The sequence below is a fragment of the Amblyomma americanum genome, chromosome 1, assembly GCF_052857255.1.
Source record: "Amblyomma americanum isolate KBUSLIRL-KWMA chromosome 1, ASM5285725v1, whole genome shotgun sequence".
Lineage (NCBI taxonomy): Eukaryota > Metazoa > Arthropoda > Arachnida > Ixodida > Ixodidae > Amblyomma > Amblyomma americanum.
The window spans coordinates 486145034-486217122 of record NC_135497.1 but is presented as its reverse complement, the minus strand read 5'-3'; the positions used below and the strand labels follow the sequence as shown (position 1 = coordinate 486217122).

At 46.1% G+C, this 72089-nt stretch overlaps 1 protein-coding gene across 1 annotated transcript; it reads right to left on the bottom strand.

Moving 5' to 3' along the window:
- Positions 1–30636: 30636 nt before the first annotated feature.
- LOC144105115 (uncharacterized) lies at positions 30637–41947 on the bottom strand. Its single transcript, XM_077638297.1, has 3 exons — positions 41838–41947; positions 35026–35254; positions 30637–33277 (listed from the first exon to the last, which is right to left on the bottom strand). The coding sequence occupies exons 2-3, from the start codon at positions 35247–35249 to the stop codon at positions 33013–33015; spliced, it is 489 nt and encodes a 162-aa protein (XP_077494423.1). The 5' UTR covers positions 35250–35254; positions 41838–41947; the 3' UTR covers positions 30637–33012.
- Positions 41948–72089: the final 30142 nt, after the last annotated feature.

The window sequence follows — 72089 nt, the reverse complement described above, 5'->3', positions numbered from 1 at the left end:
GAATCCAACTTGAGCCGATTCAATCCAGTCCGATCTTGGTGCTTTGTTATGGTAGTTGACGGCATTGGATTGTGCTGTCACTCCTGCGCCCGACTTTTTGCGATTGATGCATCTGTCTACAACGCAAATGCCTGGGAAAAGCAAATTTCAAGGAGCGTTGTTTCACAACGACGCTTACAAAGACTGCATTGCTCCAGATACGATGAGTGAGCGCTGCGCAAGATGCAGGCCTTGCAGCAAGACCTTCGATATTGCCACCATGGGCGAGTCAGCGTTAAAGAGCCATATGAAGAGTGCTAACCATGCTGGCGTTAAGAAGATTGCAACCAACAGCTCGGTGGGAAGGTATTTAGTTCCAAGTACTGGGCAACAGTCAGCCATCCCGCCTCTTTCGCAATCAAGAAAGCTAGACGATGCTTGCAAGGCACACGAGCTGGTGACGAACGCTGAGATTCTGTGGACTTTGAAGGTTGTTGCATTGCATTTCTCCTGTCGGTCATCATCGGAAGCAGGCCAGCTATTCCAGCGTATGTTCCTGGACAGTGACATGAAAGCATTTTCTCGTGGAGAGAAAAAATTTGCCTATGGGACATGCCAAGATCTGAGGCCTTTCTTTTTATCTGCTCTGAAGCAGAAGATAAAAGAATGTTATTACTATGTGATACTCTTCGACGAGTCCACGAAAAACTATTTCCAGCGGAAACAATTGGATGTTCACATCCGGTTTTGGAATTCGTCTCACAAGGTGGCAACGAGGTATTATATCTCGGTGTTTATGGGGCACTCGACATCCGAGGACATCCAAGGAAAGCTGCTGAGTGCGCTCGAGCCTTTCCCTCTTGAGAAATTTCTTCAGATTTCAATGGATGGTCGCAATGTTAACCTGAAGTTACTGAAGAATTTGCAAGAGCACCTGCATCAAGCATACCAAATTCAGTGTCTTGACATTGGGACTTGAGGCCTCCACACCATGCACAACGCCTACAGGGTAGGTGTTTCAGCAAGTAGGGACTTGAATGTCTGCTCTTCATTCTGAGCGCGTTTTTCAATGGTTCTCCTGCAAGCAGGGAGGACTTCTCAGCAGTTACTGGTCAGGAGACTTTTCCCCTGAACTTTGTTGTCCACTGGTGGTTGTAGAATGTCTCTGTAATAGAGAGAGCCTTGCTATTGTGGTGTGATATTAAGAAGTTCTTTGCATCTGCAAGGAAGAAAGAAGTAAACCCTCAAAATGTGGATCATTTCACAACTTGCGTGACTTTGCCAGTGATGTCTTATGGCTAGCAAAGCTTCAATTTGCACCGGGAGCGGCCATTACCCTCAAGCCATTCCTCACTGAGTACCAAGCGGATCAGCCCATGGATGGTGTTTTTTCTTGCAAGGGACTTGGAAACTGCGGTCAGGAAGCTACTGACGAAGTTCCTGAAGTGCGCGTTCTTGTCTTCAGCAAAAAGAGTCACTGGCCTGCTGATGGTGGACATTGAAAGCACCGAGAACTGCACTCCACTTGAAAAGGTGGATGCGGGCCATGCCGCTGAACAGACTGTCAGGAAAACTAGAGTAAGCCAGAAGAATGTGTTACAGTTCCGCATGGTATGCAAAACACTTCTTGATCAGTGTGACAAAGAAGGTGCTTGAGATAAGTCCACTGAGATATCCAATCGTTTAGAGTTTGTCCTCTCTGGACCCACGACAAATGTGTACTAAACCAGATGAGTGCCTGACCGGCTTCATAAGAGTGTTGGATGCCCTCATTACAGCGGGCAGAATGTCTGAGCACCAAAGAGACACTGTACTGGGGCAGTACACCGAGTTCCTGCAGGAAGAGACGCATAACCTGCGAATGTTTCAGAAGAACTTATGGTGAATTCCAAACGCAGGCCCGGAGCGGTCTGCACGCTCTGTGACAGAGCGCCTGAATCCGGCACAGAGCGCACGACCTGAAATTGCGATTGGAGTACACTTGCTCTGGCCAGAGCATGCAGGCCAGAGCATATAGGGCGCCGCTATCACCACTGAGTAAGAACGTCACGCAAACTTCCGGTCGCACCCGCCGATTTCGGCGGAGCAGTCCCGACAGATTCACGGAGCGATCTCGGCTCGGCAACCACTCCCTGTCTACGATTGGAATACTCGATCCGTGCCTCAGATCTGCGTTTGGAATACAGTTGCTCCGAAAAGAGCAGGAAACGTTGCTCCAGAAGTGCTCCAACTCTGCGATTGGAAGTCACCAATGAGCAGGTTAGACAAGTTCTTGTCATCATCATCATCATTTATTTACCCTTAAGGGCCCCAGGGGGCATTACATAAGGGGGGGGGGGGGGGGCGAACAGTAATCATGTCACAAAGAACAAAATTGGAACATAAATTTATCACATGTAGATACAACTGTGAACACTTCAAAAGAAAAAACAAGCAAGTAAGTGAGTAAACAAAAAAAAGAAAAAAGTGCCTTCAACAGGAATTAGTTGGGGAATAAATCAATTACCATCTGTTTAAATTTTAGGGAATTAACTTCATTCACAACACTGTCTGGAAGGACATTCCACTCGGCTATGGCAGCTGGCAAGAACGAGGAATTGAACGCATTGGTTGAACCATGAATGCGTTGAATACTACGGCAATTATACAAACGTCGCGATGATCTTAAAGGGGGCATAATTAGGCTCTCACGCAGTTGGGGAAAATTATAATAAAGTTTATAAAATAGACAGAGTCTTGCTATCTTACGACGGGATGCCAAGGAAGGTAAACCAACAGAAGATTTGATATTAGTAACACTCGACCGAGAATCATAATTTGATATTATAAACCGAGCGGCTCGATTTTGAATGGCCTCTAACATATGTGTTAAATACTTTTGATGAGGATTCCAAATGCTCGATGCATATTCAAGTTTAGTGCGGATGAAAGTTTCGTATGCGATTAGTCTAACCTTAGGGGGAGAAAATGTGAGCGATCGTCTGATGAATCCTAGTGATCTAGAAACGCTAGCAGCAAGGGACGTTATGTGCTTCGACCAGTTAAGATCACTTGTTATTTCTATGCCGAGGTATCTGTAGGATTCAACTTCAGATAGCGCGGTCCTGTTTAGCGTGTAAGAAAAGTGCAGGTTAGATCGTTTACGGGACACGTGCATAAACTTGCATTTAGTTGCGTTCAGTTTCATGAGCCAGGTCGAGCACCAACTTTGTATCAAGTTCAGGTCGTCCTGCAGCAATGACTGGTCGTTCGTAGTGCTAACACGGCGGTAAAGAACGCAATCATCTGCGAACAAACGGATGGATGATGAAATGCCGACAGGAAGGTCATAAAGTTTATTTCATCATATGGGGAACGGTGGAAGATTGTCAAGCTTTTGCTCGTGCTCAGCCACGGACAGGCCACTGTGAAGCGAGGGTTTAGCGTGAACCGCCAGGTTGCTGTAGAAAACCTGAAGGACCTGTGGTACATTACGCAACATATTGTATGCGACGCTGTGGGCAAGGCAGAGGGCGTTCTTAACGTCCCTATTACAAAAGAGCTGAGGACTGCTGTATCATTTGCCCGGCAGCAGTATGCTGCATATCTGGAAGCAGTAAAAAAGAAGCAATGTAATGATGTCAGGGAATCAAAGAGGCGCTGCATCGACGAAGAGATCGATGCATTAAAAAAAAAGATACTCGAGGCAACAATAGCTGACCTCCAGGCTTCAGTGGATACGTATGCTGAAAAGGCAGAAGCAGCTAATGATCTGAACTATGTGGTCAGATCAAATAGTCTGAGGAAGGGTACACGAAGCAAGACTGAGGAACTGTGTAGCATCAGCCAGAAGATTCAGGAAAAGCGGCAGGTGCTCCCCTGAAGTTGCTATTTGCAGTTTTGCAGAATGGATTGCTGTTCGACAATTGTGCAATGCACTGCAGGATGTTCTTCAAGGACAGAACATATATTATATAGGTTTAGTGCAATACAAGCTATTCCTTTAAATGTTTTTTTTCTCGACTTCGTTCAGTAAAATTGGTACCTGGTATTGCAAACTGCCGCATGCAGCAATGTGTTGAGTCCTTGAAAATACTCCAACTACGCCTTGAAATTCCTTCAATATCCTTGAATTTGTCCATTTTGAGTCTGTACGAACCCTGTGAACTGTTTTGCATTTTTCAAGAGCAGTTTACTGCATTGATATTGTGACCTGAATTTAACCTTTTCTTGGGTACGTGTTTTCAAGTGACATGCCAGTATTTGTTTCAATGGTCAGTACATTGCAACGTTCTAGTTTGGTGGTGACAGTGGGCGGTCAAAGAATAAAATTGTCTGTGAGCTAAGGGGCAAGCCTATACATACCCTTTGAAGACCTAAACTCATACCAGCAAGTGCGCTGTGCAGTCATTGATGACAAGAATTCCTTGAGCTCTCAGCTGTGCTAAATTTAGATGCAGCAACTTTCGAGACAACTAGTTTGTATCCTACTGCATCAAGAAAGCCTATTGGCAGTGGCAGAAATGTTGCTATAAGGCTTGCTGCTTAGAGAATGCCTCGCGAAATAGTGATCACTTCCAAGCCATTTCTATGAAAGGTTTTGCAGAAGAAGGTGTTGCACAATTTACCGAAGACTTGAAATGGCCTACATCTGTGCTGCAGTCCTGTATTGTAGTTCTGTTTTCATTTCGTGGTTACTTTTCATATCAGCTACATTGAATCAAATTTTCCTCACTTTTTGTGTTATCCAGTAAATAGTTTGTTGCACAAGTGAGTGTGATATGTATGTTTTTTAAAAATACATGTGGTTATCTTTTCTTCCCTTATTCTTATAATCAAGTATCCAAAATGTTACCTCAATTTAACTCAGTAACAAGAAATCAGCGATGAATGACTGTTTTGTAACTATATATATATATATATATATACATATATATATATATATATATATATATATATATATATATATATATATATATATATATATATATATATATATATATATATATATATATATATATATATATAGGTGTGTGTGTGTGCGCGTGCGCGTGTGCGTGCGTGCGCGCGCGCGCGCGCGCGCGTGTGTGTGTGTGTGTGTGTGTGTGTGTGTGTGTGTGTGTGTGTGTGTGTGTGTGCGTGTGTGCGTTCGTGCGTTCGTGCGTGCGTGCGCTATAACATATATATGATGATGATTAAGTGTATGTTTTGTAAATATATGTATTTAGTTTCTTTGGCACGCATTTCATGGAGCACTGCATGGTCGGCTCGGCTGCTTATGATTTGCAGCTCCTAAACCGCATTGTAACCATGAGAAATATTGGTTTTGAAGCGCATATATCAGTTGTATTCAATAAACCGATCATTATGTGTATGAGTGTACATTGCAAGTATATGCTTCATTTGTGTTACCTAAATTGATTATGGTTTATGGGCTGTTTAATGGGCCATATGAGGGATGCTATAGCTAAGGCCTCCGGAAATTTCGACCACCTTGCATTCTTTAATTAACATGCACTGACATATAGCACAGTGTACGAGCCTCTAGCATTTCGCTTCCATCGAAATGCGACCGCCGCAGCTCGGATCAAACCCGCGTCTTTCGGGTCAGCAGCCAAGCGCCTTAACCACTGCACCACCGCGGCGGCTATGAAATTAAATTGATTATATCTGGTACTAATATACTGCCATTGCCGGCTGTGGTCATTGTACATACCTGGTCGTATGCCTTTTTCAGGAATTGCAAGCTTCAATTGTATTCACAACCCACTTCCACACTGTCCTTGAGTTTCGATACATAATAGGCGAACTCCGCGTCGAGTAGATTTTATGGATTCCTATGGTCCGTAAAATCTCTCCATAACACCCATCCATAAAACTCCATTACCCGTAAAGTCCTTGTTCACGTGTGTCCGAAACCACCCCACGCACTCCGCAAAATCCATAACTTTCCACAAACAACTCGTGGAAAATATTTGGACTCCATAAGTCCATACAGCATCCGTACAAATTTTTGTGGAAAATATGTGGAATCCATAAGTTTTCCATAAGGCTTCTTATGGAAATTTTCGGCAGGGGTTACAACTTCGCCGACAAGCGAGGCCAGCACCAGCTTCAGGGAAGACAGCACTCAGCACTTCACCGAGCCACGTCACCAGTCGGCTGGACGTGGCACCCTTGCCACACGACGCAACACCCCGACCGGCAGGCATGACATGCCGGCTAGTGTCCTACAGAACGTGCGCATGAGCAGACTTTTAACCGAATCATAAAAAATGGACTCGAAACATTCACTCAGCCTCCTCGTGGGTTCACACGTGGGCGACGATACGATGGACTGCGACCGCACAACCCTGAAACGGGCCCACCCCGAGACGGCGGACAGCGATAGCTCGCCTACCTCCAGTAAGCCCCACAAGATCCCTAGTGCCCCGACGCACTCTGGGCCCAAATCCCCTTGGAATAATGGCTTTAGTTTTGTTATTCTTTTTTACTTGTTTCAAGATTACGCGCGTGTGCTATTTACAATGGAGGCTGTCCACTTTCTCTCTATAAACAGTCGGGGCTTTAGGAACCTAGATACGCAGAGGGAGATAAAGGGCTTTGCCAGAGCACGTGAAGGGGATATTCTTTTCCTAAAAGAATGCAACTTTAGTTTCCTGTATGATGTTCAGTCTTTTTGTTCGTGCTTTTCTGTTGATGTCTTTTTATTGCTCTTGTGGATTCTTTTATGTCTGGCGTTGGAATTGTATTTCTCAAGCCACATTTCCACCGTGGTGCCCACTGCACGTACGGCTTTCATGGTCGCACCTCAGCCGTGGATTTTAACCTTCATGGAAGGCGAATGAGAGCGCTTGTAGTGTACGCTGCAGCCCAACGTTCTTCTACATCTGAGTTCTTTTATTCTCTCGATTTTTAATGCTAGATAGTTATGCAACCTTTATATAGGGGATTTTAAATGCGCCGAGGATTCCTACAGGGATGTAAGCGGTTGCAGATAAGGCCGGCCGTATACTGGTGAGCGAGCTTTAAAACAGCTCATCCATAACTTCAACCTTATAGACCCATGGGTTGAACTACATGGTAACGAGTTTGCTGCCACATGGCAAAGGGGCTCGAACATGAGCAGGCTCGATCGTTTCTACTTTCTGCCAATTCTCGCTACTCATGTGACTAGTTGCGATGTCCTGGCTTTTCCGCCAGATGTTCCGCGCATAACCGATCATTTTCCAGTATCTGTGAGGCTGCACTTTTGTCAGCCCGCCCCATGCAGGAATGTTTGGAAAATGGATGTGACACCAGTGCATGACCCCGAAAGTGTGGCCACCCTACGCGAAGTTCTCGCAGAAACGTGCAGTCCTCCCGCACAACCACGCAGTTGGGACGCTTTAAAAGCTAGATGGCGTGACAAGCTAATGCTGGCAGAGATAGAAAGCTACGTTTAACTTCAGAAATTAACGACCCGCTTCGAAGGGCACGCATTGTGTAGCATAGTGAGCCCCTCACTTTTACAATGCAAGATTGCCTCAATCAGCTTCAAGCGCGTTGCGACCTCCTGCTCCGCCTCAGCTCCCGAACTGCAGCACAGACTTATATTAATGGTAGACCAGTCGGGGACCCCGCTCTACTTCGCAACGTTAGCTTCGGTTTCGTGAAGGGTCGTGCAACCATCCCGTTTGTCGAACTTCCTAGTGGAGAACAGTCAGATAGCGCGGAGAACATCAAGGCTGTCTTTAGCGAACATTTTACACGCCTCTTTACAACTGAGAGCACAGGCATAAGCGATCTAAAAAGCAACTGTTTGTTCATTTTTCTCACGCATAGCCTGCATACCTGAAGAGCGCCGCGATAGCTAATGTAATCCAGTCACGTTGAAAGAGCTTCGCCTGGTATTCAAGGGGATGAACGCCTCTGCTGCAGTCGGTCCAGACGGACTACCACTTGTTTTTTTTTTTCTAAACGTTTTTCGCGGAGATATATGTGCACCTTTTGTCAATGCTCCATGGCCTTCTTGTCTACGGTTTTCGGCCGGAATGTTCTAGTGAGAGTCGTATAGTGCTCCTTTTAAAGGCTGGTGGTGTGCCGTCCAATCTAAAAGCATGGAGGCCGTTCTCCCTCCTTAACTCCGGTTATGAAATACTATCTGCAATATTAGCACATCGCATAACGTCAGCTCTTTCTCACATAAAAAGCAATGCTCAGACATGTGTGTCCGGACGCACAATTTTTTCGTCACTAGCTTTAACGTGCGATTTGTTCACTTTTGCTACGCGCACGCAGGTTTCGAGAGCTTTTGTTTGCCTAGACCAATGAAAAGCCTTCGGACGCGTTGAGCGGGACGACCTTTTCACAATTCTATACTGCTTGGACCTCCCAAAGCGCCTGATAGACGTCATGAGATTGTTGTACACTGAGTTAGCAGCAAGCCTCGCAGTTAACGATCAGATAACTGACACCATTCCAGTGAACCGTGGAATACGCCAGGGCTGCCCAGTCTTCAATTCTCTTCGTCCTTTGCATAGAATCGCTGTTGCAACAAATTCAAAGTTCCAAGTCGTCGCTGTTGCAACAAATTCAAAGTTCCAAGTCGATACGGGACTTTCCTCTCCCTGGCTTGCGCGAGTTTAGAGTAGCAGCTTATGCTGATGACATTTCTCTGTTTATTAGAAACATTGACAGCTATATTGCATTTTTGAGGCTCTTTCACGCTTACAGTTGCCGGTCAGGGGCACGTCTCAGTCCAGCTAAAAGCCAAGCGTTACGCTTTCGATCTCTTAATGATCAATTTGCCGATGGTTTTCAATGGGTAGGAGGCGTAAAAGTCCTTGGTGTCACGCTCCTAGCCTCAGGTGAATTAGCCCGAGCCACCTGGAATGAAATAAAACGCAAGGCTGTTCAGCGTATTGAAGTCTCCAAATCCTTCTTCCTACCTTTCTCTGAATGAGCTTACCATATCAGAACAACCATAATAGCCTCCTTATTCTAAGTCGCTAAAATAGCACGCCCTCCTCGCCGCCTCATCCAGAGGCTAGCCACAGCGTGTGGATCTTTCTTCTGAGGCCGACACGCAGAGAGCGTTGCAAAGAGTTTTTTGTCCGCCTGCCCACCGATATGCGTGCCTTGAGAATGCCTGATCTGGAAGTTATCATAATAATAATATTCTTTATTTCCATCGCGATGATGGAGGAGGTTGTGGGTAAAAGCTGCTCGTAAACGGCAGCTTGACAAAGGCTCATAGCCTCCCTCTAGAGAGCAACAACAGCAAAGCAACGACACTCACAAATATACATATTGTTTCTTGGCTATTTCGCTATGTGTTGTGAATAGGCTTTAAGGGCCATGTGGAACCTTATCTCAGACACAGCGTACCGAGGAAGAGCACTCACCGCATATTTGATGGGAAGATCGCGTCGTTTATTTGAGTTATCAAATTGGAAGGGCCGTGCGGCTGAAAAGTCTCCAGCTTTATATACATATGTTGTAAGATCCTAACATTTTGTTGAAGGAACGCTTCGTGATTTTTATTTGAAAGCATTGCCCGCGGGTGAAACTTGCGAATTTGTTGCGTTTCGCACCCTGAATGTATACCAGCGCAGGAAAGTGCGCAAAAGGCGGAAACAAAGAATCCTTGCTCTCTCTCCCCGCAGATGTATCCAATTTTACTTGACTTCGTCAATGGAAAGCGTTACCCACCGCTGACCGCCTTGCGGCGTGGGGCGTGGCGCCCTCCGCCTAATGTCCGCAACGTGGTCGATCTGAAACTTTGAACCATGCCGTTTTTGAATGCCCAGTCGCGCGCATCTTCTGGCGCTTGGTAGCGCGCATGTTCCAGATGCGCATCCGGTGACAGAGTAACAGTCGCGATTTCATTGTTGAATTAATAATTTGTGTGGGTGCTTATGTACTCTGGGAAAGGAGGGGACTTGCTGTATTGTGGAGACGCCCGCAGAAAGCAATGTTCCCTTTACTGTACCGCCTTAGAACTTTGATGCTGAAACATTTGAATGAGGAACTCGTCGTGTTGGGCGAGGAGGCCTTCGTCCTCCGCTGTTTTCAACAGAATTGATTCTTGTTAGCGATAGCGAAGTGTCCGCACCCAGTTTTCCGCATTAGGAATTTTTGCGAGTCTTGTTCATTTTTTCCTTCCTTGTATTCCAGTTAAGCGCGTAATGAAGCTGCTTTAATCCAGCTCGTGCAAAAACCACGAATTGTCCACTGAGATGTCATTTTGTACATATATATTACGTGTACAATGATGGTTGATTGTGATGTCCTTGGAAACCAGACCACTTGTGTAAACGTGTCCTTAACACTGTAGATCTTTTCGGAAAAATATAATTCTCTTGAATGATGCCGAGTCCACGGGTGGAGGTAGGTGCATTGCACTACGGCCGGCTGAATCCCGCCTCTTCTCCTTGTTGAGGAAGCTGGGGCGCATAATTTTTGGTAGTGGGGTTTTGGCGTGCAAACCAACCCCTGCCGTAATAAAATCAAAAGAGAAATCACATGACACTTCCAGTTTTGCGCGGAAGGACTACACGTTGACGTCAATGATACGGCTACTTTAGTTAAAATTAAGGCGAGGAGTGCAAGCAGCGCACGTTGGAGGGCTTCGAGAGCACATTCCTACCCATGGCTAGGCTCCCTCTGAGTGCCAGTGCGTCTGTCGCTTGTAAGTCCCACCGCACCCGCGCCACTTTGCTTCGATTGGTAATAGTGTCGGATGCACTGGCACATATATTTCTTTTACGCTCAGTTAGCGCTGGAATTAAGATATTAGGGTGTGAAACTATGCTTTGTCATTATTAGGATGATTTGCGAATCTCCTTGCATTTCACATCTTACTGCTCTTCGTTCCGCGAATAATGGGGGTAATCAGGTTGGAACACCATCTAGTGAAAGTCAGGATGTGCTGTTGCACGTAAACGTAGCCAACAGAACTGCGAACTCTCGCTGAATTTCGGATCACATTGGTGGAATAGATGTGCCATTTTTATTTCTCTCCTGGATCTAAGAAAGGTTTTCTGGAGGGCTAGTTGGTTGTTCTCGTTCATGATTAAACTGCGCGGATACGAGATAAACTTAAGGGGTTTTCTCAATACATTACCCCTAGTCCGCGGTGAGATGGATGCCACAGGAGTTCCGTGACGGTCCGTTTTCTGTCATTTTCCTCTATTACGACGCAACGTTGACCAAATTAATTCTGACAAGTGAGGGGTGAGACGACGGCGTTGGCGAAGCTTCTCAAAGCAATTCCATCACCATGTTTTTAAGCCAAACAAGGTGATAAATAGCCAACCTGTCTGCATAGTTCCGCCTTGAGAATCTGGCCGACTCGTCTGCAGTGTACGTCAAACAATATGATCGCATCCTAAGGTGGCGGGTCCGCGGCCAACAACTATGCACCTGACCCACTATAAGCAGTGCCACAGAGCCCGTGGGAAGGCTCTCCGCCGAGAGTACGCCTCCGAGCTGGGCGCCGTATGGGTGGACACTGCCTGCACGCGTGATGAAGCGACCGCAGCCGTTGTCGAATCCTCTTCATCCGCCCTCCTCAAACTGCCTCACCCCACAGGCACCTCCCCAGAGGCTGCAGAGGAAGCCTCCATTGCAATTGCCATCACCCGCGAGGAAGCCCGGTACATTTTACTACAATTCTAAATTTTGCGCGATGCAGAGTCCGTGTTTCTTCTTTCGGCATACTAGGCTCGCCCGATGCACCCCCACCCCAGCAAGTGGAGCTGCACGGAGGGGACTACCGTTTCTTGCAGCGCGTGCCTGCCTTGGGCAGGCAAGCGTCGCCTGCCTGCGGCCGGCAGCTGACGGCCCCCCTGCGAGAAACGCATGCTCCAAGAGAGATGCGGGGTTAGCCGCTTCCTTCTACTGTTCGAACGAAACTGTTATTTGATCTCTCAAAACGAAGAGTGCAAGAGCAAAACCTTCACTCCTCGCAGCTTGTGGAGCGAGGGAGAGGCAAAAGAGAGCGAGCAGTCAATTTTTATTCCTTGTTGTAAATTATTGGCCCCGAAAAGATAGTCATAGATAACGAGCGCAAGAAAAAGACGAAGACGGCAAGGAAGAAGACAACACAAGATGAGCGCTCATGTACTGTTGTGATCTTCTCGCCGTCTTCGTCTTTTTTGTGCTCGTTATTCATGAATACGTACCAACTAGCCCAACTCCTCACGTTAACCGACAAGGTATACCCAGTGATCTTTCTGGGACGAAAATGGGACGCTTCGCTTTTGTTGCTCTTAACAACCCAGAAAAAAGGTTTGCTGACCCTTAATGGGAGCACTGTCTTTTTGCTAGCGTCTATACGACTTGTCTCTACAGCCTAGCAACGTTTGATAAATGTTGTACTGGGACTCAGACATACCATCTTCTTTAAGAACGTTACATATAGCACTTATTCGTCGCGTTTCTCGCTTTTTTGGGGTCTGCTACCACCTCCTTTCGGGGTGAAGTTTTGTAATCCCGGAGCCCTCGACTATGGCACCTCTCTGTTTCTTCTTTCACTCCCTCCTTTATACTGCACCATTTCCTTTCCCCAAAAAAGCCAATTATTAATATTATTAATTCCGAGGAATTCAAGACGGCGCACTCCATACTAAATAGGACATAGCAACCCAATTGGCGACTGATTGGTGACGTCATTGTTAGATCTAATCTGCGATTGATTGGTGAAGTCACTGATATATGCAACTGGCGATTGATTGGTGACGAGGAATTTGTATTTCCTTTGGTGTACCTCACTTTAATCTCTTTTATATAAATTGTAGTAAACCAAACAGCTAACGCTGGTTACTTCTACGTCTTCCAGACGGTGGCGGCAACTTTTTTGGCGCAAGTGGGAAGGTACGTTGCTTGCTGGAGATATTAAAGAGTAACCAACTTTCAGTGCAGTGGTACTGTTTGAATTTCCGCTATTGTTTACGTAGGCGCACTTAAATGACGACTTTTGTTTTTCTCATACCAGATTAGACAGTTATATGCTGCTTGCAACAAAACAGAGAAAACACTCCTTCAAAAGCGGTATGAATAGGTACAGCGCTTTTTGAGAGAGCAGTCGCTAGGAGTCATTCTCTTTATAGATTTTGTGGTTTGACAAAGAAAGTTCTCGGGAAAGTTGGCAAGTAAGCTACCATAAAAATACCGTTAGCACCTGATGTGGGTTTGGAAATGGCAAGGGAGTATCCTTATTTATTGCACAGCATGCGCCTTTGGACGACTAGCAAGTACCATGGCACATGACGAAGTGGACGCAATGTATGAGTACGTACGGTGACTGATAAGCTCTTACGCGTAACTGCGCGTAACGTGCTCGTCCACTTGAGCTTGTATGTGCATGCAGCCTGCGATTGTAACATATTCGCCTAACTGACCTCAATTGAACGAATTACATGGCCAAAATGTACTGTAATAAATGATCGCGTCAATAGCGAAAAGCATCGCATCGAAGGGAAGTACATAGGTGAGTACACCCTTTATTAAATATTCGCATTGCTGCTAAAAGCGCTCCTTCACGCAACCATCAACCGGAACCAAACCATCATCCGGACGCCAATATTTGTGAAAATAAATCTAATCGCGGGCTTGGTGTCGGTTGTTTGGTGCCTTCACCAGGTTATGTCACGCTCGCTGTTTGTTACGCGTTCATATGCATTGCAGATTTGACAGATGTTGATACGTAGGAACGGATGCATTGAGAACAGTAAGTTATGCCCTTTCGGCTCACTTTCGTGGACACATTGCTTGGACTGGAAGCTCGGAGATGCGTTAGATCTGCGTGCTACAATAACAGCCAGGGCTAATCGTACTCTTGCAAAACACATTCAGCAGCCGTCGAACGATGAACTGCATAGACGTGAAGGCGCTAAGCCTGACCTCTGCGATGTATGCATTGATCCATGGGGTGACAACTTTGACAAAGTGCATTGTGACTCGTGCTTGACTGCTCATTTTTAAGATCACACTGCAGTTTTTTTGTGTCGGCTTACAGGCGTTTTTGACCAATAGCTGTACCAGTCAGAAGCCTTCTTTGCCGTTCAAGCCGCTCTGTTGGTGTTGGCATACTTTCACGTTTCACCAAAACAGTTCCAGCAAGGAATCTCTTGGTGTTGTTTTACTGGATTGTTTGCCATTCAAGCCACTCTTATGGTGTTGGCATACTTTCGCGTTTCACGAACCCAGTTCCTACCAGCCGCGGTGGCTCAGTGGTTAGGGCGCTCGGCTACTGATCCGGGGTTCCCGGGTTCGAACTCGACCGCGGAGGCTGCGTTTTTATGGAGGCAAAACGCTAAGGCCCCCATGTGCTGTGCGATGTCAGTGCACGTTGAAGATCCCCAGGTGACCGAAATTATTCCGGAGCTCTCCACTACGGCACCTCTTCCTTCCTTTCTTCTTTCACTCCCTCCTTTATTTATTTATTTATTTATTTATTTATTTATTTATTTATTTATTTATTTATTTATTTATTTATTTATTACCTAAAAGACCCCGGACATGGAGCATTACATGAGGGATGGGCATGACAGACTACAAGATGACGGCCTCAACCTTTTTCTTGAATTTGGTGGGGTTGGTAAGGTGTATGGCTTCCGGCGGCAGATTGTTCCAGTCCCGAGATTATTTGACAAAAAAAGATCGGAAATGAGATGCAGTTCTTGCAGGGGGAGGGTACACTGTATTGCGGTGGTGAACGCGGCTGGACAGACGATTTTCTGCGGATATGATCAATTGCTCCTTAAGATGAATGATAAAACTTATGGAACAAGCATAATCGAGATATTTTTCTTCTTGTTTTAAGACTAGACAAAGAGGATCTAGATTTTAGAAAAGGCACACTAGTATAATATAAATAATCACAGTAAATAAAGCGGATAGCGCGATTTTGTATTTTTTCAAGTGTTAGCGAGAGGTTTGACTGATGAGGGTTCCATACTGCTGAAGGGAATTCTAATTTAGGTCGGACGAATGTTTGGCAAGCTAATAATTTAATGGAAGGGGTAGCAAAACGAATATTTCGACGTAGGAAGCCAAGGGTGCGGTTAGCGTCATTAGTAATGTTAGTTATATGTGAAGACCATGTTAGGGTATGAGTTAAAGTAATGCCTAAATACTTACAGGTAAGAAAGGAGCGCACATCCGAACCAAAAAGAACATATTTAGAGGGAATGTGGGATTGCCTGCGATGGAAAGAAATCATACATGTTTTAGCAATAAGAAGGGACATTAACGAATGTTAGCACCAAGTTTCAATTCGGGTTAAACCTTGTTGAAGGGTGTCGGTGTCAGCGCTTGTAGAAATAGGGCGGTAAATTACGCAATCATCTGCAAATAGCCGGATGTTAGAGGTAACGTTGGAAGGAAGATCGTTAATGTAAATGAGAAAAAGCAAGGGTAGGAGCACTGTGCCTTGAGGAGCACCTGAAGTAACCGCAGAACGAGGGGACGACGATTTGTTAGCGTAGACGAATTGCTCTCTGTTAGTCAAAAAATTTTGAAGCCAGTTCACCATTAACTGATTAAGGTTTAGACGCGAGAGTTTTAGTAGTAATCTTTTGTGCGGTACTTTATGAAGGCTTTTTTAAAGTCAATGAACAGCGCGTCAAGAGGAATATTTAAGTCAAGATGCGAACTAAGGTCATTGATGAAAAGTGCTAGTTGGGAATCACAGAAATGTCCTTTTAAGAAACCATGTTGGTTAGGATGAAAAAAGTTGACTGAGACTAGGAATTTAATGATGCGAGAATAAATAACATGTTTAACCAGTTTTGAACAAATGCTTGTGAGAAAACTAGGGCGGTAGTTTTTACAAGAAAAAGATTAACCTTTTTTGGGGACTGGGACGATCTTACCTATTTTCCAGTCTTGTGACAGCACACCTGATGTTAGATACTGTTGAAAAAGTTGGAATAAGATGACACTAACAATGTTCTTAGTATTTTTTAGGACTTTAGAGTTTAAGCCATCAATACCAAATGAAGAGGACACTTTCAATGATTCGATTAGTTTCATAATTCCACTGGTATCGAACAGAATGTCTGGCATAACAGGGTGATCAAAGACAGGGAAGTATGGCAATTCGCCTTCAGGTTTGTTAGCAAAAACTGAGCGAAAAAAGGAGTTAAGAGTGCTACAGACTTCTTGATCTGGTATGAGAATGTTACCATCTTTTTGTAATGTTAGAGGTTTGTGGCGTGTAGGGTTAATAGTTTTGCAAAACTTGTTAGGATTGGTGCGTAGAATAGACGGTAACACTGATGAAAAAAAGGAACGTTTGGTTTAGCTTGCTAAACACTGGAATATTTTTTCTGCAGACTGATACGTTTTCCACGCGCAAGCGCTATTCAGGCGTTTGGCGGTTCGAAAAAGTTTTTTCTTTTTGTTGTTGAGGCGCTTCAGTTTGTTATTAAACCACGGTGACGATGATATTTCTGTGATGGTGATAGTAGAAATGTGCTTATCAATCAGTTGATGCATTTTGTGTTTGAAGAGAGACCAGTTAGTTTCAATAGACCGGCTTGAGAAGTCAAGGACCAGCCACGCCCAAAAGTCGGACAGTTCTGTGTTCATGGCTGTGTAGTTCCCTTTGTCGTATAAGGTTAGTGTCTTTTTTTGCTTTTTCAGGCATGGCAGTTCGTAGGAAACTGTGCTTAGTATTACAGAGTGGTCACTAAGCCCAGGTAAATGAAGCAGAGGTGACACGTTATCTGGGTGGGAAGTGAAAACAAGATAAAGAATATTAGAAGAATGATCAGTTTACCTTGTAGGGCTAGATACGAGCTGGGACAAGCCAAAGGTTAGGCACGTGTTAACAAAGTCACTTTCGATGTTATCTTTGGATGTAATGGCAGGGAGGTCGGACGAGTTAATATGAGGAAAATTAAAGTCACCATAAAGAAGAATGGGAATGTGCTGATGTGACGTAGTTCAGACGCGGAGTGCTTCGTGGAAGTTAGCCACATAGCAATCTGTTAGATCAGGTGGTCGATAGCAAACGCCGATGATAACTGGAGTGAACGAAGTATGGCATTGAATGAAAAGCAATTCTAGAGGGGATGCAAGGTTAATCTCGGAACAACGACATGAGTGATGAGCACCGATTAGTACGCCTCCTTCTCGCCTATTTATCCTGTCACGTCGAAAGAAATTGAAATCTGGAAGCACGGAAAGTATCTCGGATATTCCTATGGACGAATTTAGCCATGTTTCGGTTAGTACAATTATGTTGCTCTCCGTCGTGCGTACGAGACTGGCGAGGGTGTCAAGCTTAGGTTGAAGGCTGCGGACGTTAGTGTAAAGAATGGTCAAGGGGCGGAGCTTAGACTTTTCGGAAGGGCCATTGCGTAGCTTTGGAGTACGGGGAACGACTTTGTTTATAACATGTTCATAAGTGTACGTGGTGCTACCGATGATGAGCTTTTTATACCAGAGTTTGTATTTTTCGGTTTGCGATTTTTCAAATGCAAGTAGCTGCTTCCTTGCAAAGAGAGCAGTTTTAGAGTAGTCCTCAGAAGCACTATAACCACTGTCCTTTAGTTTCCTAGCTCAGGAAAGAATGAAGATGAAGTTATCGAGTTGATGGGCGAGTTGTGTTCTTTGAAGAAGTTTTGATTTTCTCACGTGAGTGAAACACATGTCCGCTCTTGATGTTTGAGAGTGCAGCGCAGAACATTGGTTTGTGACCTGTTGTAAACTGTCAAAACAGGTTAGCGTGCTCCTCTCGCACTCCGGAGGCCCTAGTTCGATTCCCTGAATCGACCTGTTTTCTACTCGGTTTTATTTATTAATGCTTCTGGTATTTTTCGCTCACGGCCAACGCCGCCGACGCCGACAACACCGGCTTTTCATCGACGCGGGGCCCTTAACGCTTTCGCGATAATATATTGGTTTTGGACAACTGACTTGTTTGACACAGTGCGAATAACGACTCCTATTTGCCTTTCAGGAACCAACAGGGAGTGACTATTGGCTTTTTCTTAGTGTTTTGTGTCTTCGTTTCGTTTCTTTCTGTAAAATGTTTAGCGCGTTTCCCAAGATGAACAACCAACTAGAACCAACTATCGCACTTTTAGCCACATTCAGATGTATAAAGCCAGGCAGCGCACCAGGAGAAGGAACTCCAGGAGCGAAACAACAATTCATAATATTTTAGTTGTGAAATAAGCCTTTAATTACTAAGCCATGCTGGCCTCTGCGCCTTGGGGTAAGAAGTTCTCAACCTGTTCTCACTGTACATGCATCTTGGTGATAGGTATTTGAGTGGGAGCCAAATTTTATAGAATAGAGGCAGGATCACTGGATAGTTATCAGTAGCCTATTTATGCCCCCCCCCCCCCCCTGTAGGGCGACTCGCTCTCCCCATTAGTTCGCAGTTATATAGTGATGTCTTTCGTCAGCTGCGGCCACTCGAGTACAAGCATTTTTTTTATGCTACCTCCCCACCTTACCATTTTCGGTACCCTGCTACGCTATACTTACCACCCCACAGCAGTGCTGTATTGAACCATCGGTCACTTGTATTGAGCCATTGGTCATCCCTCCCATGCCCATTTTTTCTCCTTTATTTGAACTAGGTTATGATTCGTTATTTTTCGGTTAGGGATGGTGGTGTTTTATTACCCATTGATGGGATTGCAGTCGTCTTCCTTTTCATGGATCGCAGCGACTTTTCAATTTATTTTCTCGTTTTTATTCGCCTCTATATATCAGCCCTAAAGGTTTGCTCTGAACATAAAACTCTTTTATGTTTTTGTCTTAAAGGTTAGATGTAAGCTGCTATTTAAATATTGTTGATGCCTTCCCAATTCCCTGCATCCCATTCTCATTCTCCCAAGTATTTCTCTCTCATGGTTTCTCGTAGTCACCGCTCACTTCTTGGCTTGGATGATGTGCTGCCTACGCGCTTCCACTATTTTACTACGTATCATAAACCGGTGTTCTTTTCCTAGCATGATAATAGTATTTTTTATATTAATTTTCAGCCTTACAGTTGTGCTTCATGTGTTTCAGTCTTCAAGATTCACGCTCCAGTTACTCCACTGAATTGCACAGCAAGGAAGTGTCATCAGCAAATCAGAGAATAAAAGGTACTTTTGGTAGCTCTTATCGTCATCATCTTCATTCTTCATCTTTTATTACATCCTGAACGGCCCAAGCAGCATCACATAGGGAGGCTGATACGAAACACACGAGATGGCACACGAATGTCACTCAACGTCACATGGTTTTAAGCACCCCAATATAAAAAATAACTTAAGAACAGCAACTAAAAATATTATATCTAGTACTTTCTAACCAACCCCCTGATTACCTTTATAAACATGAATTGAATATAAATGGAGCTATTGACTATGTGACACCTTAAATGCAACCAGCACTGAAAGCCTATAATGTAATTGGCCTGTTCACATTCAACCGTTTGAAAATCCCAAATGAAACATTCGTGAGTCATAGCCGCAGAAGCCTAAAGTCGCCAACAAGGCGCTGCATCCATGGTTGCGGAAAAAGTTCCAACGCGCGACATGACACCGATTGCGCTAAAGGATGTACCCAGGCAATTGATCTTTGCCGCTTATGCAAGTGCAGCTTTGTACAGACGCAGTTATCCCTGATAGAGAGCATCCAGGTGTTGAGTGGCCACTTGGAGTGGTATTTCTTCAGCCATGAAAAAGCAACGCTTGTCCTTGCGTCCTACGCTTTTAGTGAACAGCCGCTCAGAAGGCTCTAAAGACTGACGAATGCACACTTCCATCGACAAGACCGACGCAATCGAGACACTTCCTCATAAACTCGATCAAATTATTATTAATTAGACAGGTACAAGTAATTAGAATTTTGTTTGTAATTTCAGGTATCCGTGCTGCGCGAGTATCTGTACTTCGTTGTGCAATATCGCTTTGCTTACGACCGATAGATGCGTACAAGTAAACATGTTTCTTCTTCAGCTAATCTACACTGCCCGTCTCGTGCAACTTGCACCATGTTTTCCTTTGCAGAGGCAGACATAGCATTAATTGAATTACTGCAATAAAAGTAGATTCAACTGCGTCAGCAGTGCGATTATACATCATCACCTCAGAAACTGTTTCTTCAGTTGGGCGCAATTTTCCGCACCCACACTGAAGCTCAGCAGTTCCTGCGATGGAGTAAATTAATTAATATGAAATGCTCGTAGGGACTTTGACCAATGCAGTTCTTTGTATGCATGGCAACTAAAAAGTAATTTAAAATTATTTATATCCCTTTTCAGTAGTAAATTCACTGTAATGTTACTCGATTCGCGAATGACGTCCCTGGATTCGGGTGGAAATATCGAGTGGCGGCTCGACCAACGTTCAAAATAAGATTAAAACATTTGTCGCTCAACGCATGCGAATTAAACTTGCTACTAGGCATCTCCTTATGCGTATTAAATAAACAATGTTATTTATTTGCGTTAGAAATTTTATGATTTATGGTTTACGGTGGTTTAACCTCCCGAAGCGAATCAGGCTATTGGGACGCCATAGGGAAGGGCTCCGGAAATTTCGACCACCTCGGGTTCTTTGACGTGCACTGACCTCGCACACTGCATGGGCCTCTAGCATTTCGCCTTCATTTAAATGCGACCACCACGGCCGGGATTGAACCCGCGTCTTTCGGGTCAGCAGCCGAGCACCGCATTGGAAATTTCGTGCCTGTAACCCTTTTAAACTCATCCACACACGAAGTTTTTCAGTATGAGTGTTTTTTTCCTTGAAAAAAGCCTACGGGCGTTTAGTATACATGAAAATGAGCTTAAAAGACCTATACGCTCCGTCTGATTCATAAAATGCGTATCCAATCAGGCGACGCGGTGGAGCATCCAGCAGGGCGAGAAAGCTTGAGGCGAGCACGGTGACAATGTATTATCAAGGGATATTCGCGCACGGATCCTGGCTTGTCTTACCTCTTTTGTTGGTTGATTTTATTCGGGAATTTAAAGGTTTCGTTTAACGTAGTCAATGACAATAACAAAATAAGGAGTATGCCGATCTGCATATTGCCACATTGTGCTTGAAAATGTTTTCTTGTTTCTAGGCAGCTGTAAAGCGACTGGGAACTGGACAAAGGGGTGGTGGTGTTCGAATGAGTTGAGGCTCACTGCTATAAACTAGTGACATGCCTGTATCGCCAGCCAAACATGCTGGTTTGGATATTGAATTACATAAGCCAGGCTGCTGTAATCGAAGTTTATCCGAATTGTAGAGAACACGATTTCCTGACGAATTCTCTTCACTTTGAACAGTGAACTGTGTTGAATATTCCTTTATTTTTTTTCGATGTGCTTCGTTACTACTATTTTCAATGGTGTTTGACTGAGACTTTTAGCTGCTGTGTTCCAGGAATAAGAAACTGTATATACTATAGCACCAAATTACTGCCTTCGAGTGGGAGCATTTTGCTAACCAAGCTTATTTTAGAGCCGCTAAGGGCTTTTTGAAATGTACCGAAGGGTTTTATCTCTCGCCCCCTTATATTTGATTTCTTGTCTTAACGCCATTTGAAACTTAGGCAAATGCAACTGATTCAAAATTACGTAAACTTATGAGACAGGAAGCCGTAAATTTTGATACACGTCAATAGTACCGGATTTACTGTGGAAAACGTAACTCCTTACAAGTACCTGACAGTTTAAAGAACCTTTATATTTTCTTCAAATAACTTATTTGCGACTAGCGTTCCGGCTAGCGTTGTTAATTTTGATATTTATATTCGGAATATAAAATTCAAAATTAACAACGCTAGCCGCATGTTGGGTCATTTGCGGCCATCTGTCGCTTCTTCATTTTTAAAGCTTACATTAAACAAGATTGTTCTTTGTTTTGAAGATGAGCATCTCAGCGCAACTGAAATGAAAATTACGTTCTTCACCGTAGCCAAAATGAATCGGCTCACAACCTTAGCAAGCGTTTGGTCTCATCTATTTACGACTGTTAGGGCAGCATGTCCCCTTATATCCAACTGCCACTTCTGTATGAAGAAGAAAGAGACTTGTATCCCTCTTTCACAACATGTATGACCTCTGTCAGCACCTGCAGTGTATTCAGCCTTCATGAGTACTCTCTCCTACTAATCGTAACCACATATAAGGTGTTCGGTTTTTCCACCGGAAGTTTTTTGCATCGAAAGCTTCAATAGCTTTCTAGAAGCCATTTAGTAGAAGTAATTTAGGGGGTACAACCGCATCCGTTCTGCTTTACGCATAAGGCGTTTTTCTGCAGTCGGGAACAAAATTCTCAAGACCACGTGTTCTTCAAACGACGCCGGCAGCTCTGCTATTAGCCGGAGGCTGGAGACAACACTAGCGCGGGTGGAAGTCAGAACTTAATTCGTTCTTTCACCTCCAGAAGTGTGCACTCCCGCCGCCTGCTAAGAGCAGAGCTAACGGCTTCGTTTGAGGAACACCTGGTCCAGATCTAAGACTTTTGTCTCCGACTGTAGGTGGACACCACCGCCATATACCTCAAAGTGTGGTGGAGGAGTCCACTGACCCAGAGAGCCAGTTATGAGGCTTTCCTTTCTTCAAAACTAACGTAGTGTAAACCCTTCATTGGTTTTGAGAAAAGAAAGGCGCATAGTTGCCTCAGTCCAAAGGTGGACACCACCACCGCCTCACAGCGTGATTGAGGCGTCCATTGTCCTAGATAGCCAGTTATTCGCCTTTTCTTTTCTCAAAAGCAATGGAGGGTTTATACTGCGAATAAGACAACACTGGCAACTAGAGTGCTTCGTGCAAACGGGCCCCGGAGTCCGTGAAGTGGATACGGCGACAGTACTTGCAATCTGGCACTTAACCGCTTCCCTGTTGCTATGCAGGTGTGCACTGCCCTTCCTTTATATGCTACGAAAAGTAATATCGTCTGCTTAGTACTGTTCTCGTGTCCTAAAGTGTTCTGCGAGGTTCTCTGTGAATTTGTTTCTATGCCCTTTAGCTGTTGCGTGCGGGTGATGTAGAGAGCAACCCTGGGCCCCCAACCAAACGGTCGAATTCGCTCCTGGACATTAAATCTGTGCCCTCTAATCCCGCAGAACAGATGAAAGTTTTATTTCAGCTCTAAAAGGACGTTCACACTCGTTCCCAGCAAAGTACTAAAGCTCACATGTAATTAGCAGCTGATATTAAAGTTATCAAAAACAGACAGAAAGCCGTTGAAAAAAAACACTACCATTCAGAACCATTTAGAGGTGCTGGAAGAAAAGTAAACAAATAGAAGAGCTCGGCGAGGAAATTTCAAGCATTTGATCTTAAACAGATGAACTTTCTACAAAAATCAGGTCATTACAATCTCGGCAGGACGAGCTTGATGACAAATCGCGGCGTAACAACTTAATTTTCTACTGCATTCATGATGCCGATGAAACTTGGCAGGACACTGAGGAAAAACTAACTATTATTCTTAACGACTGCCTTTGTGACTCTCTTTCGCCCCATGCTATTGAACACCGGCACCGTTTAGGAACCTTCAGTACTGACAAGTGTCATCCGGTCATTGCGAAATTTGTGAATTTTAAAACGAAAGACTTGGTCCTCTCCAAACACAACCGCCTGAAAGAAAGCAAGGTGACACTTACTGAAGATTATTCAGTCGCAACACGTCTGGCACGTAAAAAGCTTCCCGATTTTGCGAAAAGCCAACCTGATTCCCCCACCTACAAGATGCGCTACAACAATCTACTTATGAACAAGAAATATTACATGTACGATTCAAAGACAAACACCGCAACTAACATTGATACACAAAGCGCTAGCTGCCGCTAGCTGGGATATCACATCCTAGGCATGCGAAAGGGCTAGTGGTCAGGCATCCGCAGCTTCAATATCGGTTCATTTTACTAACATCAGAAGCGTTCTTAACAAGTATAACTCTCTATCATCAGCTATCGACACTTGTTCCGCTAAAATCATTGCGTTAACAGGAATTTGGCTCACGGGGCATGTTCGCGACACTAATATCTTTTTCGGTGGTCATCGTTTTTGGTTGTTCCGCTGGGATCTGAGCACGAAGAGACGGCAGAGTGCTTCTCGCTATTTCAAATAACATCCCGCCATCATATATGCGTGTCCAGACTAACCTAGAAATAGTATGGTCTACGCTCACTTTAATCACCTGAGAGTAGTAATAGGTGTATGCTACCGTCCACCTTCCTCGTCGCCTACGTTTAGTGACGAACTTTACGATGCTATTACTATCATCGCAATACGCTTTCCTTCATCCCCACTATTCTTATTTGGCAATTTCAATTTTTCGAACATAACCTGGAATACCGACTCCCCTTTAATGTCCCCGTTCTTGTCTCATGGTCGCGAATTTTTAGATGTATGCTCAGTATTTTCGCTAGAGCAATTGTGCACACAAGCAACTAGAATAAAACCCAGCGCGGTGATACACTAGACTTAATCTTGAAAAAGGCCGCCACCGTCTGGACGACGTTGAAGTAACGAGCGTTAGCCGTTTGGTTTACTAGATGAAGAAAGCGAAAAGAACGCGCCGCTCGTCTCGAGAAACAGAATGTAATACCCTTTGAAATGGGGTGGATTGCCACCATGCTCGGCTACGCGTGCAAACGCGCCGCCTAGCGGAACGATCGCCGCCTAACGCCAACTTTCAGATATACTACGATGCACGTCTACCCATTGTCGAGTTGCACCTCCTCAAGATAGGTTCCAAACGGAATTTGCTTCGTTTGGGGGGTCAAGGTGGGCCTAGAATTCGGCTTGCAGTGCGATATGGCAACGCTTCAATTAGTAATTGCTTGGACACAATGTTTCGCTATTGTTTAATTGCGGTTTTATTTCTGTACCACAAACCATACGGTTTTATTTGTTTACCAAATTCGGTATGCAACTTTCCGCGGATGGGTGCCAGTTGATGTCGGAGTATATGTAGCGGAACGAATCTATATGTGGTGGTGGCTCATACATGATACATGATTTAATATCTGCAGCGAGTCCTTGGACCTAAGATATTAAACTTATTTTTGGAACATGGAGTGTGCTTGGCTTGAAGCACTCTAGCACGGGTCGGCCCGGTATCGCACTGCCTCCGGGATCGGCCATGAATGGGCATATTAGCGCGGCGCGTCTTTCACTCTTTGCTTTCCTATCCTTTATCCCTCCTACTTTCAGCACGCGGCAGCAAGCGTGCCTCGGCTTGAGACAGTAGTCAGGCCCTGCTCTTTCCTTTTCCTTCTTCCTCTCAGAAACATCAGTCAGTCAGTCAGTCGAATGTATATGTAGCGGATATCCAATACCTGATATAATATCTGCTGCGGGTATTTGCCCCCTAGATAAACTTATTTTTAGAAAATGGCGGAGTGCTCGGCTTGAAGCACTCTGGCACGGGTCGGCCCGGTATTCACAGCCTCCGGGATCGGCCCGGGGATAATAGCGCGCGCCTTTTCTATCTTTGCTCTCCTATCCCTTAACTCTCCTACTTTCAGCACGCGGCAGCGAGCGTGGTTCGGATTGAGCCAGTAGTCAGGCCCGTGCACTTTCCTTTTCATTCTGCCTATCAGCTACAGCCGCAGCAGCAGTGAATGTATACAGTTATAGCGGTCCCGTAACGGGAGAGTTTTCCAAAACGTTTTAGGATATTTTTTTGGTGTGGGGGAGGGGGAAAGAGATGAGAGGTCATAGCCAATTTTAATGGCCGCCTTCTTGTATTCAGGAAACCGAAACTATGCCATCATTTCGTCCCCTGACGTCATACTCTCATAGGTCCAACTCTATCCACCGTATTGGACCCTGGCGTCATCAATAGCACGCGGCAGGTGCTTGTTTCTATAATGCTATTGTAAACGGCGCTACAAGTCTCAATGCGAGATGCGCTGTTTTCTAGTGGCAGCCATAGATAGCGCTTTTATCTCAAGGTGGTAGGAGACCTCACGAAATCTCGAAACGGGGTGAGTAGTTGTTGCCACTGATGGCGCTGTGATCAAGGGTGGTAGCAGACCCCACAAAATCTTGAAACGTGATGAGTAAGAGCTAACGCTATTAAAATTGCTCTGACATAGCCCCACCTAATACATACCTGCCGGGCATCAGCGCCAATTGCTAATACAGTTTGACATTAACATAGCCCATCCGAATACTAATAGAAAGAAAAATTATACGAGCCTACAACAAAGCAAAATTTCAGGTAATAAATAATGAACTGTTTTCCTTGATTACCGCAATATTAAGACTAATTGGAGCATGTTCACGGCCAAAGTCTCCCAACTCACTGAACAATACATTCCTCAACGCACTGTTACCACCCACTCAAACGTTCCCTGGTACCAAAAAAACATTAAGCGTTTATCTAACAAAAAGAAACACCTCTACTGCATCTCAAAGCTCTCGCCAACTAGTGAGCGATGGGCTTTGTATACGGCGGCTTCCAATACATATGTTCAGGCTCTCAAAGACGCTAAAGTGCACTTCCACTCGCATGTTCCGCCATCTATGTTAACGACCAATGTGAAAAAATTCTGGCGGGTCATTAGTCCTTCCACCGATGATAGCATCGCCTTATCTGACCCATCAGGCAACCCCATTACTTCCGACAATTGCGTCACAATTCGAACGCGCACATTCACTGACAGCTTTATAGCCATGTCTGGTGTAGGTACACCACCATTTCAACTATGTTTCCATGCCACCTATAGCTGTTGCTACTCCGGGTGTCGATATAGCTTATTGGTGGACTCAGTGTTCATTCCGCTCCAGGTTATGACTGCATTATCCACAGTTCTTAAAAAGTATTTTAGCTTATGCTTCCATTATATTAACCAAAATTTTCCAGCAATCACTTGACCAATCAACTCTACCTACTGAGTGGAAAATCAGAAAGGTTGTTCCAGTCTACAAATCCGGCAGTGAAGCATCCCCTAGTAACTATCGTCCCATATCCCTTACTAGTACTTGTTGCGAAATGCTTGAATATATAATATTCACCAACCTTGTTAGCTTCCTCGACTCTAACTCCTTTTTCACGTCTGCGCAACATGGTTTTCGAAAATTTTACTCTTGCGAAACAATTAATATTGTTTACACATGCATTGCATCGTATTCTAGACCTATCATCACTAGCCAACTGTAAATTTATAGATTTTTCAAAGGCTTTCGACAAGGTATCTAAGAAACTTTTACTTGACAAACTAAAACAACTGCATATTGGCAGTAACTTACTGAAACGGATTTAATGTTTTCTCCTTAATCGCTCACAATTTGTTTTTGCTATCGGTTTAACACCAGTTTTACCGAGGTGTCTTCCGTGGTCCCACAAGGTTCAGTTCTGGGACCCGTACTGCTTCTAATTTACGTTAATGATGTTCCCACTCTTGTGAACTCTCGTAGGCACCTATTCGCTGATTATTCCGTCCTTTTAGAGAAATAACCAACGCTAACGACATTACATTACTTCAGTCAGACCTCAACACAATAGGGAACTGGTGCAAAGATTGGTTGATGCAGCTGAATATTAACAAATAAAAAGTCATGCGTGTATCTGCTAAAACTTCCGCCCCGCCTCACTACTACATCGATAACATTTCGGTGAAATCAGTCTTGTCATATAAAAAACTAGGCGTTCACATTACATCAAATCTTAACTGGTCTCTTCATGCCGCAAACATATTTAAAAATGCTAATCGCATGCTAGGCTACTTACGTCGCATCTTTTTTAATGTTCCTTCGAATTTGAAACTATTGCTTTATAAAGCACTAAAACGATCTAAGCTCGAGTACACCTTTATGAGACCCTGTTCATGACAACTTAATTAATGATCTTGAGATGGTGCAAAATAACTCGGTGCGTTTCACCCTTGCTAACCACAATCGCACAGCGAGCATAACTGCTTTAAAGTCAAATATCTGCCTCCGAACACTGACATCGCGTATAAATGTGTTTCGTATCGCCCTGTTCCAAAAGCTATATCATCATTCCGCTTTACGTGATCACCTCATCCCCCAGCCTATTCATGTATCACAAAGTCGGAATTGTGTCATGCAACACGAAATGCTTTTCGCAGTCATTCCTGCCGCGAACCTCACGTGTCTGGAACCACCTTCCCGCAGAACTTTCTGCATTGTAAATTATGAGCAGTTCCGCGTAGCACTAGCTAACAATGTATATTCAGATGCTATTTAACATTCTTGTAGCGAACTGTGTTTTCTGTGTTTTTGTCTATTTACCACTCCCCCTATGTAAAGACTATGTAATGCCTGAGGGGAATGCAATCCAACCGATGACCGGAAACTGAACATCGCCGAGTATGCATATGAGCGCATAGACGTCAGAATTGGCCTGTGAGAAGACCAACCGGGCAGTCGCCTGTGAAAGGCAATAATGGGCATGCCACTTTAGACCTCTTGGCAAGTAATGCCAATAAGCGTTCGCTGGTTATTACTTTAAGGTGGTAAGCTTTGATCTAATGGCGATTTGCACTGGTCATGCTGGAGCAGCTTTTCTTGTTCCCCAACGGCGAATTCGAGCTCCACTGGCCGACCTGGACCAACCGCGCGAATTCCGCTGGTCGTTTGGAGCAACTCCGTTCCATACGGAGCGCACTAGGTTGATCCGCCGACCAGCGGCGGATCTCACCGGCACTTGTAGTAGGCGATGTCGTCACTTCCGAAACACTTGTAATTTTTGGTTATTTTTAGCATGTGCACTGAGCGCTGTTTCGCGCACGCGCGTTTTGCGCGCGTATGTCGTCTTCGACACCCGCATCATAGCGGTTAGAACTCTCAATTATGACATCGTATGGAACAGCAATAGCCCTGACGTTGTCTGACGAGAGCTCGTCGGAATCCGGGTCTGCGCACTCGGACAGCAGCAGCGGCAACGAAAAGTACCACTTGGAAGCATTTTTCGAGGAACATTTCGCAGAAGCCCCTGCGAAGGGTGATTTCCTCGTTGCATATTGCCCCGTAAGCACTCTGCGGACATGCGATATATATTAATTTATGAACTTACCTACAGCATAACTGTGCTCCTCAATGCCTACGAGGGTCACCAAAATGCGGTGCACCTCAGGCGTAACATGAACAATGCGACTGATAGGTTCCATCGCGAAAGAAGTGCCTGCCTCTCGACGTCTGCTTACGCATATTCTGGCGCCAGAATTGCCAGACTTCAAGTTCCGGAACCAGTACTTCCGCTGCCGCGAGTTGAGTGAGTTGATTTAAGGTGTTCAATGCTACAGGTGGGGTTAGCCTTGCTTTATCTGCCGGCAGTTGCTCCATCGTAGCGTCCCTTCTATATTAAAAATGTCCTAAAGCCTGTCGCATCTACCACGCTATGCGCACACTCTCTTGAAATAGCACACACTCTCTCCCACAGTCACCATCTATGCATACAATCAATCCACACTGTCCACACCACAGTCCACTCCAGAAGTCACCATCTATGCACATATTCAGTTACAGTAGAACATAGGTCATTGTAGTGCTACAATCCATACACACTGCTCTACATATGCTCCGCTGGTCGACAACGGTCGCTGTGTTCCGAGGCGGTTTGGGGTGCTCTTTTGCGATTCGAGCGTCTTGCTCCGGATCCACTAGTGGAATTCGCCATAATAATTTTTTTCCGCTCTTTTATTCCTGAGATTACGACTGAAGGAAACCGCATGCAGAGTATCAACGCAGGCATCACGGAGGCTGCTATCTTCAGTGATATGCCACCCAGAGATAGTTGTATTCGATAGCCATCGCTCATGATGCTTTTATTATTGTCTCGCTAACGCTCGCTTTGGACGTTCAAAACCCTGAAGCAGATAAAGTAATGAAATAATTTTTTTTACTCTTCCACCCTTCATCATTAACTATAGCGCACCCACACTCTGTTGCCTTCGGAATAAACCGTCCTGCAAAGCGGGTAGGGAAGACGTAGAATGAAAGAAAACAAGTAGCTAGTTTCTGCATCTACCTTTTTATCGCCTGCTCTGAGGGTAATCATGAAAAAAAAACTCATCTAGTTCAACACTCATTGTACACGCGCGATTAATTTGTTCGTGTTTTAAGAAAAAAATATGCCTTTGTTACTTTATTCCAGAACCCTCTATGCACAGCAGTCGTTCACAGAACATGCGTGCAGCCTCTAGTTTCTGGATTCCCTTAAAGGGAACCTGACCCTACTCTCAAATTTAACTATCACGGAATAATGAGCTCTAATGATTCACTTCTTTTACAGAATGCCGACCTTTTACAAACTACAAATGCCGAAAAGTTAGCCTCATGTATCAATATCCTGCTCCTTTTTCTAAAATGGCTGGGAAGTCAATTCTTTTTGTATTTGTTTTCGCGGATCCCTGGTTTTATCGCTGATCACAGAAATACACGTTTGAATGGAGAGATGAGAAAAAAATATTGCTTTCTCGGCTGCAATGTTCGCAGTAAAGAATTTGTCTATTGCTCCAGAACAACCCTCAGCAGACTGAGAAAAGTCAAGATGTCGTTCTTTGCTGAAAAACAAACATTTGAAGTGGTTGTCCTGAATTTTCCTATGCTGGCAATTACCACCACAGAATATGTACTGTGGAGAGTTTGCCACTGAGTATCTTGTCGAAACCTGCTTGCAGCCTACCTTGCGGCAACAGTTCGCACCGGAAAACGCAAATGAGCAGCGAACCATGCGCAGCCAATGAATAGAGCAATCGCCGCAGTTTTTATAGTCATTTTCGTTTATTTTCGGCACTGTTGGTACAACGTTGGGAGGGAACCCGCGTCAAGAAAGAGAAGCTATTTACAAAAGAACACGAAACTCTCGCGCGTAGTGGGGCTGGAGATCGCAGATCAGTTGGACAGTCAATGTGGTGTCAGCGTGTCAGACTAGAGGTGATTTGAATTATTTCCTGAGCGAGGTTCTCTACGGGTAGTCAAGCTGGGAGAACTGCCGAGGGCGACCTGCCTGCCCGATCGGTGCACCCTTCGCTACAGCAGCGCAGGAAGTTATGTCCGGCGGCCTGTGAGGCTAGGCCTTTCTGGCTGCGTTGTCATTCCCTCTTAGAGCTTCCCGTTTCATAACTTGTCTCATTAGAGCGGACAGTGAGTGGTGCTACGTTCAGGCACGAGTCACAGCTGGCGTAAGCGCTACGAGATTTCGAGAAACGCTTTTGTGCACGACATCTGCGACCGCTCCCTGAACACAGCGCTAGAAAGACAGGAGCGCCGACTTTGACGTTGCGCGGTTGTCCGCATTCGAATAAGGAACGGTGCGGCCCTCGCCGCCGTCGCGTTCTCTCCGGAAACCGCAGTGCGCCAAAAAAAGAGCTGAGATTTCAGCGAGAGAGAAACAAATCCCGTGCTTGCCTCCAGTTTCGTGGTTATCCGGAGAGGTTCACGTTTCGCCGAGGAATACGCCGCCCCACGAACGAGTGCTCGCTGTCCGTTTTGACTTGCTCCGGGTCACGAAGCAACGTTTAGACAGTCGCTGGAGCCCCAGCCCACACAAGCTCCCTGCGCAATCGTGTTGCCGCAATGCTGCTGACGTCACGCCGGTTTCGTGAATGCGGTTGGGTTTGACCTAAAAGGCACCCTTTCTGGCCATAAAAGTGAGGTGAGCGGCCTACGGACCGCCGCCGTTGAGTAAGTCACAGGTGACCACGGCCCTGAAGCCCGCTTTTTCGCGCGCTTCCAAGGCTGCTTGTGAGAAGGCATGGTGCGCTGAAGTCTAGCTGCAGCTACGTTATGAGGAAGGCCGCGCATCGGCCACAGCAGAAGGCTGAGGCTGCCATACTCTGAAGAAAATTGCGGTCGATAAAGTACGTTGCAGTGTTCTCGAAGTAACGATCTGGCCAGCCAGCAAGCGCTCCCCAGGTTCGGGCCGTTTCGGTTGCAATCAAAACAAAAACTCTTGACAGTTGTAGGCGTGTTAGCGCAGTTCTTCGCTGCCTGAAGCGCGAAATGGAATACAAAGTATAATAATTTATCCATTATTGGAAGAAACTGCTGGAAATACTCAAGTTGTGGCAGGGAAGACATGCCACGAGTGTCATTTTTGTAAGCTGCGCCGTATGCTCCCTCAGAAGCAGATTGCAGTTCACCGACATGGTTCGCCAGGCGTCTCAGCCTCTGCTGTGGCCAGCGCGCAGTGAAAGATCAATGCTACCGTACTACGGCGACCAGGCTCTGTAGTCTGGTAGCGGGGTTAAAGCATTGCTAGTCACAGCCTGCATGCTGATCGGACGTCCCCTGAGGTGTCTGATGCCCTATGTGAGCGACACGGTAGCTGGGACCGCTCTGAGTGCCAACACCATCGACGGGACGTGGGCACCGCGCGAGCGTTTTCTGGCGCCCTTCAAGCGGCGTATTTATAACGTGGGAAAGCCCTGGTGAGAAGCGCGGCACTCTACCCAAAGGAAGGGCGCCGCTGGGTTGAGAGAGAGAGGGAAGGCTGTAATAGTGAGCTCCGTGCCGCCGGTTATTTCGTGCGGTGCTGACAACACTCATAAATTCAATAGGTGCGTTCAGTACCTCGCTTCGAGGAGTTTCTGAAAACTCGCACTTCTTTTCGCCTCTTGACTAAGGCGCCTGTCGAAGGGACAAACGTCCATGCATGCACTTCGGGTGTAATCATGAAGGTCGGCTGGGGTAATCAATGTTGAAACAATTAAAACAGCAATGAGTATCAAATGTTTCCAGCGGTGTAGAAGATGCCAAGCTCGCTCTTCCACGAAGCCTTGCCACGCAAAGTTGGAAATTGCAAGTATAGGACTTGCGGTAAAAAACTGTCTGTGTAACGTCGCACTAGCGTGATTGCGGTAGTCTTTTGTCACTTGTCTCGGCGCTTCTACTTTAGCACTGGAAGAAAATGATAGGAAACCGCCGGTGCGATCAACTTGCGCATTGGAAGTCCATATTTGGTTTGACGCCCTTGTTGCATCGACGAGGAATGAATGCGCTCTTAAGAGGGTGCCGGTAGACGGCACCCAGGTATCAATACTCGGCCACTGTCCGGACTAAAACGGGACGCGGCGCCTTAACCTGTGCAGCGCCGCACGAAATCACAGGAGCACAGAGAGGTGAAGCTAGTGGAAGTTCTAGCCCCCGTATGGCACGCCTCCTGCAGCGGGCAGGCCGCCGAAGCCTCCGGGCGCGAAGGCAGATGACGTGGAGGCCTGCGGTGCGCCGCCGAAGCCTCCCGTGTTGAAGTTGAGGCCCCCGAAGCTGGCAGTGTAGGTGCTGGGATTCGCGCCCGGAGCGAAGGCGGCGCTTCCCCCGGGGAAGCCTCCGCCGAAGCCGCCAGCAGGCAGACCGCCGGCCATGGGTCCTCCGTAGGCGCCGGGGTAACCGCCCGCGTAGAAGCTGCGAGCGTAAACAGGAAGTCGAGCTTTAATGAGTGACGCTACTAATACTTATTGCGATTACAAAACAGGGCGCAGTTTCGTGCAAATTGTAAGTCCGTTTGCACCCAGCTCGCTAAGTCTGCAAAAAGCCTGCGGCTGCTCGTAGCAACAGGCGGCAGTTGCTGTCAGTGTCGAATGCATTTTACAGCTTAGGAACTGCTAGCCATACTACGCAGGTGGCCTTTATTGGCTTGGCGTACCTCGCATCCGCAAAAAAAAAGAAAAACGAAAGAGGGGAATGAGTTTGCGTCCTTGACGATTAATACCCCTAGAACAAGAAATCACTGAAACAACGTGCCACTGCCGCTCTGTTCAATAATAATTCCTTGCTAAAACAAGAAAGACACCACAATGACTGGAATGGGAACGGACAGCTTCAAGTGATGGTTCCTCCTCGTCGCTACGTGTGATTGAGAGGCGCTCTCTGCATTCGGGCTACCTGTAGTGTGGTTCAAAGGGTGGAATACTTGACGGTAGTTCACAAAATCAATGATTATTCTTCAGGTGCGCATCCCTTCAGATACCCTTTTCTTCCTGAGCGGTGACGAGTGTTTGAACGAAAGGCAAAAGCAGTCGTCGACAATAGGCCATCCAAGCTTAACTTGAAAATCAGGTACCTGTACAGAATTATTTAAATAACGCTACGAATGCTAAGAAAAACATGCACTAAAAGTACGTGAGCACCGTGGATGCGTTCATCGGAAACTCTGTGAATCAAAAACGTGTCTAATCTGATTTACTGTTGCATTTCTCGAGGCGAATATATTGCGAAACTCCGAATAGGAAAAATTTATTCCCTGACTCAAGGACTAAGGAATGGTATAGATATATTTTTGGCGTAAGCACACATTTACCTACTCTGCCTAAAAACCAAGCTTACCATGGCGGTGCCACCTTGAGACAGAAATTAGGTGGAGTACTGCATACTTATTGCTCCAGGCTGAGGCCGGCATAGTCCCCGCGCGCACCTGTCCACGCGTTGTATTCGCTAAGGGAGGGATTATGTGCAGTGATTATGAAAACGCTTGAAAGAACTGCCCTTGATCCGATCCTCAAGAAAGATTTTAGTTGCAACGTGTGGCAACGTGTGCACAGGGATCATGTTCAGGCGTCAGCGTGATGGGAAAAACCTCGAGCACTGCCCCTAACCGGGATTTAAAGGACTGGCTGCGCTTGGGCATTCGGTCACATTACGATAAAGAACATACACTCGTTGTTAACGTGGACACGTAGGTATGCTAAAGTTAGAGACGACGCATCGACTGCATGCTCGCTACTTGAATTGTCCCCTTATATCAGCAGCTAGAAACGGTAACTGAGTTTGATAATATTTGTCGAAATCAGCACTGGGCAAATAGATATCTGAAAGTCAGTAATGGCTGTTGACCTGTTGATAACACCACTTACAGCAGGCCCATTGCCGCGAATGTCTGCTGCAAGCTGCATTCAACGCTGATCTAGCTGTGTGCCGCAGGCATCCCTGGCTTTTCAGCTAAAGCAATATAAAAGATGTCACTCAGTCGGACACGTTCACCTCGAGGTTGTCTCCAACCTCATCGTTGTTGTGCAAGGTTCACGTATCCTAAGCTAAGTGCGAACAAAGGCCATTGGGCCGTCCTAGGTGCACCGTTCTGATGGGCCTCTGCAGTGCTGTTAGCATGCAGGACTACTTGTAGCCCCTCCTTGTAGTACGGCAACCACACTCACGGGACAGCCTGCGATGGAAGGCCGTAGATGGAAGGCTCCGGATGCGAGGCCAGAGGCGTTTGGCCCCCGGACTGGCCGCCGCTGTTCTCATTCTGGTTGCCACCGCGGAACCTCCTCATGATGGCCGCCGTGGCCATCAGCCCCAGGAGTCCCTGCTGCTGCGTCGGTAACGCCAGCAGGAGAGCGCACGCCACGGTCGCCAGGAAGAGGTGCATCGTTTTCATGGTAACTGCGAGTGAACAAGGGCGTGTCGTGAGTTCAGAGTTGGCCTGCAGGCACCCGCGTCTCAACCCACTGCGTCGCGCAGTAACAGAATGTGGGGAGCACGATACTCCATCAGTAATCCGAGCCCTGTTGCCCCAGCCGAAGTAAAACCGAAATATAAATGAGCAGCTAATCCTGCGCCCCGCCGCGGTGGCTCAGTGGTTAGGGCGCTCGACTACTAATCCGGAGTTCCCGGGTTCGAACCCGACCGCGGCGGCTGCGTTTTTATGGAGGAAAAACGCTAAGGCGCCCGTGTGCTGTGCGATGTCAGTGCATGTTAAAGATCCCCAGGTGGTCGAAATTATTCCGGAGCCCTCCACTACGGCACCTCTCTCTTCCTTTCTTCTTTCACTCCCTCCTTTACCCTTCCCTTACGGCGCGGTTCAGGTGTCCAACGATATAGGAGACAGATACTGCGCCATTTCCTCCCCCCCCCCCCCAAAACCAATTATAAGGCTAATCCTGCGATAAAAGAAAGAATTTCCGCTTTATATTTAGCCTTTTCGGTTCAAATCCCGAGACGAGCTCAAATACAAATAATTAAAGCCTCGTCCACAAAATCATTATAAGAAATGTGACCAATCCAATGCGCGTTGAAGGATCTCAGGCTCCCCAGCGTCTTTCGGGCCCAGCAGGTAGCAGCGGAATAAGCTTTAAATATCGGCGATTTTTCCCTCTGCCGACAAGTCTCGCATTTGCATTTCATTAGGTGACCAAACCAAAAGGAACATCTCGCTTCTCTGTTGTTGCCGCCAAACAGGGCACTGGTTTATATTTAGCGAAGCTTGGGCGATTTCCTGTATATACCCATAACTTCGCGCTCAACAGCGCAAAGATCAGTGGTAACCCCCGCCGCGTTGCGTAACACTGTGAATGTTACGATCACCGCTAGCTCTGCTCTCGCCCCTCATCTGATACTCTTACACATATCTGACAAGTTATAGCGCACCACTGTAGCCGTAGCAGAATAAAGGCACCCGCGCGAGACAGGCTGTTCTTCGAGTGCGCACCACTGTCATCGTTAACATGGAAATGCGTAACGAATTTGACATGCAATAATGCGAGGAAAACATCCCGCACATGATCAGTGCAGATGTCATTGTGCAATGAACTAATTAAACATTAAACAATGTCTCTCAAGTGTCGAGTTAAAGGACAATGCAAACAGTTAGCTCACTGATCTCAAGCTGTGACTGTCGCCTCTAATTACTTGAAGGTAGTTTTATTTCAAGGTAATAAAAATTTGCGTTAGGCCGCCTGTGCGCAGCCTCTTGTAGACGACACCAGGGGCTCAAGAGGTTATTTGAAGCCTAGGTAACAAAAAGTGCCTGTGAATGGCACTCGACCTGCTTCTTTACAGCTTCCTACTGCACAGAGCAAAAGAACAAGCACAATAAAAGCAAAAAGGGAAATAAGTGATCAATAAAAACCTGCTTCCTAAACCGGGCAGTGTAGGCACTAATAATGGCTCTTGTGATTAGCGCTTATCTATAGCCTATAGGTGATCATGTGCATTCTACCTTGGCCGAAGCTCGTGTTTTCAGACATGAGAGATGGGAATGACCAACTGAGAATGTGCAAAATAATGCTGCAAAATGTTAAGTGATTATTGAGAGAGACAGAGAGAAAAACTTTATCTGGTGCTTTCAAGGGCTTGGCGTCTCGAGGCCTCCGTCGTCTTCACTGCGCTGGCGACTTGAGGCCTCTTCTTAAGCAAGGTTGGGCCCCTATTCCAGGGCTCCACTGAGCCTAGCTACCTCACTTGCGTGCTGCACTAAAGCCCTTTGGGCCGTGAGCTCGCAGCTGGTGAGCCGACTCTCCCATTGCTCCGCACTCGGGTTATTGTGTTGGTGGAATGTTTGGTTGCGTTTACATTCCCATGTGATGTGGTAGAGTGTGGGTGTGGCCCCGCACCAGGGGCAGGTATCTCTGTACTGCATCGGGTACATTTTTTTTTAGGATTTTCAGCCTTGGCGCCTCTGATGGCCGCCTTCTTGAACCGCTTCTATACACCTTGCAGCGTACCCCCGCCCCTGCCCCTACCCCGCTTGCCATGCGCAGAAAGTGAAACCCTGCAGGGTGTTCAGCCCAAGGGGTGCCGTCATCTCTGCCTGGACTAGGGTGCAGATATTTACCTCACCACAGAGCAACACACTCGTCGGATCAACTAGTAGGGGCGTTCGAACAAAGCGGTGGCCGAGAAGTTAAGTGAAAAAGCTAAATAGCACTATTTATGCACATCGGCGAAAACGTTTTCTTTACAGGAGCTAGCAGCAATGTTTTTGCTGTTTGTATCAACCAGTCACTATTACCTCACTATAAGCGCATGATCATGGGCACTGAGAATGCTTTTTTGGGCCTTCAAGGAAATACGGAAGAAAACGCTAAAGTCCTGTCGGGAACGGAAAAGGCGCAGGGACTGCCTCGCTCGATGGTCATACTGAGGGAATTGACGAAGGAATGAATGACAGGAGGAGTCACCGTAGCAGAGGACGACCGAAAATTCCGGCCACCTGGGAGAAATCTCCTTTTGGTGCGGACACGTCTAATTTTTTGCTGTTGTTGTTCAAAGGGTGAAGCTTCCAAACATGTCCTCTACTTCCGGAGGAGAGGCCGCAAAAGTGTTGCTCATCCGCACGTGGCTCCGAAATACACCTTAAATGAGGCGGCCCTAGCATCCGGTGAGTCCGCAGCCTTATTTTCCGCTTTATTTAGCGAGAAAATATGAGCCACCTGTTAAGAACAGTAAAACTCTCGCAGTAACAATTGTCATCACGCTTTCCATCCTAACTCGCTCTTCGTAGCGTCAGCTTAAGTTATGAAATCCTGCTTTACGACCAAGGTCAAGGACAGATATCCTACGTGCTCAAGCTTACACGGTACGCAGTCGGCAGACATCCACGTTGGGCGAAGGCCGGTCAGGGACCTCGGTCCAAGTGGTGCCCCCGACTGACTGCCGCCTACAGTAGCTTCCTCTTCGACGTATCGAATGCGGACTTCCTTTCTAGTCTCGCTGTGCTCAAGTGACTGGGGCACGTGTGCACGGCTGACTTCCTGCAAGAGGTCACGAAGGTCGCATCGGTTCGCCAGTAAGCTTGTTTAGTTAGCAGCTGGACCCGTAATAAATACCGCGGTGGCTTCGCGCTGACACCGTGTCATAATTATCGAAATATCAGTCCTTCCCGATGTGCTTTCGAGTCGCTGATGTCTGCCTTCGGGGGCAAAGGTAGGTTGTGACGACTTGCCAGTGCCGGCTATTCCCTACCGTTCCTTACAGGCCTTATTTTCGGATCATTACTCGAACGACAAGGAGACACTCCGGACTTTCTTTTTTATTATTACGTAAATCAATAGTCTGAATTACCCAATCGATAGTTGCTTTGGAGTAAGTCTGCGAAGAGGAGCAAAAAAATGCTCAAAAAACTGGGCAGCGTTACATCGGTTAAGCTATCATCGTTTCATGCTACGGCGGCTGCTATCGGAGCGACCACTTCGGTCTTCCGTGGCCCCGTCGTAATCGCGGTCAGCGCTCAAAACGCTCGCGGCCTGATGAGACGCCAGAGCGGCTTTTCGCTCCCGACAAGCTCCCCGAAGTGTGTGGATAACATCGGGCGATCCAGTTCAATTGACCTGCTTCACGTGACCGTCGTATCTGTTACGCACCCGGCGCAAAACTTGCGCGCCCCGTAAAAAAAATGACTACAACAAATACACAACTCTGGCACCGTAGAAAAGGCTACTGCGTCCTCTTAGATAAGTTTTAAAATGAGCATTCAGCGAGACTGCTCAAACAGCTTTGGAAGTGCAGCGCCTCTTGTAACGGCTCGTAAGCTGGCGTTCACAGCACTGCTCAATCAGCTTTGAAGCGGGGGCAGGTTTGCAGGGAAAGGGCCAACTGCGTCTCTCACTCTCCCCTGTCCGAGCGGTAGGTTATGCGCATGTAAGCGGCCTCCAAGATCATTGCCCGAGGTCTTCGGCCTCCCTCCCCCACTGTCCCCCTCGCCACCACAACGGTGTCTCGGAGACCGATCGGGTTCGCTGTCAGACCGGCCGCGGTGGAAGACAAGCCGCCGCGCTGGGCCATCATCGGACACTCGGGTCGCGCGTGACCCGTTTCCAGCGGCGAAGAGGTCGGACGCCAGTCAACCATAGTACACCTCGCCAACTAAACCAGCTCCTCCTCCCTTCTACATGTCTCGCACGGGTCAGCGAAATCGAGGTCAAGACGTGCGCCGGTGCACTGGCCTCTCCTGGTGCTATTTACGGCCCGCCATTGCCTTGGGCGGCTGGGATGACGCCTCGCTATTACGCCCGCCCGGCACGAAACTTCCGCGATGTCAACCCAACTACTCGTATAAGGCGTTGAAGAGAGTGCGAAGGCCAAGCAGATGACGCAAACATCGGCTACTGACGCCTTTATAAAAAGGAAAAAGGATTACGTTCACGTGATCCTAACCATGCCACATATCCAATGGCTGCAGAGCGAAGATCCCATCTACATAATTTTCCTGGACATTGTCGACTCATTTTGCGTTCTTCTCGCGTTTCGCTCACTATCTTTTGCATAATAGTATCATGCAAAGCTGCCATTTCCTATTTGCTGAGAGGCTTTCCTCTTGCAGTCCATGGAATGAAAGAATAATGGCTGCCGGAGACTTATTACTACTTTCGTGTGCTGTAACCGTTCCAAAGCTGACCCTCACTCTTCAACTTCTCTCCGGCGAGGCCGCACGAAATATCAAGAATTTGCAAAGCAATGGCTTTGAAGATGTGATAGCCCCCACCGTTGAAAGCGATGGCATTTCATTCGAACCGCTTACCAAGTTCACCTTCAGAATATACGTGAGCTCATAACAGTTAATCATCCTTTTCTGAAAGGAAGCAGCAACGTTTGGTTGCGGTTTCACAGACCTACTCTTGCGGTCTAGGATATGGGCATCTTGCGTCCTTGTCTGACCGAACCTGCGATGCCAGCTCCGATAGGCGTTGTCTGCCGCTGTTCTGGCGAGAAGGAAGCGAATTTTTGATAGGGCTTCATATGTATTTGGTATGTTTAATGATTACAGAAGCAATTATTAATATAGAAATTCAACAAGCAATTAATGTCAGCCCTTCGATCCCCGCAAAATCCCGTAAACGAGAAAACAGCCAGTGCACACGATTACTCAACGCTGCGGGCCTACACGAGAGATCTGTGTCAAAAGTAAGATTAGAAGCTGCAGCATGAAGTCCGCGCGCAAAAGTGACCGCCGTGAGTGTAAGTAACATCAACAATACTAACGTGGCAAGCGATGATAGTGATAGTATCATTCTGCATTCTCACTAGTACACGCCCCCTAAAAAACAAAACAGTGCCCGAGCAAACTATAAACTAGTCAATAAAACAATTGATTTTAAGCCCTTGTAAACTCTGCGGCGTAAATATTAACAATCGCAGCCAATCTGCGTCCTGACGCTACTGTTCGAGATATGCGATGTGTTGCACAGCGCCGAGGTGCAGTCACTCCTGCGCCAAGGACAAGAAACGACGGGGAGCCTTGCTAAAACAACTTTTGTGCTGGTGCACGAAGTGAAAAAGAAGGATGCAGCCGCTTTTTTTGGCAACAAGAAGTAAATTAATGCGACAAGGAAGACGAATGCCGCTTATACGCGCACCTGCGCGGATAAGCGGCGCGTTCGCGGTCACGCTTACGGGGAACGGAGATTCAATCCATAGTTGGTAGCATTGACCTTCGTGGAGCGAGTGCAGGGCCGTTCGCTTTTGGCTGGCCGTGCATGTGCCCCGATACACTAAGCAGCAACACCGGCTACTGTTACCGACCTTGCCTACATATGCAGATTTTTCTTGTACCCTTAACTCAGTTATTCCACTCAACTCCGAAACACTCGATGATGCGACTTTAGCGCATCTTGTTCATAAAAGGCTTTTTTACGCCGCCCTCGTTCAGAAACTGTTTCGCCGTCTGTTCACACATTCGACTTATTGCTGCTCCCGATAAATGAAATCAACCGGGGCAGCTCAGCCTTCTTTACGTCTATTCCGGTGCGCACTGCATTTTTATCGAAATATAAGACACCCATTGATCCAAAACATCCCTAACACAGGCGGTTTAAGCTACCTTTTCATTAGCTGCGTAAAGACATGCTGTGCAGTTGACGCAGAATCCTGGCAGACAGGCTGAGAGCCCGCGTGACAGTTGTAAAATCTTGCTCAAGCCCTTGCAGCGCGTCACTACGGCACCCATTGCAGTTAAGACGAGAGGCATCCTGGGATTCTTTCTTAGTCTCTTCCGAAGGGCTGCTTCGGAAAACAGCCCACTGATGCAGTGAAATCCGCCTATAAGGGTATGCGCGTTAGTAGCCAACGCGTCCACACTCGAAGCCTCACCACGTCCGCGCACATTGCAAACTCGCGCAGGAGCGGAACCGCAGTGGGGATCGGCCTACGGGGGAAGGGGGGGGGGGGGGGGGGCGCACACCCGACAAAATGCACTGACGCCGCTAAATCGCGCGCTCCCGAAAGGCGGCCGTCCGCACGCACCACTCACCGGCTGCTGCGTCTGCTCCGAGGGGCGATCTAGGTCTGGGCCAATGCCGCGCGCCGCCTTATATACTAACCTCCATTGGCCGTGCGGCGTGTGGGCCCACGTTCTGGTTTCGGGATGCCGCCATAACGGGGAAAGAATGAGCGCCCCTTTCACGTCTGCGTTTTTCCTTTCCAAGTTCACTGGCCTCGATCGGCAAATAAATACGCGCCGCCGACGCCGCGTTCCTTTGGGCCTAAGTTTTCGCCACAAGGAGAGCGGCTGCGATAACCTCGGCGGGGGCCGCTGTCAGCCAGGAAGCCCCATCGCGCACACACATCACGTGAGCCATCCCTGCCCGGGTGGAAGAGCTCGCCACGGCCATGACACAGATACTATTGCCCAAGTTTACGCTATGAAGTGTGCCAGCGAACGTGATGGGGGGGTTAAACCCGTCGTGGGTCGGTTCCACGGGCAGAGACAGACATGCCGAGGCTACAGGGTGGTGCAATGTCATTTGTCCTTGGTTTATTTCTTCACATCATGCCCTCGAATAGATGTCATTCCAATGATATATAAGTGAGAGCTTAAACTCTGCTGGCCCCAGGAATCTGTACCTTCCTTGCGTTTCTTCACGTGGCAGCAAAATAACGGAAATCAACAGGGAATAATCATAGCCTGAGATTCTGTAAGTAACACTTTAACTAGTTTACAAACAAGATTTTATTCGTTAAGCTACAGAGGCTGTGACATGACTTGAAGGGGCTTTTATGGGCAGGAGCATACTTGGGCCGTCGCTTCAGTTTACATATATTGAATGCGATTTAAGCGTCTTCCCTATCGTTTGCTGGGCTCTGCGTGTGAAATGAAATGCGGATACGAATGAAATTCTCACCGGCGCAGAGTGGAGTGAAAGCACTCGTGCATTTCTGCACATAGCTCGTTCGCGCACTTTGGGGTACACATAAAGTACATTGTCCTTGGTAACTTAAGCCTTCATCCGAGAAAGTTCACACTTATGAACATATTCATGGGAATGGTCTAGTCTTCTGGTGCGTGACAAAATCACGCTTTTAAAGTTCGTGCTGCGCTCGCACAGAGTACTTAACACTGTCGTAGAAAACCAATGGAGTGGGCTGTACAAAAAAATAAAACAGACAGTTAAAAACGTCCCAAATAGGAATCTGCCGATGTATTTATTGTTATGGCGCACTGTGATGATATGCGAAACAATTGCCTTACCAACTTGCCAAACTGTATCCTTCTTGTTTGTTCATAACCAACTTCGCGTTTCTCTTCTTGTCGCGTTTCTCTTCTTGTCAAGCATAGCAGGTCATCCCGGTATTCTGCAGAGTTGCTGGTATTCTCAAGCATTTTATTTACAGTTTCTCCGCATGCTTATAGGTTCCTTCACAGTTCCGGAAACCTTAGGTTACCCCATCAATCTGCAATACGTCGTATATGTAACTCCTACAGCGTAAGCCCGGCAGCTGAACAGCAAGGCACTTCTTTCCTATCGTATGCAAAGAAGCTTGTCGCAGCAATGACGGAGCATGAAAAAATTGTTGTTCTTATGATGGACGAAATTCACCTGCAGCCGTGTTTTGATTATAAGGGAGGAGTAATTGTTGGTGCGGCTACAAATAGCCCTAATGCAGCAAAAACAGCCCATGTTTTTATGATGCAAAGCTTGCTTTCGCGTCAGAAGAATGTTGTGCACATACTGCCAGTAGAGCGCATCAACGCACAGCAGCTTCACACTATTCTGCATAGCATCATTACTCAGCTAGAGCATGTTGGGTTGCGTATAATCGCAGTCATAGCTGACAATTACTCAATCAACCGGAAAACAATGTCACTTTTTGGGGCCCCCTGCAAACTTCAGAGTGTGTATCCACACCCTACAGACTCTAAACGTCCTCTCTTTTTTCTGATTGATCCTGTACACTTAATTAAATGCGTCAGGAATAACTGGATCAATCAGCGAAATGCTGGAACATGCAGTTCTTTCCTAGCCCCACATGACCTAATATAAAGCCACCTATACTTACCGCTTCATTTAAAACACTTCGAGAACTTCACTCGAAAGAACAGGGTCAGCTGATTAAATCAGCACCAACACTTTCGTCTAAATCTCTGGACCCATCGAATATTGAGTGACAGAATGTCAAGCTTGCGCTAAGGATTTTCAGCCCGTCTACGGCAGCAGCTCTGCGAGCATGTGGGCCCAGACTTGAGCTAGATCATGTGTCTGGTACTGCACAGTTCCTTGAAACAATAACAAAGTGGTGGAACATTGTAAATGTAAAGACATGCAACAAGGGTACTCGACTTCGTGATGAGCTGCAGTCACCGATTACATCAGCGTCAAGTCCACAGATCCAGTTTCTGTTAAGTATAGTGGAGTGGCTAGATCTGTGGCAGTCTCTCAAATTTGACACAGGCATACTTACAAGAGAGACTCACAGTGCGCTCGGACTCACGACAGACACCTTGGTAAAGGTGACTAGGTATCGCCTAGATGAAATGAACTTCGAGTATGTACTTTTAGGAAAGTTTCAGACTGATTGCTTGGAAGAGAGGTTTGGCAAATACCGCCAACTCTCCGGTGCGCAATACCACATTTCCATAAGACAAGTCTATGAGTCAGAGCGGAAGCTTCGTCTGCAGAACATTCTGGAGCTCCCAGAGTTTGAGGCTGCAACAGATGCGGTGGCAGTAAACGATGCAGTACTTGAAGTGTTTGACATTGAGGTAACGGACGACGATTATGCGAAGGCGCCAAATCTCCGGCAACCACTTACGTTGCTGGCTATTGTGCCCACGCTGCGTTCAAAAAGCTGTCATGCATGACTTGCAAAGAAAAATTTAATGCTAGAAGATGAAATTGAAGTAGAAGGTGGGAGTTAGTCAAGGCCATGACTCGTGGTAGTCTCAAATTTCCACAGCCTGCCATAGTAAATGCTGTTCTTAAGCCCGGGATACATGCGACGTTTTTCCGACGATGTTCGCGCGCAGAAAACGTCGCGGCGGCGCGACGCCCGGCCGGAGATACATGGAGCGAAAAGCGGCAGCCCGCCGCCGCGTATCTCTCAGCGCGAAAGCAATATGATCAACGAGTGGCAAATACCATTGAGCGGGGACCTCTTTGAGAGCAGCGACGCTGACTCCTTATTCAGAATAACGAAATTGTTCATTTAGACACCACTGTACTGATTGCAGCACGCGTGCATAGATATCTACAAGGTTTTGCGCCCTCTAATGCATGCGGTCGCGTAACTTTCGATGCCCGCTCAGCCGTGGCTACCATCGGCTGCGGTTTTCTTCGGCACCTTCGCTTCAGGGAGGAAAAGCGGGCATTTCGATCCAAGATTCGGTCCTGTTCTCAAAAAAAGTGACATTTCATGTCTCGTGAAGCGTTTATTTTCACGATAACAACATTTTCGTGCAATAAACAGCAGAGCTCGTCGGCCATGGCGGCCATGTTGGCGGCGGCGGCGGCGGAGGCGGCCAAACAGGAAGAGCGGGCTTTCTGCGCTGCTATTGGCTTGCTCCGGCTGCCGCTTCCGGTCTCTCCGGACGCCGCGCGTCAATATCTGGCGGGGCCAGATCGGCGGCGGAGGGCGGTTTTTTCGAGACCGGGCGTCAAATGCGCGCCGTCGATCGAAAATCGCCCAAAAAACGCTCCATGTATCCCAGGCTTTACTGCTGAGATAGTTCTTGACAAACTGAGAAGCGAACAGCATGCGACACAGTTTCATGCACTACGAAATCAAAGGAGGCTCTCTTGGCACTCACACATGATGTGTTAAACGACGGCATTGACTTGGTGTATGTGAGAATGGGCACACTCCACAGTTGGTAATGCACTATGTCCAAAGTGCAGCAGCAAACACGCTTCTAAATAACCTTTGTAAAAGAAAAAATGATCAACTTATAGTTGAAAAGGCTGCAAAAGAAAAAGAGATAAAATTGAAGACATTGAAGAATTGACTACTCTGTGTGCTTGTGACTGTTTTGTTAGTTTTTTTTATTTTCGAAACCAGTTTTTGCGTTGTATTATTATATATTCTGCATATTTTCTTTGTTTGCTTTCTGTTTACAGCTTTTCTGTTGTTGCCTTCACTTACTGCATTTTATGATTCAGTGCTTTAACAGTTTCCTTACCTCCTACTCCTACTGACCGTGATTCTCATCTGAAAATAAAATACGACTTGTGAAAGTCCTCTGCGTTGTTCATTTTCAATAAAAAAATATTACGAACGTATCTTCACATATGCGCGCTTTGATATAAAGTCAGTAAAAGTCTGCTAAAATGTAACTGCTTATACTTTCAAAGAAATAAGAACAAAAAAAACATTCGGTTAGGGTGTGGGCAAGCAAAACACGATTTAAAAAAAAGTAATTTTCTTTTTGAGAGACATAATCAGCACTTTGAAATGCGCGAAATGCGTGCGAGCGCGGAAGCCGAACCTACTGGGCCGTCGCAGTGCGGTGACGTCACGCAAACGTGGAGAGGCCTTAAAAAGTCTAGGTGGTGTTGCCGACGAGCCGCAGACAACTGCTTCCGCCACAGCGCAGCCCTTGTGGCTACCGCCCGACAGGAGTCCCAGCCCACGTCCGGGCCCGAGTAGTGGCGCGTGTCGTCTTTGACGGCGTCTTCCGTGACCACGAAAACGTCGCGCTAGACTGCTCAAGCGCGCCGTCAAGTTCGACGCCAGGCTTCGGTGGATATGGATGTGTGCTTGGGGCCACGGTGATGACCCTCAAGGAAGCCTCTGAGACCGATGCACTAGCAGTTTATAATTCCTTCCATTGGAATAACGACCTTTCTTAACAAATTCCAGGACGCTGAAGCGGCCTTCTCAAATTGAGTGCTGGAATAAGCGCCTACCAAAACTCTACATCAACGCTTAAACAAGCCCTTTTCTTTGTTTTCTGAAAAGCTCTGTTCTTGTTGGCCCAAGAAGAAAATATGAGCCGTTATTCAATTTTTCAACCTTTCACTAACACGCTTCCGCTGTCAGCACGACTGAGTAGTTAACGCCAGAAATAAAATCAGGTTTTCTTTATTCCGGCCCCCCGCCATATGACAAACATAAAAAGTTGCTCTCCTGTTCTATTACAGAGTTCCGTGAACAGGTTCAGCGTGCAGTGAAAGGCAGCACAAATAAATATGGCGATGGTCTCGTGGCAGAGCATTTGTTTCATATCACGCTGCCGCCGAGATCCTACCGATTGTGATTGGGTACATGCGTCTACCGGACAAATTCTCAGCTTTCCTAGGACTGGAAACGCAATCAAAAGGTGGTTCGCTACATTTTCCATAGCGTTGCTCGACGGCCGAATGAACAGCAGATCCGTCAACACAGTGATTACGTATATACACGTGTACAGACTGGCAACCAGGCCCTGAAAAGCGCGCAGATATGCGGGCGCCGTTTTTCAGAGCCATAGCAGACCTCCACGTATTGTCTACAACTCGTGACAGTCCTTGTAAAAGCGCAGCGTATCGTGCAAACGCTATCCAAGAACGCCATTCAGGTGAAAAGTGCTTTTCTCGGTGCTTGAACTTGTGCAGGCGTGTTCAATACTCACTGCCCTACCTCGGCTGGCCTTCCTGAGTTTTCAGACATACATCCGTCCTACGCGCATGATCTGCACCACGTAGGAGAGGGGGAAGGCGTCGCAACGACTTCGAGCCCTAACACGAGCGCATACTTGGCGGTAAAAATGGTTTAAGTTAGCAGGAAACATTTTCCTGAATGAAGGCACACAAGGCTAAGTGTATGTATCTGACACTTTAACAGGGTGAAAAGTAGTGCGCAGAGCAGTTGGCGTAATTCCTTAAAGACTAGTTAGGACAGCAAGACCACAAGACTGGCAGCGGGCATCTAAGCACACATTGCCGCCAATGGGGTCGCGTTCCCGCATTTGCGCCGAAGAAAATCCTTTGGAGGCACGATGACCGACTTGTGCGTGAGATTTTTCAGGGAGCAAAAATTGTTAAGGTGGACGTTCAGAGTGCCTGCGCTTCGTCGACTACTTTCAAGTGATACTAAACTGAACTTCTTCTAAGGAAAGCCGGCTTTTTGCTTGTATTACCAGCGGTTTGTGGACTTTCTGAAAGTTATTTCATCACGTACGTATGAAATCCAGCTCACGACAAGATAAAAGAAATTTAAGGAATTTACGCACCCGCTTTCTCAAGCACACAAAAACAAAATAAAGTTAAAGGTGAGCACTTGTGTGCCCGCGTTGAACATGTAGCAGATTCGACAAGTAAAGAGCAACGTTTTAAGTTCTCAAGTGCGGTCAAAACCAGAATGGCTGTTCGTGTGCGGATGTCCCGCTATACTGCGATGCCATGTATTGGTGACAAAACCTTCATTTGAATTGGTGGTGAGATAACTGCCAAATATGGTAATAAAACACAAACAACAACGTATAGCGCCTGTCAGGCCAAGCACACTGCACTTCGCCCGGTGCAGGGACGCCTCGAGCAGGGCGCCTGAAAAGCGTGCCCGTCCTCTGAACAGGGCAGACGTGGGCACCATGGGAAAGGAGCGTGTGCTTCTGCTAAAACCTCGCACGCATTCGCCGATCTCTTGTTTCGCGCAAGCTTTACAGAAACAAAATGTAAGTGGACATAAAAAGAAGGACGATTCGTCTGCTGCACCCTAACTCAAGCGGGGCCACGAGTGGAGCGCACTTTCGCTATCGGCCCCCAGCGTTTCGCATGACGGTACGGCTCATCGGCAGAGCGCAGTCGCTGGCGCAGCCGTTCTGGCAGTGCGCTTTCGATTCGGACCGCAAGCCGCCCGAGACGCTTCCTCGATAGTAACCGGCCAGCGGGCGCCTAGGCACTGCTCACTGTGATTCAAACTAGGCGTAACAATTGTGTCCTTGAAAGCAGTATCGAAGGTTTCTTTAGAAGAAAGAAGGATGATAAATAATGGTTCTTCGCTCAGTGTGTGCCGACATGCAACTCAAAGACGCCTGCACAGGGGCACATAAAGAGGGCAAGGAGGTGAGTGAAAGAAAATTACGCTTTTAGCCTTCGGGTATGGGTGTTGTTTAGCTGGAATACACTTGGGCGTGAATAGAACTGCACACATCGCCGCACTCAAGACTTGGCTCTTGAGGCTGCAGTCCCCGTATTTGCAGTGCACTTTGGTCCGTCTCGGACTAGAAGTGAGGCTGTGCGGTGGTGAGGTGGGGTCTTGTCATTTGCCCGTATCGGTACCTCTTGGCAGCAGACTGCCTTCTGATGCAGTGCGCAGGAGGATCCAAGCAGTTTCTCAATATGCCGAACACTTATTACAAAAACCGTTAGTTGATAAAGGCGGAAACTAATAAGAACAGAGTCATGAAAGCGTAGCGCCCAGGACACGTTACAACTCAGTGTAGTACATATCAGGAGGCTTTTGTTTTTGCTATCTATCGATTTTTTATTTTCTCGCTGTCTATGCAGTTATACACTTACAGGTATATATCACTACACCTGACTGAGCCTTCATAAATATGCGCGTCTTGTATACGGGGTGTTTCACATAAGGTGTTCTGAAATATTTAAAAACAGGCTTTTTGTGCAGGAGAGCGGTTTTTGGGCATAGCATTCTCTGCGGTGTACCGCATCAGAATACAGGTAAGACGTGCTGGTGAAATAACAATCAATAGTTTACTTCGTAACTATTACTGTTAGTTTTCTTATTTATTGAGAGCAGTGTAGCTCACCGTAGGTAATGTCCATATCAGCCTTAAGAACTTTAAGAACGCGGTTTCATCGGGCGCTGCGGCCCAAGAAATTTTGGCTATATCGCACCAGAATACATGCCCTGTCGAGCAGTTTGCAGGCAAAGCAAACCGTCCAGTGCACATAAGTCGTCGAAATAGACAAAAATCGCCGGTCCACAGCGCCGAGATGTTCGAAGTTCTAAAGTCTGACATGGATATTACTTGCGGCGGACTACATAGCTCTAAGTAAATATGGAGAATAATAGTAATAGTTACAAAGTTAATTTCTCAATATTAGTTAGACTATTGGTTAGCACGCCTTAGCTGTATTATGAAGCGCTGCGCTGCTGGTAATGGAATGCCGAAAAAAAGAGCTCTTCCAACTCAAAAATCATATTTTTAAAGATTGAGGAACTTGTTTGCCTTGTGGAGAGATGCCGCGACTAAGGCATATTTCCGAATAAGAAATACTTATATTGTAAATACGTTGGGCTTTTGAAACTCCCACTCAGACGTACTATTTCTAATGGTTAAGGCTGAAATTTGGAACTGCATGAACGCTGCCTTTTCTGTAGCTAAAGAGGTAAATTATTTCGGTACTTGAGAACGTGATTTGCGCATTCGTTTTGAAGCCTCCGCAGGGACTCAGTGCTTACGCTGCTCGGCTGCTGACCCGAAAGACGCGGGTTCGATCCCGTTAACGGCGGTCGCATTTAAGTGGAGGCCAAATTCTATAGGCGCGCGTACTGCGCGGTGTCAGTGAACGTTAAAGAACCCCAGGTGGTCAAAATTTCCGGATCCCTTAACTACGGCGTCTCTCATAGCCTGAATCGCTTAGGGACGTCAAATCCCATAAAACCACTATCGTTTGGACGCGAAGGGTTGACTTAAAAAGATAAAGGGGATGAGTAATACCTTACGTGTAATCGCTTACGCGAATTGCAAATGAGCGCGATTGTCGCAGCTGTTTTGACGAGACGTTTCGACATAAAGATAAAAGGGACTCGTAATGGATCCAGTGTGCGGGTAGCGCAGCCTCTTTTGGCTGTTCGCACCTCTAGGCTTTCGAGTGTGGCGCAACAGTTTCTCACCAGATAAGGGAAATCAGAGCCCACACGCGTCGGCTTGCTGCAGCTTCCTCGACGTCCCTTCAACAGTCAGCGCTTCTGAACGAGCACCACCGACACACTGACCGCGCCTTCGTGTAATACGGGGTCTTTTAGCCTGCACTTGCCGTTAGAGGCATGGTTGGGAGCTTTCTGTGCTAGCACCCAAAAAGCTCCTGTGGAAGGAGGCTGGGAAACCGCCCCGCAGTAAATATTCGAGGATCAGCTTCGTCGCAGAGGGTATCGCCACCTTTCCGCGGAGTGCTCGAGAGTAAAAGGATGTGGTTTTCATGGTTCAACGTATCGAAGCGAGGCATGCGCTATGATAGATGCCGTAGTGGAGGGATTCGGGTTGAGACCGCCTTGGTTTCTTTAGTGAGCGCTGACATGGGCATTTTTGCATTTTTCCTCCCATCAAAACGCGGCCTCTGCAGCCGGGATCAGATCTCGCGACCTTGAGAGCAGCGGCCAAACGCCAAACCTATTGCACCAACTCGGCTGGTGCGGGTAAAAGGATGGCAAAGAGAATGAGAAAGCACGTGCTCCGTTGGGGAGATTAGTTATTTGCTGCTTAATGAGGCAACAAATTAAATCATGACGCTAAGCGCTATTGAAATCACAGCGTGGCGTGATTTGGGTGCATCACGCATGGCGATTTCACGGCCTGTAATCCAAACGCGAAGTGTTTTTCACCAGAGGGTATAATTAAAAGGTGACTGTTAGACTTCTGGAAAAAAATAGGGCCTCACAGAGTGGCTGCTTTAAGAAGAGGCTAGATAGAAACGCCAAACCGAAAATCTTGCACGGCTTACCTCCAGGAATTTTCCACGCCCCTTCTGCAGAAACTGAGCTGCTGTAGTAAAGAAAAACTGTCGACGCACTGCATGATATTATTGCGCTTGGAGATTGCGCGCACTTGATGACGAAAAAAGGTATCCGACGTCGCTAGTCATGCGCACTGCTTCGGAAGGCAATCTTATATTGCGAAGCTTTTTTCACACTTATTTTATTATGTTTTCATGTGCATATCTGTACAACAATATGCCCTAAAAAATACGGCTGTTATTTCGAGGAAATAGAAGTGTAAATAATCCGTATCCTCTTGAGTTCTGAAACATTTCGTTATTGCTGTATATTTGCAAATCCTGAACGCGATTGTAACATCCGAGTGCCCCCCCCCCCCCCCAAGATAAAAAAAAACAATCAGGAAAGAAACGATCAGTGGGACATCCTTCTGTTCGAGATCTTAGACCGTCTAGCCAGCATCGGTAAACAGCGCATAATGCGCCTTTGGTATATTCCTTCAACGAGATTCTTCATCTGATGAGGCCTCTCCTACGACACCTGCTCGAGCGAAAAAAAAACACTGTATTTTGCAAATTACGCGCAGCTTTGAAAAGAACAAGATGACAGGCTAATTGATGTTAAGGCAAAGCCTCTAATGGCTCATGCTCACATCCGTCCGTCCGCTGCGCTCTTCAACTCAATAAGAAAAAAATCTTTGCGCACGATGGGATTTGAGCCATCATCCTACCGTTCCGCAGCCGAGCGTGCTAAAGACAATGCTACTTCCCTCTTTTTTTCTTTATTATACAATGCTACTTCCTGCCCACGCATATGTAGTTCTCCTTGTCTAGGACGCTGGAGAGTGTTTGCAGAAAGGCGCTTAATCAAACGGATGCCTCCCAAACGCCCTCTAGTGTCTCCAGCATTTAATATTCACAAACAATTGTGTACTTAATTAACATCTTAACCACACATCAGTGACACAAGCAGGAACACCGCGCTAAAGGCTTTCGCCTCACCGCACTTTAAGTTAACAAAGTGCCCTCCTCAATTTTTTTGCATTCCTTTTCAGCAGCGCTCGTGTGTCGAACTTGTCTTCGTCTTGGTCGTCCTGGTCTTCCTTCGTGCTTCTCAAACCCGATGGGAAATTTTGCAACCAGGGTACGGTTGGGCGACCCGAGGGCATAAAGGCATAATGAATTTGCACCATTTCTTGGTGAATAGGAAATGGATGCCCAAGGACTACTACATTTTGTGACATTGAAGTGTGCGAGCGACGCGTGCAGCCTCGCAGGCAAGAAGCATAGCTGTAGTTGAGAAGGTTGCACGATAAAAGATGTCTTGCGACTGCGTGATGAAGAAATTTTTGCACAGAGCATTGCATTTCCAGACAAGCGATGCGTATTTGTGGAGTTTTTTTTTTCTCGACATGAGCCCAAACTAGAAAGCGAAACTAGGTCAGATTTAGCTCTAATAGAAAGCTCATCCAAAGGTCTTACTTTTGCACAAGGTATGAGAACCAAATGTTCGAGGTCACGCCTAGAAATACTGCGCGCGAATCCTATGTCGCATTAAAAATGAGCTAGATCCTTCTGATGTAGAGATCAAAACGAGCCACATCTACTTGTGAGAGCCCTCTTTGTCGGCTTGAGCCTCGTAAGTCGGACTGTTTAGAGCGTGTTTTCATTTATCCGTTCATGGCAATTACTTTCTCACCGACTGCGAAGGATATGAACAGATTGGCGGAAGATCTGAATCCAGATGAGATGAATACGATGAGATCTGAATACGATGAGTTTATTAGCCCTGCGCCCAATGAAGCAAGGATTCACCTCTTCTACGGTGAAGGTTGAAGCGTTTTCTTAAGCCGGATGGCAGTGGCTTTCTCAATTCAATATTACAAGCGAAATAGCAGAGGAAGACAGGAAACGACCATGCTAGCCGTTGTCCTTCCGTTTTGCGTCCTGTACGCGTCTACATTTCGCCGCCACTCAGTAAATTAGAATGCTACAGTGAAATAAAATATATCACAGATCCCGAACATTATAGCTAGTTCGCTTTTCCACTGCCAAATTGTGAAGAATACAAAAGACTGCTGTTACTTCAGTGTTTGCGTCCGAAGCCTGCTGTTCGCATTTTCTTGCTCGTGCTGAAGGACAACGTGCCCCTGATTGTACAGAATGATCTAATAGTTTTTCGGCTGTATTTAACGCATAATCATTTGTATTCAATATTTAAACAAACACAGTTTTAAAACAACTGTAGAAAGTCGTTTTTTTTAGAAAAAGTGGAGCAAATCCATGAGTTTTACATCGAAAAGTGTCAAATGCGATCCTTACATTCTGACACTGACTATAAACTATACGCATAATTTTTCATTACACTATGATGATCTAACAGTTGCTCTAATTACAAGAAAAGCATTTAAAATAACAGCTTGGTTAGAGCTACCGCTTTCTCGTTTTTCTCGTGTTGCGTTGAGGACCGGCGCTGTATATTTCGCTTATTTCGAAAAAAAAACCTGATTTCATTCCGCGTGCGACAAGCATGATCTCATGAAAGCACAAAAAATGCGCCGGTTTGCAGGAGGGAACTGACTCTAATGTGAGAAAGAACCCCTCAAGACAAATTATGAGCTGCGGGCGTGTGCGCAGCGAGCCATCGGCGCTCCATAGGGCGCCAGTGGAGGGAATCGCCCCACAGTGAAAAAGGCGATATACTACATAGCGTCACATGACGCACTAAACGTGCGCTCGACTGAAACGAATAATTAGTCACTTCTAGGTCTCAAGCACGTCTTGAACTGCCGCCGCTACTCTGTGTCTGCTGGAGATAATGGTATGCACGCAATCCTTAACGCGTGGAGACGAGATGAAGCAGCAGCTAGTGGTGAAAGCTGCTCGCTTTAAATCACACGCCCCAAGGAGAATGCCTCAAGGTGCATAAATTAAGAAAAATGGTAATTTCTCATGAGCAACCACCCAAGAGCAGCCATACGGCTACAAAGAAAATGTAAGCAGCTTTCACAGACATTTCATGGCTGGCAGAGTTTTTGAATTTATTTCTTTAACTACGATGTTTCTTCCTTTACAGCCGTATGGCTGCGCTTCGGTGGATCCTCATGAGCAAATAGAAAGCGACCTATCCGGCATTTTCTCAAACAGATCAAAGGAATGTAACGCACATAAACGCGCATGTAAAGCGAACTGCCCTGCTTCTGCTTGCTGCATACCATTATTCCTCGCGGTCCCGTTTCAGATACGACACGTACTCTGTGTACAACGTTTCCGAGCCCCCACAGAAATGAACAGAAGCTCACAACAATTTTGACGGGTGCTTGTAGAATTAATTGCTCAAGTTAGTCCCATTCGGCGAAAAAAAAGCCCAGGTCTAACAACCGTGCAATTTCTTTGCCATGAAGGTTTCACTTTCGCAGTGGAGCGAAAGAAGTGACGCCGTGCCGCAAGCTTAAAGAACACTGTAAGGCCTGAAGGCCCGTGAAAGATAGCCTTGCTTCAGCCACTTCGAGAAATGGGGAAGAGGTGACGCCCGGCACTCAGCTCAATTAAAAAAAAACAATGAACAACAAGCAAGAAAATAATAAGGTACTCTTAGGCAGAATAGCGCATATTATTCAGAATAAAATTGTTCCAAATGTGTCCCGATACCTATCAGTCTTCAAAAAGGTGAGCCAGTGACCCAGCAACATGGCTGGTGGAAAATGGGGTCGAGACGACGCTGCCTTGAGAATAACGTCCAGGATGACGCGATCTTCCTAGACTTCATTGAAGCGTTTAACAAAGTTCTTGGGCACGGCCAAATTCTAAAACGAAAAGCCAACGGTCTTCTACCCTATTTCCTCAATAAATGATTATTTAACTAACAGTAAGCAACGCCTTCAGCTTGCAAGGTCAGCCCCAATCTGGTTATCTTGCAGTCTCATCGTGTGTGCCGCAGAGGAGCGTCCGGACGCCACTGCTGTTTCTGGTATTTACCAGCTATGTTGTCGGTGACGTTTGCCCTGGTTTATCAATTTGTTTCTTTGAAGATGACTGTTTAGTTTCGGGATGGGTTTGGGTTTTAGGGGTTTAACGTTCCAAAGCGACTCAGGCTAGTAGAGATGCCGTAATGAAGGGCTCCAGAAGCTTCGGCCACCTGGGGTTCTTCAACGTGCACTGACATCGCACAACACACGGACCTCTAGAATTTTGCCTCCATCGAAATTCGACCGCCACGGCCGGGATCGAAACCACGTCTTTCGGGCCAGCAACCATAACCACTGAGACACTGCGGCGGCTCATTTCGGGATGGTAATAACGCGAAAGATGAGAGTGGCATGCTAGACGCCCTTACTTATATTGTACAGTGATGAAGTCAGTGGGACATTGCTCTGAATAGTTTTTTTCTTCGTATAACAAGGAAAAATTACAAGATTGGATGTAAGTCTGCTTAAGAACGGAAATGCGAAAGCCATTTCCTTCCTATATATCTGATTCTATTTATCTTTTTTATTTTTTATCGTTTTTATCTTTATTTATTTTGTATTATTTTCATTATTTTTAATTTTGATTTTGTTTTGTGTTCTTTCTATGTCTCCTTTTTATATCTTACTTTTATTATTTTTATTATTTATACTTCCCGCCGCTATCGTCATCGTCACTATCATCATTATCGCTACCACCAAGTATCACTAGCACTAACTGTCACTATCAGTAGCTATCACCATCACTATTTTTCACTTGCCTAAGCCGCCGCGGTGGCTGAGTGGTTATGGCGCTCAGTCGCTGGCCCGAAAGACGCGGGTTCGATCACGGCCGCGGCGGTCGAATTTCTATTGAGGCGAAATTCTAGATGCCCATGTAGTGTGCGATGTCGGTGCACGTTAAAAAACCCCAGGCGGTCTAAATTTCCGGAGCCCTTCACTACGGCGTCCCTCATAGCCTGAGTCGCTTTGGGACGTTAAACCCCTATAAACCAAACTATTTTTTTTACTATATATTTACTGTAACTACTACTATTACATATATATTTCTTGTCAACTGCTGCTTAATCAAATTTTGCTTCTTATTTTAATTACCATACAACTTATGATTGCCAGTTGGGCGGACAGCTTCCGTGTACAACTTCCGTCCACGCCACTCATGAGCCAAGAAAGGCGTAGGCCTTGGAAACCAACTGCAGTATGTATACGAACTAGAATCATCACCAGTGCCTCATGTAACGTCCGCAAAGTGCTTAGGTGTCGTATTTACTAATAACTTCACTTGCAACTCTCATACAGATATCTGTTCAGTCGCATTCCATAAGCTCTGTTTTATCAGAAAAAAGCATCGAAACGCCCACGCTAAAATTAAGGTTCTAAGCTATAGTGCTGTAAAATTGCGCAATCACGAATATCATTGTATTATAGGACTCGTATACCAATAAGTATACCACTGTAAGGAAGCTCAGAACAATACAAAGGAAAACAGTTAGGCTTATGTATTCTAAATCGCTTATGTATTCTAAATCGAATTTTTTGTTTAGATTTTTCTTGATCGTTTCTTCGCAATCGACTTGCACTTGACCCTTCGTCCTATCTTTCTACAACGCCAGGAAGAAGTACGCGACACTATCACAAACATTTTTAACACCCTATTTTGCATGAACCTATTACTACAAGTTTTCCACATTTTTTTTCTATACGCGCCGTAAACGACTGGAACTCGCTAACCACGCCCTACTAAGCCCTAAAGATTTAACCTCTGTCCGTTTTCCACATTTCATGCTACTATATTATGTATTTTTGTTGTTTCTATCTTTTTGCACTGCCTGGACATAATCATGGCGAGCAGTATGTATACATAAATAAAAATGAATCAATAAATAGTCGTCAAGTACAAGACACAATGAATCTGTGTGGCTGTTGCCACCAGGATACCGTTTACCAGCGCTAACGAGACACTAAGGGCGAAAGGAGAGCGCAGAACATCCTGGGCTGAAATTAGAAAGTATACTATCACATGACGGCACGGTTATCTAAATGCACCGCTATTTATTGTAGCGTTCTCCAAATTTGAATAATTGTGCTCTATATGTGCATCACTGAATACGCAACGCCTCTTGAGAGCACCAGGTTTTATTGCGGTCGCTCGCGCCCTCATCCGCACACAATTTTCGCAAAGGAGATTCGCCGCTAGTTAATCCATGCCAGCAATAGGCATTTGCTGCAGATATATTGTCTAGAAATTCACCCACATGGAATGACAAAAAAAAAACTTTCATCTATATAGAGAGATCAGTAAGAGGGAGGGTGTCTGCTAATGAAAATATAAAATCAAATCTGTCATTCAGGAATGCTGTAGCATGACGGAAAATGACCTTGCAAGCGTTGCCTAGACCCAACCGTGCAAGTGGCGAAACTAGTGGTGCGCTCCCTAGCCATTTCAGGCTCCTCATCTGTGGCCACAGGGAAAGTAAATCTGTTCTGGAAACTGGAAAATGCCCCAACTCCCGGTTACACCGCTCAGGTTGTCTAACAGCTGTTTAAACAGGCAGCTTGGCTGAAAAGCACCCAGAATATAATCTAAAGGCAGGAGGAAATAATAAATAATTTACGGGCCGTTAATTATTGGCGTAAAAAGAATAAGACGAGAGAGCCTCTATTTTTGAGCTAGGAGAATCGAACTGTTGTCTCGTTCGTTCAAAAGTGTACGTTATGCAGCAAGTGTCACTAAAGCTCATCGTGAGACACTGCACGAATGACACAGTAGGCGAATGTCAATCGTTGAAAGTTACACTAAATGCGCCCGTGTGACACGGATTATAAAGCGCAGGCTGTGTAAAGCAAAATGAGTATTATTCACGGTCCCCGTGTCACTGTGTGCAAGACAAATCGATAGGGCTCATTTAACGTAGATTGCGCCGCTAGAATGGCGTCGAGACAATCATGTAAACTGTTCATTTTCTGACACAGTCGAGAAGATTATTAAAGCGAAAGCTCTACCAGGCTACGTTGGCAAGGTCGTGTCCGCAAAAACGTGTCCGCAGCGAGGTAGCGTCAAACGAGCGGGTGTAATCGAAAGATGTTGATGTGAGGATTCTGCGCGAACAAAAATGTTCGACATCGGATGAATAGTTGATTAACTAGAGCCAAAAATGTCCAAAAAGTGAGCGGGGCCAGAGAAAAAGTGGCGCCAAATTTGAAAACGGCGGAAGTGTGGGACCAAGTACCCAGAAGTATGTGCGGAACTAACGCGTGGCGCCAAATTTGAACACCCAAAATGAATACTGACATGAAACGAGGGAAAGTGCGCAGTTAATCAAAACTCAATCACTTAATTAATAATAATGAAACTGTTAGGCGGGGGTTAAGGGTGTTAATGGTGAATTAAGGTTCATTAATGGTGAATTAAGGGGAAATAATGATGTAACGGTGCGGCACCGAGCGATGCCACGCCAAACGTGAAATGAGTATACGGCCCCATCCGCTTCGACTCGTCTCTCCTACGCCATTGGCGGTTTGTGAAGTGACGTCACGATCACTTGAGACACACGGAACGACGGCGCACGAGAAAACCAACTTCAAATGAGTATACGGCCCCATCCGCTTCGGCGCGCTGCTGGCGCCGCTTGTACGCCAGTCGCTCTATCGCCGTTGTCACGTGCAGATGTTGTGTTCGCGCGCTGATGACGCAGTGCTTAATTGCGCGAATCTAAGAGAGGCAAAGAGAGTCAAAGAGGGGTAAAGAGAGGTGACGAGTGGCAAGGAGGCGTCAATGGCGTCAATGCTTTCGCATTACTCCAATGAGGCTTACAGCATTGATCTCGAATTTTTGTAGTGTAGTTATACCGAATGTTACGAATCAAAGACTTCAAATACTATACATGCTGATCGAGGCGAGGTTTCCTTCCTGTAACAAATTTAGTTTTGTTTCTATGCACCACTCTTCTCAGTAATGGCCTGCGGGCCATGGGGGTAACAGAAATAAATAAACGTAATAACAGGATATGTGAGATAGTGAATCGGTTTCAGTTACACCGCGTGGTATGAGGATTGACGCCATCATGAAAGCGGCGTAGAACCTAAGCTAGGCAAGCAATAACCGAATGCACACCGAATCACTTTTTATCTGGTTAAAATTAGCGTTACGCGAGGCTGTGAAGTCCTTAGGCAGCATGACCTTCCCGAAGTTCAAAGAAAACCAATGGCAATCGGTATTCCAAATAGCCGAACTTCGGGGCGTTTGAAGTGCCACTGACGTTAGTGTTCCGACCCGCTTCGATTCTGCCACCGAAGTAAGTTCAGATTTTTGGAGCGACATCGCCAGTGGCATCACTTAGATGACGCATCGAACGGAAAGACGGCAATGGATTGCGCGCAGTGGCAGCCAGGAGCTTCAAATATCGCAATGAATTCTCTTGTGCGCCTGTTGTAAGCAGTGTATTTTATCGTAGAAGGGTATTTTATCGATTAAGTTCGTTATTTTTACGCATAAGCGTTTTCTTGTCGCTCGTTGCTGTTTTTCGTGTCTGTCAATGAAAACACTTGAGTAAATTTGGCATACCTTGTTTATAAGATTCTTCGGAAATCAGGACCCAATCCACACGTATTTGACGGTCGTGTATTTTTTGGCGTTTACTGGTAACAACAAAATGACGCTGAGATCTTAAGCAGAAGTTTTTGCGCCATATATTCATGCGTCTTGATGTGTGAGCCGATAGTGTTTGCTACTGCCGGAACAATCAGGCAGACCTCAAACGAAAGAACATACCTGAGAAGGAAGGACTAAATCGAAGGCCTATTGATATGGCACACGTGCAGCCGTTAGTGTAACAGCAATGAGCACTGCTGACAACACCAATTACGGCAAAAGAAATCGCAATAGGAAAGTGAAATACCACTTCAACGCACAAACAATGACCTCGATAAATTTTTGAGCTGAAGTGAAAGTCTCCACAAATAAAATTAGCGCATAGCTGCTCATTCAAAGTTCTACTTAGAAACGGTTACTGAAGGCGTTCATTTCACCACTCTGATATCTCCCCGTACTTCTGCGAGGTAGGTAGGTAATTTTCCAAAAACGCGGACATTTTCTCTCCAACTTTTCTATCATCATCCCCAACTTCGTAAACTGGGGGTGTTCACCTGTAATCTTACGCAAAATTGTTTTCCGCCAATGCTTGCTAGGGCGCCAAAGGGCTTTCAAGTTTTGAACGACAACTAGCGCCGCTTATTTCCAAATTCTCGTTGAATCTTCAATTTATTTTAATTTTTTGTAACTTTCTGGCTGACAATGAAAGACAACTGCGTTAGTTAATACGTTCAGCTGCTGCTCAAGCAAGAATTCGGCTGCCTAGTCTTACGTAATTAAAACAGGTATGGAATTCCTAAATTTCACAGGTCAAAGCATCGCGCTGCAAAATTTCTTGAGCATCAGCACTATAGTCGCCCAATAAGTTTTCCCGACCGAAGAATAGTTGATGCATTTTGGCGCCAAAGTTGCTCAATAATGCTTATTAAAATGCTCGCAGAAATGACAGCTGCAGTTTTAGCTTTGAATACAGTGGTGCTTTCTCATTGAGTTTTGCAAAAATTGGTTGAACTGAAAAGTTCGTTCGTGAGAAAGATGTTCAAGCAGTGCACTTGTGGTATTTCCTTCTGCATACTTCCCTGGTTTGACTGCTGCAGTGAAATGTGTACTCGAAAGGGTTCATTGAAATTCAAAACAAAAGATACGAGCCACATCCGCCTCTCAACAATTCAGTTTCCTCCTCACTTCAAGCTGCCTATTAAAACACACCTAGCTCAAGAATAAATTTCCCATCATGCATTCTCGCAAGCAACATGCATGTTTTTACTCGAGGGGCGTCAATAGGGGCGCCTGAGGGACCACCCTACTTCCGTCACATTTCATGTAGGAACACGTATTTGCACCCATTATCAGAGGCCTGTATGAAACGAACTAATGGAAACACCTTTATTTCTTTTTTCTGTAGCAGTACTGCAACTAAAATAGTTTTGACCGAAGCAAATAGGGCCTAAAAAGCGGTTTTCTCGGTTTTAAGTGATTGTTAACAGCTTTGTGCGTTGTTATCATAATTGAAGAGATAGAATTCTTTATTGCGATAATTTAGAATATTTTCCTCAATTGTTACATTGCATATTTCTCCGTGCTTTGCTCGTAACTTTGTCAGCCCAACCTGTGTTATGTGTATTGCATTGATTAACCTATATTCAGTGTATTTGTTGCACATGCCGTGGCGTTATCTTTCCTTCTTTCTTTCTTACTTTCTTTCTTCGTTTCCTTCTTTCTTTATTTCATTCTTTCTTCTTTTCTTTCTCTCTCTCTTTCTTTCATTTCTTTCTTGCCTCTTTACTATCTTTCTTTCTTTCTTTCTTTCTTTATTTTTACTTCAGATACGACAAAACGTTTGCAAAAACTTCTGGGCCAATTGCCGAAACTTGTATAGGCCCCATGTACTACACATTTGTTATTACAGCAACAGAAGATGCCAACATGAAACTCGGTTACAAATGATCAGTGAACGAAGTAATAGCAAACAACACTCTACAGCAGACATAAAAAGATTAATAAACATATCCCTTAATCTTCTAAATGTAGAAGCGCTTAATAGAAAACAGGGAATTGTTAGCCATTTTGATATCAAATGCTACACTACTTCATACTTTCGCCCCACAATATTATATTAGGCGCTGACCATAGGCGTTCCGGGTTACAGGGTAATTAAAACTAATATTGCTTGCATTTCTAGTATTCCTATTTCTCAACACAAACATAGTAATTGAAAGCGGGTAATTATTTTGTATAATGTTATTTACTACCAATCCGATTCTCACTTTACGTAACAAAGGAAACTGCAAAATCTGTAACCTATTGTACACAGGAGCACTGGACTGATACCTGATCGAGTATATAGTTATTCGTAGTGCTCCTTTCTGCAAAGAGATAATTTGATTAAGGTAAGATCTGCATGTACTAGCAATGACTCGCAGGAGTAGGTCAAATCACAATGAGAAAGAGAAGAATAAATAATCTTTAATAAATGAATGAGCGCAGATATGTCCAGCAACCCCCGTGTTCTATATAGAATGTAACAAGCTGAAGCAAGCTTGGAGCACAGGGTGTCAATATGTTCGTGCCAATTAAGGTTCTTATATAAGGTCTAAGGTTACGCCGAATTATTTATTGTCGTCAACTTGCTCAATTAAAACTTTCTCGAGGCAAATATGTAATCGCGTGTTTGTGATCTGTTTGTGCCTTGACCTAAACAGGATGTACTTTGTTTTCACAGAATTCATTGTCAATTTATTAGCCTTAAACCATGCAGAGATGTTACTTAACTCGCGTGTCTTAGCCTCAATTTCAGTTATAGTGTTGCCTGTAAAAACTATTGCAGTGCCAACAGAGTACATCGCCCTTTTTGAATTCTGCAAACAGAGAGGAAAATCGTTAACATAAATAGAAAACAGCACAGGGCCTAGGACTGGCCCCTGGGGCACTCTAGCATAGACAGGTTGTCGAGATGATTGTAAGTGTTTTAGGTGGACAAATTGTTTTCTGTTAGTAAGTTAGCGTGTAAAGAAATCAAGAGTGGAATCCTTAAAACCACAGTGATCCAGCTTCTGAATTAAAATGCTATGATTAACAGTATCAAATGCTTTCTTTAAGTCTAGGACCAGGGCTACAGATATTTCATTATTATGCAAAGGTGAACATAACTCTTGTGATAACACCATTACTGCAGTAGATGTAGACCTGTTATTCCTGATGCGTTGTTGACAATGAGATATGATTCTAGTTCTCTCCAAATAGTCATTTAGTTTCTTTGTGACAAGTTTTTAGAACACAGTGTTGGTGATACTCAAAACCGAGATGGACGCTAACAGCCTGGATCATTACTAACCCCTTGTTTGTAAACTGGTACAACTCTAGTGATCTTCAAAATATTAGGATAAATACCTTCTTAAACTGCGTGATTCATTATTGTAGCCAGGAGTGGTGCAAGATGGTGAATGTTCTCTTTTAATGCTCTCACAGTAATCCCATCATGATCGGTTGCCGTGTTTGCGCCGAGAGCTTCCACGATTGGTTATTTCACAATCGGCAATGACTTCCAGTAAGAAGGTGTCATGAACACGTGGGTCATTAACAGAGCACGGTAGATTAGGGATATTAGCGCAAGCTCAGGGCCAATGTTTGTGAAGTAATTATTAAAACTATCAACTGTGTTTTCATCAATGCGCACAGGAACTACGCGCTGTTTTAATTGTCTTCCGATGACGTTATTTACCACTTCCCACATCTTCCGGGTGTTTCCTTGTGATTTCTGTATTAGCATATAGAGTTGTATTCTTTCTTCTTAATCCGTATTATCGCCGCTGCATGGTTTCTGGAGGATCTGAACTTCTTTGAATAATAAACGTTTTCTTTTTGACGTTTCTACTTATGGTACCCTTTATTTTTCTCCTCTATAGCCTCAATCATGTACTGGTTCATCCACGGGCACAAAGGTTGTTCGTACCTACTGGTAGTGCATGATCTGCATTTCGATATGGCAGACTCAAGAGCCTCAACAAAATTTACAAATTCAGTGTGAACATTTGTATGATAATGTTGTTGAAATCTAAATTGGATACTTTCTCCTCCAAGATTTGATAATTAATTCGCGCGATTGGTGCAGAACGCATTCTTGCGGGAGTGTTCGTGTTCATGCGCAGCAGGCAGAAAATTGGCGAGTGATCTGCTATAGTAGTATTATACACCACCGTTAAGACATTGTCGGTACCATTGCATACTAAATGATCAGTTACAGCCACTGAAGTAGCGATTATTCTTGTTGGATCAGCAATTTAATTCTCAAAGTAATATTATTTCAGCAAAAATGTGTAGTCACTGTATATGCTTGAAGATGCATCGATGTTTATGTCGCCGATGATTAAAACAGAGCCCATTGGTTTATCCACTATATCACTCAGTACACCCTCCGTGGAGTCTAAAAACTGGTCATATTGGTGTTTGGCAGTATATATGTGACGCCAACTGATATTCCACAAGAGAATGTGATGAACATTGAATCAACATTCCCATTCCTTGTCCAACATTCTGGTATAATCTTTAACATAAGGATAGATTTAACTGTGATCTACCGATTTAACTATGAAGTAGCGCTGTGATTGCAGCGACGATAAAATAATGAAATGAACTTACGGCAGTGATAATTTGCCTGCGGATGTTTGTTGGAGGAAATTGCGGAGGGCACTTAGAACTGATTGCGTGCTTTGAATGCGAAAGCATTGTTCTTTTTTCAGTACGTTTGCTGTTCTCAATTTTTTCTCTTCCTTTTTAATGACACACCTACTGACAAGCATGCAGTGGTAAGGAAACGCATATATTAAGTTCACCTTTGTTCACCAAGAAGAAATCCGGTTCTTTGGCATGTTCACCTCGCAATCTGAAAGTGGTGGGTTCAATTTCCCGCACCTTTGTACGAAATTTTGTTTGCGTGATACGACAGTGACGTCATCTGGGATTTTTGGGACCACTTTTGCAGTCAACGATGACATTGACATCATCGAATTTCGTTGCCGATGTACCCTATAATGCTTTCGCATTGAAATTGGAACGTTCGACTTTTCTCCGCCCTCCCTTTTTTTGTGCTCGGCTCTCATGTGCAGCGCGCACGCATCTCTCAGAGTGACTCGGTAAGTGCCGCCGGGCTGCACGTGCCTGCTCCGCTTAATGCACCCGCGCGCTTGAGCGGCGCAGCGTTTTCTTTGCGGCAGGGTAAACCACTGCTGTTTCCCACGCATGAGGGTGCGCGGCGGTGTCTCGGAGCGGGCTTCCTTTCAGCGAAGGGGGTCTTTGTTTTGATAATCGCGCCGCCACATGCAGCCCTTTGAAACAAAGCATGCTGTACTGACATGGCCACACGCTATTCGAAGGCAGCTCTGTAGCGACTGACGAGGCTATAAACACAGCGATGCTGGAAAACGAGGAATGAGAGGAAGGCAACTCGTGCCAACCCTTACCGCGTCTTTGTGATGACGCATTCGTGGGTGTGTAAAACATACATGGCTCTTGTTACTGGTTCCGGTTTCTTTTCTCTTTTTCTTCAGAAGTAGTGTTCGATTGGTGCGCCGCCACTGAGGCGCACACGACGACTAGAGTATCTCAGTGGTAAACGTCGCGTGTGAGTCAGTGATAGCGCGCTAATCGAACACTATGTGTAACCAAGGACAAAAGTCTCTGGACCAGGCGCCCCGTAAACAACGCCGCTAGCAATATTATCTGGCCGGCGGTTAGAGGGCGCACTTGAGGGAGGTGAAATTTAAAATTCTTTTCTTCCACCACCGCAAGTGTTGTCTCCGGCCAGCAGCTGATAATAGAGCTTACGGCTTTGTTTACGGAGCGGGTGCCCGGAAGGCTTTTGTTGCCGACTGGAGAGCCAAAAGCTCCTAGTGCTGCTTTGCTATGTGCCAGAAGTAATCCGCGCAAGAAACTGTACAGAGATATTCGTGATTGCATGTGTTGAGGTTCTTTGAAGCGATGTGAGTTCACTGCAGTAGCTGGCTAATATGCTCCGAACATTAAGAAGAATATGGCAGTTCGGAGTGATATTTGAGATGTTTTAAGGCGAAAGCAGTACTAGTCCCATTAAGAGAAGAGCCAGTGGCCTATATGTGTACTCGCCGATAGTACAGAAAATTCCAGCGATGACAAGAAAAATAGGGCGATACCATCAAGCGCCGTATGACGCACACAGCAAGCGGAGCACTGTCCCTTCAGGCAATGTCGTCCATGTGTATATACGCCCCACTGGTCGCGACCTCAATGTGGAGCCACTTTTCTCTACAACATTCGTACCAAAATTGTGACGTAACACCTTGGAATACAGCGTTTCAGGTGGTGTCATACGATTTCTCGTTGCATATTGCTTACATGCGCTAGTCAAGTTGGAGGCTAGCTTTCGACAGAAATTCGAACCGCCGACATATGCACGTTCATTTGCATGCCTTCCCAGAGTGATTACCTCATCCCTTAAGGCGCGGTTCAAGTGTCCACCGAGATGTGAGACAGTTACTGCGCCATTTCCTTTCCTCACAAACCAATGTTATTGTCAAAATTCTGATGCAATGTCCCTCGTACAGTGTTCCGTGTGGTGCAATACGCGCGAGTGTCTGTGTATGGGTGGGTGTCAATGCACCACTGGACAGCAGTAGGGCATTCGCATTCCCACACGTAAGCAGTCTGAAGTCTCTCTGTCGAACCTTTTTTTTTTCTTCAGAGCACTGATGGTTTTGGTGTGTTCCGTAGTGCCTTCATCTTTGTTTCTACCCAACATGCTCAAGACTCTAAAACGCGTATTTCTATTCGACGGTGGTGGCGTGTAATATCCTAGGTCGCACAGCCCAGGCATTGAACAGCTGCCGTCAGGGCTCCGCGCGATTTCATTTCCTTGCGTGCCTTGTCTGACTACCGCGCACTTTTCGACCTCGCCATGCTCACCCCCTTACCGCATGTGGCACGTTTTCGCCATGTTGACTTGGGCGCGACACGGAAACGTCAACATGGAACACAGGAATGCGACTGATTTACTCGCAAAGGGCTGTGCACTTCGGCGGCTGAGTTTGGCCGAAGCTATTGGCTGGGCGTGAGAGAAAACGGTCCCCGGCTTCTGACTTTGAATCTTGATTCCTCGTGGGATCTGTCGCGAGTGTCCCAGTGTACAATCACATGTATCTCTTGACAAAACCGCAGCGTTAATTCATTCGCAAGGGTTGACAGCGATCGCATCGTTCCTCCTCCCCATCTGTTATTACAAAGGCGCCTCGTGCAAACGCTCATGCACCTCCGCAAATCCCCGCGCATGAATCTTCATTCCAGGCAAGAAGGCAATACAAAAATTACGGCGTTCGTACTTGTTTCTTATATCGCGAGATTCAGCGACAGCTAGCAAATGTAAACCATGTCAGTCTTTTTTTTTTTAAATCTCTGCCTGCTGCACCCCGTCCTAATCTATCCCTTCACGGCATGGTCCACTACTGCTAATGCGCGGTTGCTTTTCTTACAGTTATGGTAATTCTCGGCATACAGTCAGCGGTCTATATACAGGGTGTTGCACCTAAGACTTTACGCAATGTTTAAAAATAGGCTTTTTGAATTAGAAGAGCGCTTTTTTCGGCGTAGCATTGTCAGCGGTGTAGTACATTTGAATATTGAATAGCTAACTTTCTATTACTGTTGGGTTGATTAATTACTGTGAGTCGTGTAGCCCATCCTAATTAATATCCATATCAGTTCTTAGAATTTAGAAAACGCGGTTACCCTCGACGATGTGGGCCAACGAATTTTGCCTACACGGTGCCAAAATACATGCGCTTCGAGAAGCGTGCAGGCAAAGCAACCTCTAAAGTGCAAGTAACTCGTAGAAATAGCCTAAAGTTGTTGGGCCACAGCGCCCACGGTAACCGCGTTTTCGAAATTCTAAAAACTGACATGTATATTAATTACAGTGGGCTACACGCCTCTCAATATTTAAGAAGCCTAACAGTAATAGGCAAACAGTTAATATTCAATATTAGCTAACTAGAGTGCTAGTTAGCAAGTCTTGGCTGTATTTTGATGTACGACGCTGCTGGCAGTGCTATTCCGAAAAAACCACTCTTCTAACTCAGAAAACCAATCTTTAAAAATTTCGCAAAGCATTAGGTGAAACACACTATGTTTAAATACTGAAATTCAGCGCTTTGCGGACTATGTGTAGGTTGAGGACTGTTCAGAACATTTTTCAATATCGCCTAGCACGCCATAAAATTTCCAACGCTCGTTGTATAGCGAAGTTTTATAATACTTGCGCGCTATGCGTGCACAAACATTTCCATGCGCTGGATGCACACGGGGACGGGCGAAATATAACGAGTCCTTTCCAAATCAGTTTCATATCTTTAATTATCCGCCTTGGGCCATTGGCTGAAGCCAAGCAATGCCCTGGGCTTGAAGCGATAGCGAAGAGCGAATGCGGCCGTGGCAATGCTCCAGACAATGGCGAAGGGCGGGAAATCCAAAAATGGGATGTGATCAATATTAGAATCATTATATTAATCCAAGCCTCAGCCCTGCGCACTGCGTGTTGGGTGCGGACTGTATAACGAAAATTCCGGGAGTTGTTGCCCTTACGCAGACGCGCACTCTGTATGGCTTCGGCCGGGTGAGGAAGTTCGTGCCTCAAGATATGCTATGACAAACTCGCCTCATGCATCAAGTGCGATGTATCACCAGCTCGAACATTCGTTAGGGTAGGCAATAAAAATAAATAAGAAAAATGATGTCATGCCCGCACACCACACCAGCACTGACAGATAGTAGTGCGATATAACAGACCTCCCCGCTCCGCACTAGTACTCCGGGTAACCAGCGCGGACATAGAATATATTGTGACTAAAATAAAGGAAACAAGAAAAATGTGTCCCAGCCCGCACCATTAAGTATAACAGGCTTAAGCAGCGCGCACATTCGATACTGTTATAACCGAGTTTGCCGCACTACGCAGCATGAGTGGAAGGTGACCTGCGCTTGAGTTTCCCGCGGACCGCCGCGTAGCGGCCATATCACCATATATTCAGTAGGGCTAAGATGGCGACCACGGCAGGAAGTGCGGGCCGGACGTATAATCATCCCAGCCGCAAGCATGCTGCTGCGTTTGCAAGTGTCACGCTAAAAGGGCTACGGTAGAAATGCTGCTTGCTCCTTGATTCGCTCGTCCCCGTGCAAAAAAAAATAAAATAAAAAATCAGCGGTAGAGATCGATTCAGGCTGTCAAACGAATACAGAAAATCCGCTAGCGCCTCATTTGTTCGCTGCTTTGCATTACATGCTTTAATTTCCTTTGCATAATACGGCTTCACAAGCTGTATCATACATAAAGGAACGTTTAATTCATTGTAGCTGTTCTCATGTGCGCAAGCGTGAGGAGAAAATGCGATGTGAAGCGCGTCAGTTCGCAATGCGCACGAGCTCGATCGTCGCACCCTGCTATGGGACCATCGAGGGCGGCACTGGCGTCAAATTCCTCAAAGACGTAGGTCACTGTATTGGCCCACTTCACGCAGTTTAACGGATGCCTCCCGAAGATTTCGCCCGGTAGAGAAGACGATGCACAGCAAATTTTGAAGCGAAAAGCTTCACTACGCTAGGTAAAGCAGTGGTCGCGTAGGCCGGAGAATGACCTTTCACGACATTCAGCACAACCACGTTAGCCGTGTATGACCATATGTGGTACAGTTACGGTGTCGAACCCTTGACCGCTGACCTTAACACATGACCTTTAGTTGAGCTTTGACCTTTGACATTCGGTGACCATTGCTTTGAACTTTGACGTTAAGAACCTACGATGGGGTGATGTGAAGCCATGTAATGACATCAGATGGGGGTGTCGTAATATCATGGAATACACGTCACAGCCACGTGGTCGTGTGGGTATAGAGAGAACGGCTGCAGCGAGCGTGCATCGGAGCTGCCATGTACGAGCCTCAGACGCTTAGCAAGCGTGCTTGCTTTTCGTGATAATTCCAGGGTTAGGCAAGTTACGCATATGCCATTTTTTTTCATTTTCTTTGAAGTTTGTACCAACTCACTTTTGCATTGAATGCCGCTGAATTAGCATTGAAGACAGAATTACTCTTGATTCGTGCAGAGGAGAGTATACGGGCTCAGGACGAAGAGTTACAAGACGTGGTACCGCAGTCGCCCGCACGCCTCCATCTTGTCGGTCGGCGACGGCTGATCGCAGCCATTTATCAATACCATCACCGCGGAGATATGCTCGCAATGCCAACAAAGCAAGCCGTGCAGGTACATGATTCGCTGTGGATCTCGCTCTCTGTTAACGGTTTTGAAGATTAAACACCATAATCAACGAGCAGAAGACTCATTTTCGAAATAGAGAACAGAAGCCGATGAGTTATATATAAAATAAACAGCTTTTGCCCTTTCATGAACTCAAATCCTCCTCTCTGCTTTTCCCCTCAGGGGCTAAATAACTTCTTTTTTTCTGTCGCGCTGATGCCCGTACGAGCGTAAACATGCTTGGCTTACATAAATGGTCTCAAACACGTCTCTCTCCATGCAGGCTGCAGTAGCCAATCCAAGTCACTCACGGATCAACGTCACAAGAGTGGGATAAAGAACGAGGCAGCGCTCTTCTTGTGACAGCCTGTGGCCACTTTAATTCTTTGGCGTCTCCTGCGCAGGGAATCCAAAATTAAATGGAATGGCAACTTACAAACGAGGATAGTGCAGTTGAAGATTACTGCCTCTAACCTTCAGCGCAATGAATTTCCAGCCGCTGGCATACAAGTATAGGACATGTCAAGTAACCTGCGGGAGTCAAGCCGTGAGCAACGATAGCACAAAGAAAAAAGTAAAAAAAACACGAAGGAAGACGGCCCGTTAAACGCCCTGTGTGACACCCAGAACGAGATATCTTATCCCACGCATTAGAAGTTTAGGAGAAAAGCAATTAAGCAAGGTATTCGAAGGACGAACATAATACACAAATGACGTGGCGCACGCTTACTACAGCCAATACCCCTGTCGGACGATCAAGTTTATTTTAAACGAGTGACACTCGCCTTTATTGTCATTCGCATCGTGTCACTCGAGGAACTGCAATGACACTCCCTTCTGAACGCGCTCGGCGCAAAGTGAGCGTGGCGAACTCGCCACACTTTTCCCGAGAGGCGAAGTGCATAGCCTCGGTAGCGGCTTTTCAAAAATAAAATACAACGTTGCACTTAAAAACAGTGTTTTATTGTACGCAGCTCATTTTTGTTTACCCTTTTCTCTGTGTGAATTTAATTTACGCTAATCGTGAAATATATATATTGCATAAAATCACACTGTTGTTATGTGACGCACAGCCGAAGAAAGAGACGAGGTCACTGATGGCAATGAAATGGTTTTAGTGGCCGCTGGCCTAGCGCGAGCGCTCCGTCTCGGGCCACTGCCCACTTCGTCTTCTTCGTAACACTACCCGGGCCACCGAGCGGTCGGTCCGATCGGTGACAAAGATACGCGCGAAGTGGTGATAGGCTTCAGAGGATGGTGGGACAGGAAGCACAAAGGGGTGAGGTACTGGCCGCCACGATGAATGACATGGCTGAATGATTCCTGGCCCGCGAAGCTTCCTGGCCGTAGGTCACCAGGAGCCGACGACCGGGGCCCCAGGACGCGCCAAACGGCATGGGCAGGGGAACGGTGTCGTCACGTGTGGGCAGCGTCTCGGGTCGGTGGGATCGGGTCCTTGCGTCAGGTTCAGTTCATCGTGTCGAGTGGTCTGGGCGGTGGACGGGGCGGGGGAAGAACGGCAAGATCTGTTAGGGTCTCAAAGGCTGGGCACGGCCGGGCGATGCAGACCAAAAACTCACAATCGACGACCACGGCTCCCGCATGCGCCGAAGCTCCCGGACCAGGATGGGGATGAACTCTGCACCTCACGCCAAATGTTACGTGGCGGCCAGCCGAAGAATGAGACGAGATGACTGATGGCAATTAGATGGTTTAATGGCCGCTGGCCTAGCGCGAGCGCTCCGTCTCGGGCCACTGCCAATGTCATGCGACAAGAGCCGCATAACCAGATAGCTGCA

Excerpts from the sequence above, each read along its gene's own strand:
- LOC144105115 (XM_077638297.1), bottom strand. The coding sequence starts at position 35,249 with ATGAAAACGATGCACCTCTTCCTGGCGACCGTGGCGTGCGCTCTCCTG. Across the intron at positions 33,278-35,025 it reads CTTCCATCGCAGGCTGTCCC|CTTCTACGCGGGCGGTTACC; the intron begins GTGAGTGTGGTT and ends TTACGCTCGCAG.